The sequence below is a fragment of the Tachyglossus aculeatus genome, chromosome 2 (genome assembly GCF_015852505.1).
Source record: "Tachyglossus aculeatus isolate mTacAcu1 chromosome 2, mTacAcu1.pri, whole genome shotgun sequence".
Classification (NCBI taxonomy): domain Eukaryota; kingdom Metazoa; phylum Chordata; class Mammalia; order Monotremata; family Tachyglossidae; genus Tachyglossus; species Tachyglossus aculeatus.
This window is the reverse complement of record NC_052067.1, coordinates 2,333,213-2,405,301: the sequence shown is the minus strand read 5'-3', so window position 1 is coordinate 2,405,301 and position 72,089 is coordinate 2,333,213. Positions and strand designations below refer to the sequence as shown.

Genomic DNA, 72,089 nt, shown 5'->3' with positions numbered 1-72,089 from the left:
TTGCTCTCCCTTTCTCACTCTGTCTCTCACGGTAACTCTCATTCTCTGCCTCATTCTCTCTCAGCCTCTCTCGCTCTCTGGTGGGCTCTCTCATTCTCTTTCTCTCACTTTCTTCATGTCTCTCTATCTTTCTATTTCTCCTGTCACTCTGTCTCTGCTTCTCCCTCTCTCTCTGTATCCCTCATTCTCTTTCTCTCACTTTCTTTATGTCTCTCTATTTCTCCTGTCACTCTGACTCTCCCTGTTTCTGTCTCTCATTATCTCTGACTCTCTCCATCACTCTCTTTGTCTCTCACTGGCTCTCTCCATCTCTCTGTTTACCTCTGTCTCTCATTCCCTGTCACTCTCTTTATATCTCTGTCTGTCTCATTTTCTTCATCTCTTGTTCTCCCTTTCTCACTCTGTCTCTCACGGTAACTCTCATTCTCTGCCTCATTCTCTCTCAGCCTCTCTCGCTCTCTGATGGGCTCTCTCATTCTCTTTCTCTCACTTTCTTCATGTCTCTCTCTATCTTTCTATTTCTCCTGTCACTCTGTCTCGGCCTCTCCCCCTCTCTCTGTATCCCTCATTCTCTTTCTCTCTCTTTCTTTATGTCTCTCTATTTCTCCTGTGACTCTGTCTCTCCCTGTCTCTGTCTCTCATTATCTCTGACTCTCTCCATCACTCTCTTTGTCTCTCACTGGCTCTCTCCATCTCTCTGTAGACCTCTTTCTCTCATTCCCTGTCACTCTCTTTATATCTCTGTCTGTCTCATTTTCTTCATCTCTTGCTCTCCCTTTCTCACTCTGTCTCTCACGGTAACTCTCATTCTCTGCCTCATTCTCTCTCAGCCTCTTTCGCTCTCTGGTGGGCTCTCTCATTCTCTTTCTCTCACTTTCTTCATGTCTCTCTCTATCTTTCTATTTCTCCTGTCACTCTGTCTCTGCTTCTCCCTCTCTCTCTGTATCCCTCATTCTCTTTCTCTCACTTTCTTTATGTCTCTCTATTTCTCCTGTGACTCTGTCTCTCCCTGTCTCTGTCTCTCATTATCTCTGACTCTCTCCATCACTCTCTTCGTCTCTCACTGGCTCTCTCCATCTCTCTGTAGACCTCTGTCTCTCATTCCCTGTCACTCTCTTTATATCTCTGTCTCATTTTCTTCATCTCTTGTTCTCCCTTTCTCACTCTGTCTCTCACGGTAACTCTCATTCTCTGCCTCATTCTCTCTCAGCCTCTCTCGCTCTTTGGTGGGCTCTCTCATTCTCTTTCTCTCACTTAATGTCTCTCTATCTTTCTATTTCTCCTGTCACTCTGCCTCTCCCTCTCTCTCTGTATCCTTCATTCTTTTTCTCTCACTTTATGTCTCTCTATTTCTCCTGTCACTCTGTCTCTCCCTGTCTCTGTCTCTCATTATCTCTGACTCTGTCCATCACTCTCTTTGTCTCTCACTGGCTCTCTCCTTCTCTCTGTAGACCTCTGTCTCTCATTCCCTGTCATTCTCTTTATATCTCTGTCTGTTTCATTTTCTTCATGTCTTGTTCTCCCTTTCTCACTCTGTCTCTCACGGTAACTCTCATTCTCTGCCTCATTCTCTCTCAGCCTCTCTCGCTCTCTGGTGGGCTCTCTCACTCTCTTTCTCTCACTTTCTTCATGTCTCTCTCTATCTTTCTATTTCTCCTGTCACTCTGTCTCTGCCTCTCCCTCTCTCTCTGTATCCCTCACTTTCTTTATGTCTCTCCATTTCTCCTGTCACTCTGTCTCTCCCTGTCTCTGTCTCTCCTTATCTCTGACTCTCTCCATCACTCTCTTTGTCTCTCACTGGCTCTCTCCTTCTCTCTGTAGACCTCTGTCTCTCATTCCCTGTCACTCTCTTTATATCTCTGTCTGTCTCATTTTCTTCATCTCTTGTTCTCCCTTTCTCACTCTGTCTCTCACGGTAACTCTCATTCTCTGCCTCATTCTCTCTCAGCCCCTCTCGCTCTCTGGTGGGCTCTCTCATTCTCTTTCTCTCACTTTCTTCATGTCTCTATCTTTCTATTTCTCTTGTCACTCTGTCTCTGCCTCTCCCTCTCTCTCTGTATCCCTCATTCTCTTTCTCTCACTTTCTTTATGTCTCTCTATTTCTCCTGTGACTCTGTCTCTCCCTGTCTCTGTCTCTCATTATCTCTGACTCTCTCCATCACTCTCTTTGTCTCTCACTGGCCCGCTCCATCTCTCTGTATACCTCTGTCTCTCATTCCCTGTCACTCTCTTTATATCTCCGTCTGTCTCATTTTCTTCATCTCTTGTTCTCCCTTTCTCACTCTGTCTCTCACTGTGACTCTCATTCTCTGCCTCATTCTCTCGCTCTCGGCCTCTCTTGCTCTCTGGTGGGCTCTCTCATTCTCTTTCTCTCACTTTCTTCATGTCTCTCTCTATCTTTCTATTTCTCCTGTCACTCTGTCTCTGCTTCTCCCTCTCTCTCTGTATCCCTCATTCTCTTTCTCTCACTTTCTTTATGTCTCTCTATTTCTCCTGTGACTCTGTCTCTCCCTGTCTCTGTCTCTCATTATCTCTGACTCTCTCCATCACTCTCTTTGTCTCTCACTGGCTCTCTCCATCTCTCTGTAGACCTCTGTCTCTCATTCCCTGTCATTCTCTTTATATCTCTATCTGTCTCATTTTCTTCATCTCTTGTTCTCCCTTTCTCACTCGGTCTCTCACTGTAACTCTCATTCTCTGCCTCATTCTCTCTCAGCCTCTCTCGCTCTCTGGTGGGCTCTCTCATTCTCTTTCTCTCACTTTCTTCATGTCTCTCTCTTTCTATTTCTCCTGTCACTCTGCCTCTCCCTCTCTCTCTGTATCCCTCATTCTCTTTCTCGCACTTTCTTTATGTCTCTATTTCTCCTGTCACTCTGTCTCTCTTTCTATCTCTCATTCTCTCCCTGTCTCTCACCACCTCATGCTCTGCCCCTTTCCATCTCTCCCATTCCCTCCATTACCCAGCCCTCGCTCTGCCGCTGCCGTGGGGACTCTCTAGAGGGGGTTGGGTGGGAAAGGGGATCAAACAAGTGAGCCAACAGAAGTATTTAACGGCAGAAACTAGAGCTGAGGGGCGGGCAGTGCCCTGACAGGTAATCCAGGCCGGGCCAGGCCGGGCTAGCTGGCCAGCCCACCACAAGGCCGCACCTCCACCTTTGTTTGCCGCAGAGTTAAATGCCCGGGGAGAGAGACAGAAAGAGAAAGAGAGAGACTGGCCCTTATTCTGGGGTGGGGGTCCCTTTGGCATCTATTCCACGACCTCTCGGACATTTTGGCCACTTCACGCGTGTCGGCCCACCCGCGTCTGGTGGTGTTTCCCGGCCGACTCCGGGCCCGGCTGCCTTGCTCTCGGCGGCTCTTCCACCTTTGGGAGATTTGCTGGGCTGATATTGTGTTTCCACCCCATCGGTTCCGAGCTCAACCGCGCATAGTTTCCTCCTTTCATCTGCCTCTTGTGTTCCCCTCCGCGTTTTCCCTTTCTTTCCCCCCGGCCTGTTTTGAACTCCTTCCAAGTCGCCTCACTGTCTCGCCTCGCTCAAAGGCTCACGGGCTGAACTGAGGGGGGCCGGGGGGCTGTCTGGAAGCCCGAAAGGAGTCTGTCCCTCTTGCAGATTTTATCACCTGGCAAACAAACGCTCAAACGCTTGCCTCACCGCCACCCCCTCCACCACCCCAGCCTCCAAGAGGTCTGAAAAGCGGCACGGCCTAATGGATAGAGCTCGGACTGAGAGTCAGAAGGTCATGGATGCTAATCCTGGCTCTACCCCTTAATAATAATTATAATTATGGCATTTGGTAAGCGCTTCCTAGGTGCTGGACACTGTCCTAAACTCCGGGGTGGATACGAGCAAATCGGGTTAGACGCACTGGGGAAGCAGCGTGGTTCAGTGGAAAGAGCCCGGGCTTCGGAGGCAGAGGCCATGGGTTCATCATCATCAATCGTATTTATTGAGCGCTTACTGTGTGCAGAGCACTGTACTAAGCGCTTGGGAAGTACAAATTGGCAACATCTAGAGACAGTCCCTACCCAACAGTGGGCTCGCAGTCTAAAAGGGGGAGACAAAACCAAACATACTAACAAAATAAAATAAATAGAATAGATATGTACAAGTAAAATAAATAAATACATAAATAGAGTAATAAATATGTACAAACATATATACATATATACAGGATGGGTTCAAATCCCGGCTCCGCCACTTGTCAGCTGTGTGACTTTGGGCAAGTCACTTCACTTCTCTGGGCCTCAGTTACCTCATCTGTAAAATCGGGATTAAGACTGGGAGTCCCCTGTGGGACAACCTGGTAACAATAATAATAATAATAATAATAATAATAATAATAATGGCATTTATTAAGCACTTACTATGTGCAAAGCACTGTTCTAAGTGCTGGGGAATAATAATAATAATGATGGCATTTATTAAGCATTTACTATGTGCAAAGCACTGTTCTAAGCACTGGGGGGTTATAAGGTGATCAGGTTGTCCCATGGGGGCTCACAGTTTTAATCCCCATTTTACAGATGAGGGAACTGAGGCAGAGGGGAGTGAAGTGACTTGCCCAAAGTCACACAGCTGACAATTGGCAGAGCTGGGATTTGAACCCACGACCTCTCACTCCAAAGCCAGTGCTCTTTCCACTGAGCTATGCTGCTTCACCTCCCCAGCGCTTAGAACAGTGCTTTGCACATAGTAAGCGCTTAATAAATGCCATCATTATTATTAGGGCTCACACAGCCGACAAATGCAGAGCTGGGATTCAAACCCATGACCTTCCGTCTCCCAGATCTAGGCTCTATCCACTACTCCATGCTGATTGATTGAATAATTCTCCACACCGTAATAAAAATAATAATTATGGTATTGGTTAAGCGCTTACTACGTGCCAGGCACTGTACTAAGCTCTGGAGCGAATAGAAGCTAATCAGGTTGGATCCAATCCCGGTCCCACGTGGGGCTCCCAGTCTCAATCCCCATTTTCCAGATGAGGTAACTGAGGCCCAGAGAAGTGAAGAGGCTCTCCCAAGGTCACACAGCAGACAGGCGGTGGATCCGGGATTAGAACTCATGGCCATTCAACTCCCAGGCCCGGACTCCAGACGAAACGCCATGCTGCTTCTCTATAAACATAATTGATTAATTCGGCACATAGTAGGCGCCTCGATAAATCCCGTTGGTGGTGAGAGGTGAGCTGTGGTTTTTCTTCTCCAAACTCAGGGATTTGTTAGGCACCGAGGCCGCCAGGGAATTCACCGCTTCCAGAGTACAGGCCGAATCCCGGGAACAAGCCCGACTTCCTCCTATTTGCTGTTCCCGGCCCTCTCCGTTCCCATAGAAACCCCCGCCGGATCGTCGGAAACAAGGGAAGTTCTAAAACGATCGCCATTATAAATACCCATTATAGAAATGTAAATACGGGCAATTGGAATGATTTGGGATGATTTCGAAATTGCATATCATTTCGCACGCTGCCGCGATTCCTCCGGCGTCGTTATCGTCTGCCGTGTAAATACGGCGTTTGGAAAAATTTGCGGGCGCCCTGTCGTTTGCCGGCGAGGCCGTGATCGCCGTCTCAGATGGGATTCGGGCCTGGATGTTTCCATTTTTTTGAGGATGGAACTGGGGCGGCGGAAGAGATTTAGGGTGTGACTGCTTTTTAGGTAGCGGATTTCCTTCTCTTGGTCGCGTGCCCTGCCCACTGTAAGCGCTCAATAAATACCACTGATGATGGATGGGTTTTGGTCACTTTGGATTTTACCGTGGCTCCTCTGACTTAATCTTGGCTTTCTACGGAGGCCTTCGGATACTTATGGATTTGGCAAATTAGGCTTCTCCTTTGGCATTCCTACTTCCCGACCAGATCCAAGTGATCGGCGCTTTAATGACCGATCAAAGACGTTCAGGAGGAATTTAAGCCGTTTCCTCGCTTGGGATTGCGGATCCGGAATGCTTTTCGGTGGGCAGGGTGGGAGCTGTCTGAGCACTGAGCATGGGGGCCCTGGTGCCTGGTTGGTAGTAAAAATAAAATAAATAAATGATGGCATTTATTAAGCGCTTACTATGTGCCAAGCACTGTTCTTAGCACTGGGGAGGATACAAGGTCATCAGGTTATCCCACGTGGGCTCGCAGTCTTCATCCCCATTTTGCAGATGAGGGAACTGAGGCCCAGAGAAGTGAAGTGACTTGCCCCAAATCACTCAGCGGACAAGTGGCGGGGCCGGGATTTGAACCCACGACCTCTGACTAAAGAGCCCGGGCTCTTTCCATTGAGCCACGCTGCTTCTTGAATAACAAGTCTTCTCCAATAGATAATAAGAAGTCTATTTGAAAGCGGGCCGTCGGGTACGGGATGCGAGCGAGATGAATGGTTTTCATTCATTCAGTCGTATTTATTGAGCGCTTACAGTGTGCAGAGCACTGTACTAAGCGCTTGGGAAGTACAAATCGGCAACATATAGAGACGGTCCCTACCCAACAACGGGCTTACAGTCTAGAAGGAGGAGACAGACAATAAAACAAAACACGTAGACATGTGTCCTTCCATGACTGGACTTTGGACTCAGTTGCGCTGGATTCTGAGCTGCTAAATCCGGGACTTCGGCTCCCCAAGCCGTGGGCTTTAAGGCCTTCGATCAATCAATCGATCGCATTAATAATAATAGCAATGATAATGGTATTTGGTGAGCGCTTACTATGCGCCAGGCACCGTACTAAGCGCTGGGAACAATACAAGCAAAGTGGGTTGGACACGGTCCCTGTCTCATACAGGGCTCACAGTCTCCAACCGACTCAGTGGAAAGAGCACGGACTTGGGAGTCAGAGGTGATGGGTTCAAATTCTGGCTCCGCCAATTGTCAGCTGTGTGACTCTGGGCAAGTCACTTCACTTCTCTGGGCCTCAGTTCCCTCATCTGTAAAATGGGGGTTAAGACTGCGAGCCCCCTGTGGGACAACCTGATCACCTTGTAACCTCCCCAGCGCTTAGAACAGTGCTCTGCACATAGTAAGCACTTAATAAATGCCATCATTATCATTATTATTATTCTCTGTGCCTCAGTTACCTCATCTGTAAAATGGGGATTAAGACTGTGAGCCCCACGTGGGACGACCTGATCACCTTGTAACCTCCCCAGTGCTTAGAACAGTGCTTTGCACATAGTAAGCACTTAATAAATGCCATCATCATTATTATTATTATTCTCTGTGACTCAGTTACCTCATCTGTAAAATGGGGATTAAGACTGCAAGCCCCCTGTGGGGCAACCTGATCACCTTGTAACCTCCCCAGCGTTTAGAACTGTGCTTTACACATAGTAAGCACTTAATAAATGCGATCATTATTATTATTATTCTCTGTGACTCAGTTACCTCATCTGTAAAATGGGGATTAAGACTGCAAGCCCCCTGTGGGGCAACCTGATCACCTTGTAACCTCCCCAGCGCTTAGAACAGTGCTTTGCACATAGTAAGCACTTAATAAATGCCATTATTATTATTATTATTATTCTCTGTGCCTCAGTTACCTCATCTGTAAAATGGGGGTTAAGACTGGGAGCCCCCTGTGGGACAACCTGATCACCTTGTAACCTCCCCAGCGCTTAGAACTGTGCTTTGCACATAGTAAGCACTTAATAAATGCCATAATAATAATAATAATAATTATTATTATTATTATTATTATTCTCTGTGCCTCAGTTACCTCATCTGTAAAATGGGGATTAAGACTGCGAGCCCCCTGTGGGACAACCTGATCACCTTGTAACCTCCCCAGCGCTTAGAACAGTGCTTTGCACACAGTAAGCACTTAATAAATGCCATCATTATTATTATTCTCTGTGCCTCAGTTCCCTCATCTGTAAAATGGGGGTTAAGACTGCGAGCCCCCATGGGATAACCTGATCACCTTGTAACCTCCCCAGTGCTTAGAACAGTGCTTTGCACATAGTAAGCGCTTAATAAATGCCATCATCATCGTTATTATTATTATTCTCTGTGCCTCAGTTACCTCATCTGTCAAATGGGGGTTAAGACTGCGAGCCCCCATGGGATAACCTGATCACCTTGTAACCTCCCCAGTGCTTAGAACAGTGCTTTGCACACAGTAAGTGCTTAATAAATGCCATCATTATTATTATTATTATTCTCTGTGCCTCAGTTACCTCATCTGTAAAATGGGGATTAAGACTGAGAGCCTCCTGTGGGACAACCTGATCACCTTGTAACCTCCCCAGCGCTTAGAACAGTGCTTTGCACATAGTAAGCGCTTAATAAATGCCAACATTATGGGGATTAAGACTGCGAGCCCCCTGTGGGACAACCTGATCACCTTGTAACCTCCCCAGCACTTAGAACAGTGCTTTGCGCATAGTAAGCGCTTAATAAATGCCATCATTATCATTATTATTATTCTCTGTGCCTCAGTTACCTCATCTGTAAAATGGGGGTTAAGACTGCGAGCCCCCTGTGGGACAACCTGATCACCTTGTAACCTCCCCAGCGCTTAGAACAGTGCTTTGCACATAGTAAGCGCTTAATAAATGCCAACATTATGGGGATTAAGACTGCGAGCCCCCTGTGGGACAACCTGATCACCTTGTAACCTCCCCAGCGCTTAGAACAGTGCTTTGCGCATAGTAACCGCTTAATAAATGCCATTATTATTATTATTATTGTTATTATTATTATTATTATTATTATTAATAGAACAATAGAACAGACCCCGGCTAGAGGAAGTCCTCTTCCCTACCTCACCTTGCTCCTCTCTCCCTCTTCAGCCCAGCCCACACGCCCACTCTTCTAACACCAATCTACCCCCTGTGCCTCTTCTAGACTGTAAGCCCACTGTTGGGTAGGGACCGTCTCTACTTGTTGCCAACTTGGACTTCCCAAGCGCTTAGCACAGTGCTCTGCACGCAGTAAGCGCTCAATAAATACGAGTGAATGAATGAATCCCTCTGGCCATCGGACCCTAGCCCATGTCTTCCCTCTTGCCTCCCTCCCTCTTCACAACACGGAGACTGTGAGCCTGTTGTTGGATAGGGACTGTCTCTATATGTTGCCAACTTGTACTTCCCAAGCGCTTAGTACAGTGCTCTGCACACAGTAAGCGCTCAATAAATACGATTGATTGATTGATTGATTGCTCTGCACACAGTCAGCGCTCTATAAATACGGTTGAATGAATGAATAGTTCATTTTAATTAATTAATTCAGTCATTCATTCGTTCATTCAATCGTATTTATCGAGCGCTGACTGTGTGCAGAGCACTGTACTAAGCGCTTGGAAAGTACAATTCAGCAGTAAAGAGAGATAATCCCTGCCCACAATGGGTTTACAGTCTAGAGTGGGGGAGACATCAAAATAAGTAACCAGGCATCAATATAAATAAATAGAATTATAGATGTAGACATATATACATAAGTGATAATAATGATGATGGTATCTGTTAAGCGCTTACTATATGCAAAGCACTGTTCTAAGCGCTGGGGAGGTTCCATGGTGATCAGGTTGTCCCCTGGGGGGCTCGCAGTTTTAATCCCCATTTTGCAGATGAGGCAACTGAGGCACAGAGAAGTTAAGTGACAAAGTCAGCTGACAGTTGGCGGAGCCGGGATTTGAACCCACTACCTCTGACTCCAAAGCCCGGGCTCTTTCCACTGGGCCACGCTGCTTCAATGAATGACTGAGTGAGTCTCCCCATCTGGATTATCAACTCTTGAGGGCAGGGAGTAACTCTATTAGACTCCCCAAGCACACAGAGCCGTCCTTCAGAATATGAGCTCATTGTGAGCAGGGAATGTGTCTTGTTGTTATAGTGTCCTCTCCCAAGTGCTTAGCACAGTGCTTTGCACACAGTTAGCACCCAATAAATGATTGAATGAATGAACGCTCTGCACACAGAAGAATGAAAACTTGAATTGATTAATTTCCAGGGCTAGGAATAGCCAATCCCAGAGGGGCCAGGGTTATGGACAGCCAATCCCAGAGGGGCCAGGGTTATGGACAGCCAATCCCAGAGGAGCCATGGACAGCCAATCCCTGAAGGTCCACAGTTGCAGCCAGCCAATCCCTGAGGGGCCAAGGTTATGGACAGCCAATCCCAGACGGGCCAGGGCTACAGACAGCCAATCCCAGATGGGCCAGGACTACGGACAGCCAATCCCAGAGGGGTCAGAGTTATGGACAGCCAATCCCAGAGGAGCCATGGACAGCCAATCCCTGAAGGTCCAGGGTTGCAGCCAGCCAATCCCAGAGGGGCCAGGGTTATGGACAGCCAATCCCAGAGGGGCCAGGGTTATGGACAGGCAATCCCAGAGGAGCCATGGACAGCCAATCCCTGAAGGTCCAGGGTTGCAGCCAGCCAATCCCTGAGGGGCAAAGATTATGGACAGCCAATCCCAGAAGGGGCAGGGCTATGGACAGCCAATCCCAGAGTGGGCAGGATTTTGGACAGCCAATCCCAGAAGGGCCAGGACTACGGACAGCCAATCCCAGAGGGGTCAGAGTTATGGATAGCCAATCCCAGAGGAGCCATGGACAGCCAATCCCTGAAGGTCCAGAGTTGCAGCCAGCCAATCCCAGAGGGGCCAGGGTTATGGACAGCCAATCCCAGAGGGGCCAGGGTTATGGACAGCCAATCCTAGAGGGGGCAGGATTATGGACAGCCAATCCCAGAGGAGCCATGGACAGCCAATCCCTAAAGGTCCAGGGTTGCAGCCAGCCAATCCCTGAGGGGCCAGGGTTATGGACAGCCAATCCCAGAAGGGCCACGACTACAGACAGCCAATCCCAGAGGGGTCAGAGTTATGGACAGCCAATCCCAGAGGAGCCATTGTCAGCCAATCCCAGAGGGGCCAGGGCTATGGCCAGTCAATACCATTCATTCATTCATTCATTCAACTAATCATATTGAGCACTCACTGTGTGCATAGCATTTCATTCATTCATTCAATCGTATTTATTAAGCGCTTACTGTGTGCAGAGCACTGTACTAAGCGCTTGAAGCACTGTAGTAAGCGCTTGGAAGAGTAGCATACAACGACAAATAGACATATTCTCTGCCCACAACGAGCAGAGAGAGAAGCAGCGTGGCGGAGTGGAAAGAGCCCAGGTTTGGGAGTCCGAGGTTGTGGGTTCTAATCCCGCCTCAGCCACAACGAGCAGAGAGACAAGCAGCGTGGCTGAGTGGAAAGAGCCCGGGCTTGGAAGTCCGAGGATGTGGGTTCTAATCCCGCCTCAGCCACTTGCCTGCTGTGTGACCTTGGGTCTGCTGTGTGACCTTGGGCAAGCCACTTAGCTTCTCTGTGCCTCAGTTCCCTCATCTGTCAAATAATAATAATAATAATAATAATAATAATAATAATAATGGTATTTGTTAAGCTCTTACTATGTGCAAGGCACTGTTCTAAGTCAAATGGGGATGAAGTCTGTGAGCCCCATGTAGGACAATCTGATTCATTCATTCCATCGTATTTATTGAGCGCTTACTGTGTGCAGAGCACTGGACTAAGCGCTTGGGCCTGGGGCAACTCACTTCACTTCTCTGAGCCTCAGTTGCCTCATCTGGAAAATGGAGATTAAGAATGTGAGCCCCACGTGGGACAACCTGACTCATTCATTCCATCGTATTTATTGAGCGCTTACTGTGTGCAGAGCACTGGACTAAGCGCTTGGGCCTGGGGCAACCCACTTCACTTCTCTGAGCCTCAGTTGCCTTATCTGGAAAATGGGGATTAAGACTGTGAGCCCCACGTGGGACAACCTGATTCATTCATTCCATCGTATTTATTGAGCGCTTACTGTGTGCAGAGCACTAGACTAAGTGCTTGGGCCTGGGGCAACTCGCTTCACTTCTCTGAGCCTCAGTTGCCTCATCTGGAAAATGGGGATTAAGACTGTGAGCCCCACGTGGGACAACTTGATCACCCTGTATTCCCCCCCCCAGCGCTTAGTACAGTGCTCTGCACATAGTAAGCGTTTAACAAATGCCATTGTCATCATCATCATCATTACAGTTTAGCAGGCCAGCTGTCCCTGGGTGACTCTTCGCGGACTCCCAGGACAGTTTGAGGGAGACCGGAGGTGGGGGGTCTTCTGGCTCAGTGGAAATCAATCAATCAATCGTATTTATTGAGCGCTTACTGTGTGCAGAGCACTGTACTAAGCGCTTGGGAAGTACAAGTTGGCAACATATAGAGACAATCCCTACCCAACAGTGGGCTCACAGTCTAAAAGAGTGGGCTCGCAGTCTAAAAGGAAAGACTTTTAGACCGGAAAGAGCCCGGGCTTTGGAGTCAGAGGTCATGGGTTCAAATCCTGACTGCACCAATTGTCAGCTGTGTGACTTTGGGCAAGTCACTTCACTTCTCTGGGCCTCAGTTACCTCCTCGGTAAAATGGGGATTAAGACTGAGAGCCCCCCCCCCGTGGGAACAACCTGATCACCTCGGAACCTTCCCAGCGCTTAGAACAGTGCTTTGCACATAGCAAGCTCTTAATAAATGCTATCATTATCAATCAATCAATCAATCAATCAATCGTATTTATTGAGCGCTTACGGTGTGCAGAGCACTGTACTAAGCGCTTGGGAAGTACAAGTTGGCAACAGATAGAGACAGTCCCTACCCAGTGGCGGGCTCACAGTCTAGAAGACTCCTTTCTCAATCAATCAATCAATCAATTGTATTTATTGAGCGCTTACGGTGTGCAGAGCACTGTACTAAGCGCTTGGGAAGTACAAGTTGGCAACATATAGAGACAGTCCCTACCCAACAGTGAGCTCACAGTCTAGAAGAGGGAGACAGACTCATCTTGTATCCCCCACAGAGCTTAGAACAGTGCTTGGCACATAGTAAGCGCTTAACAAATACCATCATTATTGTTATCAGACACATTGTCTGCCCACAGTGAGATTCCAGCCTAAAAGAAGCAGCGTGGCTCAGTGGAAAGAGCCCGGGCTTTGGAGTCAGAGGTCATGGGTTCGAATCCCGGCTCCGCCGCATGTCTGCTGTGTGACCTTGGGCGAGTCACTTAACTTCTCGGAGCCTCAGTTCCCTCGTCTGTAAAATGGGGATGATGACTGTGAGCCCCACGCGGGACAACCTGATCACCTTGTATCCCCCCCAGTGCTTAGAACAGTGCTTTGCACATAGTAAGCGCTTAACAAATGCCATTATTATTATTATTATCATTATTATTATTATTATTATTATTATTATTAAAAGGGGGCTCAGGGCTTTGGATCAACCAATCTCAGAGGGGGCCAGGCCCAAATCTTTGCCAGCCGGGCCCAAATTAAGCTCCCGTGCCTATTACTCTATTTATTTATTTATTCATTTATTTTACTTGTACATATCTATCCTATTTATTTTATTTTGTTAGTACGTTTGGTTTTGTCTCCCCCTTTTAGACTGTGAGCCCACTGTTGGGTAGGGACTGTCTCTATATGTTGCCAACTTGTACTTCCCGAGCGCTTAGTACAGTGCTCTGCGCACAGTAAGCGCTCAATAAATACGATTGATTGATTGATTAGGGATTTCTACAAGGCTCCATCGGGGAGATTGTCGGGTTCCCCTCGAAATCCGTAATCGATCGCTAACGACGTTTAATGAAGAATTACACGCGTGGCAGCCCGCCCCAGCGCCTTGTCACTTTTATGGAACATTAAACTTTTAGAGGGAAAAGGGGGGAAAAAAAAAACCCTGGAAAAGCCAATAAGCCGCACAATCCTGGGATTCATTCCGTTTTAAAAAGAGCCAGCGGGTTTTATGAGGAAAAGGATATCGTGGGTTGGAAGCGTTTCATTAACCCCTGAAGTCGGCTCAGCCCTTGGCCTTTTTTCGGCGTCCTTCATTTCAGGAGAGGAGATGAAGACGCCAATCATCATCATCAATCGCATTTATTGAGCGCTTACTATGTGCAGAGCACTGGACTGAGCGCTTGGGAAGTACAAGTTGGCAACATATAGAGACAGTCCCTACCCAACAGTGGGCTCACAGTCTAAAAGGGGGAGACAGAGAACAAAACCAAACATGCTAACAAAATAATATAAATAGAATAGATATGTACAAGTAAAATAAATAAATAAGTAGAGTAATAAATATGTACAAACATATATACATATATACAGGTGCTGTGGGGAAGGGAAGGAGGTAAGATGGGGGGGATGGAGAGGGGGGCGAGGGGAAGAGGAAGGAAGGGGAAATCCCTGCAAGCGCTTAGTACAGTGCTCTGCACACAGTAAGCGCTCAATAAATACGATTGAATGTACGAATGAAAAGAGGCAGGCCCCCTCCGGGGTTTCTAAAAACGCCGTCCCCTCGCCCTTCCCCAAGCCATCCGAAAGGAATTAGAGAAGCAGTGTGGCTCAGTGGAAAGAGCCCGGGCTTTGGAGTCAGAGGTCATGGGTTCAAATCCTGGCTCCGCCAATTGTCAGCTGCGTGACTGGGCAGGTCACTTGACTTCTCTATAATAATAATCATAATGGCATTTATTAAGCGCTTACTATGTGCAAAGCACTGTTCTAAGCGCTGCGGAGGTTACAAGGTGATCAGGTTGTCCCACGGGGGGCTCACAGTCTTCATCCCCATTTTCCAGATGAGGTCACTGAGGCCCAGAGAAGTGAAACGACTTGCCCAAAGTCACACAGCTGACAATTGGCAGAGGCGGGATTTGAACCCACAGCTTGTGACTCCAAAACCCTTGCTCTTTCCACTGAGCCATGCTGCTTCTCTCTATGCCTCAGTTCCCTCATCTGTAAAATGGGGATTAAGACCGTGAGCCCCCCGTGGGACAACCTGATCACCTTGTAATCTCCCCAAGTGCTTAGAACAGTGCTTGGCACATAGTAAGCACTTAATAAATGCCATCAAAAAAAAATTTTGGACGGATGAGTCCTTCCCGTGGCGGGACCCCCGGGATCCCAAGGAAATTTGGACAACAGGAGCACCAGGCTACCATTCTCGGAGGCTCTGGAAGTAAGAGATAATAATAATAATAATAATGGTATTTGTTAAGCGCTTACTATGTGCAAAGCACTGTTCTAAGCACTGGGGGGGATAAAAGGTGATCAGGTTGTCCCACGTGGGGCTCACAGTCTTAATCCCCATTTTCCAGATGAGGTCACTGAGGCTCAGAGAAGTGAAGTGACTTGCCCAAAGTCACACAGCTGACAACTGGCAGAGCGGGGATTTGAACCCATGACCTCTGACTCCAAAACCCATGCTCTTTCCACTGAGCCACGCTGCTTCTCTCTATGCCTCACTTACCTCATCTGTAAAATGGGGATTAAGACCGTGAGCCCCCCGTGGGACAACCTGATCACCTTGTAACCTCCCCAGTGCTTTGCACATAGTAAGCACTTAATAAATGCCATCAAAAAAAAAATTTTGGACGGATGAGTCCTTCCTAGGGCGGGACCCCCGGGATCCCAAGGAAATTCGGACACCAGGAGCACCAGGCTACCATTCTCGGAGGCTCTGAAAGTAAGAGATAATGATAATAATAATAATAATGGTACTTGTTAAGCGCTTACTATGTGCAAAGCACTGTTTTAAGCGCTGGGAGGATACAAGGTCATCAGGTTGCCCCACATGGGGCTCACAGTCTTAATCCCCATTTTCCAGATGAGGGAACTGAGGCCCAGAGAAGTGAAGTGACTTGCCCAAAGTCACCCAGCTAAGTGGCAGAGGCGGGATTTGAACCCATGACCCGTGACTCCAAAGCCGGGCTCTTTCCACTGAGCCACGCTGCTTCCCCCGAGTGGCCTGCCTGGGGTCACGGGGGTCACCAGGCCGTTTCCAGAGGCTCGTGGGGAGGCCGAGGCGGGCAGGGGGAAAGGGATTTTTCTCCAAGAAGGAGAAAAAGGCGGAGACGTGGCTCTCCGGGCCAGGCAGACCGCACGGCTCTGCCGACGGCGGATGTGGTCTGGGCCACCAAAGGGAAAGGTCAGCCCATTTCCCAGGGCCAGACCACAGAGGCCGGGGAGCTGGGGAGACGCTTGGGAGAGGAAAGAGGGATGGGTGGAATTCCTGCCTTTCCCCCTCCCTTTCCCGGTCCCTTAGCCATCCCTCCGCTCTCTTTCTCCTCCCGTCATCCGGAACCTACTGAGAGCTCACCTCCTCCAGGAGGCCTTCCCAGACTGAGCCCCTTCCTTCCTCCCCATCTTACCTCCTTCCCTTCCCCACAGCACCTGTATATATGTATATAAGTTTGTACATATTTATTACTCTATTTATTTATTTTACTTGTACATATCTATTCTATTTATTTCATTTTGTTAGTATGTTTGGTTTTGTTCTCTGTCTCCCCCTTTGAGACTGTGAGCCCACTGTTGGGTAGGGACTGTCTCTAGATGTTGCCAATTTGGACTTCCCAAGCGCTTAGTATAGTGCTCTGCACATAGTAAGCGCTCAATAAATATGATTGATGATGATGATGATGATGATGACTGTCACTATATGTTGCCAATTTGGACTTCCCAAGCGCTTAGTACAGTGCTCTGCACATAGTAAGCGCTCAATAAATACGATTGATGATGATGATGATGATGATGACTGTCTCTATATGTTGCCAATTTGGACTTCCCAAGCGCTTAGTACAGTGCTCTGCACATAGTAAGCGCTCAATAAATACGATTGATGATGATGATGATGATTGGGTTAGATCGAAACCTCCCTGAGGGCCGGGAACCTCTCATGTTCCCTCCCAAGCATTAAGCAGAATAATAATAATAATAATAATGGCATTTATTAAGCGCTTACTACGTGCCAAGCACTGTTCTAAGCGCTGGGGAGGTTACAAGGTGATCAGGTTGTCCCACGAGGGGCTCACGGTCTTAATCCTCATTTTACAGACGAGGGAACTGAGGCACAGAGAATAATCATAATAATAATAATGGCATTTATTAAGCACTTACTATGTGCAAAGCACTGTTCTAAGCGCTGGGGAGGTTACAAGGTGATCAGGTTGTCCCACGAGGGGCTCACGGTCTTAATCCTCATTTTACAGATGAGGGAACTGAGGCACAGAGAATAATAATGATAATAATAATAATAATGGCATTTATTAAGCACTTACTATGTGCAAAGCACTGTTGTAAGCACTGGGGAAGTTACAAGGTGATCAGGTTGTCCCACGGGGGGCTCACAGTCTTAATCCCCATTTGCCAGATGAGGTAACTGAGGCCCAGAGAAGTTAAGTGACTTGCCCAAAGTCACACAGCTAAGTGAAGGAGCCGGGATTTGAACCCATGACCTCTGACTCCAGAGCCTGTACTCTTTCCACTGAGCCACGCTGCTTCTCATAGAGAAGCACAGAGCACAGAGAAGTCAGGTGACTTGCCCAAAGTCACACAGCTAACAATTGGCGGAGCTGGGATTCTCCTCATAATAATAAGTCTTCTAATAAGACATATTAAGACATAATTAATAATATTAATAAGACATATTAATAAGACATAATAATAAGTCTTCTAGACTGTGAGCCCGCTGTTGGGTAGGGATTGTCTCTATATGTTGCCGACTTGTACTTCCCAAGCGCTTAGTACAGTGCTCTGCACACAGTAAGCGCTCAATAAATACGATTGATTGAATAATAATAATAATGACGGTATTGGTTGAGCGCTTACGAGGTGTCAAGCGCTGTTCTAAGCGCCGACTGTAAGCTCAATGTGGGCAGGGGATGGGTCTGTTTATTTCTGTACTGCACTCTCCCAAGCGCTGAGTACAGAGCTCTGCACAGGGTAAGCTCTCAATAAATACGATTAAATGAATGAACATAGTAGATGTCTGGTACAGTGCTCCGGATTCAGTAGGTCCTCAGTACAGCATGGCTCAGTGGACAGAGCCCGGGCTTTGGAGACAGAGGTCATGGGTTCAAATCCCGGCTCCGCCAAGCCCACTGTTGGGTAGGGACCGTCTCTATATGTTGCCAACTTGTGCTTCCCAAGTGCTTAGTACAGTGCTCTGCACACAGTAAGTGCTCAATAAATACGATTGATTGATAGCTGTGTGGCTTTGGGCAAGTCACTTAACTTCTCTGTGCCTCAGTTACCTCATCTGTAAAATGGGGATTAAGACTGTGAGCCCCACGTGGGACAACCTGATCACCTTGTAAACTCCCCAGAGCTTAGAACAGTGCTTTGCACACAGTAAGCGCTTAATAAATACCATCATTATTATAATTACAGTACTCTGCATTCATTCATTCATTCAATCGTATTTATTGAAGGCTTACTGTGTGTGGAGCACTGTACTAAGCGCTTGGGAAGTCCAAGTTGGCAACATTCGTTCATTCACTTGTATTTATTGATCGCTTACTGTGTACAGAGCACTGTACTAAGCGCTCAGGAAGTACAAGTTGGCAACATATAAAGACGGTCCCTACCCAACAGTGGGCTAGGGATGTATTGTCCTCTCCCAAGTGCTTAGTATAGTGCTCTGCACATAGTAAGCGCTCAATAAAAACCATTGATTGATTGATGGTGGGACATTCATTCGTTCATTCAATTGTATTTATTGAGCACTTACTGTGTGCAAAGCACTGTACTAAGCACTTGGGAAGTCCAAGTCGGCAACATATAGAGACGGTCCCTACCCAACAAGGGGCTCACAGCCTAGAAGGGGGAGACAGACAACAAAGCAAAACATGCAGTCAAGTCATCAGAATAAATAGAAATAAAGCTAGATGCACATCCTTAACAAAATCACTAAAATGGGAAATATGTACAAGGAAAATCAATAGAGTAATAAATCTGTACAAACATATATACAGGGGCTGTGGGGAGGGGAAGGAGATGGGAAGGGCTGCTTAGTACAGAGAAGCAGCGTGACTCAGTGGAAAGAGCCCGGGCTTTGGAGTCAGAGGTCATGGGTTCAAATCCCGGCTCCGCCAATTGTCAGCTGTGTGACTTTGGCAAGTCACTTCTCTGTGCCTCAGTTCCCTCATCTGTAAAATGGGGGTGAAGACTGTGAGCCCCCCGTGGGACAACCTGATCACCTTGCAACCTCCCCAGTGCTTAGAACAGCGCTTTGCACATAGTAAGCGCTTAATAAATACCATCATTATTATTATTATTAAGGGGGGAGGAAAAAGGGGGCTCAGTCTGGGAAGGCCTCCTGGAGGAGGTGAGCTCTCAGTAGGGCCTCCCCAGCCTTACAGCCTGTGCAGAAAGACTTTCTGAGCTTCCAACACCCATGCTCTCTGTTTTGTAAGCACTCAGAAATAATAATGATGGCATTTGTTAAGCGCTTACTATGTGCCAAGCACTGTTCTAGACTGTGAGCCTGTTGTTGGGTAGGGACCGTCTCTATATGTTGCCGATTTGTACTTCCCAAGCGCTCAGTACAGTGCTTTGCATGCAGTAAGCGCTTAATAAATACGATTGAATCTTCTAAGCGCTGGGGTGGATACGTTCATTCATTCATTCATTCTATCGTATTTATTGGGTGCTTACTGTGTACAGAGCATTACTCTATTTTACTTGTACATATCTATTCTGTTTATTTTATTTTGTTAATACGTTTGGTTTTGTTCTCTGTCTCCCCCTTCTAGACCGTGAGCCCACTGTTGGGAAGGGACCGTCTCTATATGTCGCCGACTTGGACTTCCCAAGTGCTTAGTCCAGTGCTCAGCACACAGTAAGCGCTCAATAAATACAATTGAATGAATGAATAAAACTAATAATAATAATAATGGCATTTATTAAGTGCTTACTATGGGTCAATCGCTGTTCTAAGCGCTGACTGTGAGCCCCCCGGGGACAACCTGATCACCTCGTAACCTCCCCAGCGCTTAGAGCGGTGTTTGGCCCATAGTAAGCGCTTAACAAGTCTGATTACTATTATTATTATTCATTCATTTATTCAATCGTATTTATTGAGCGCTCACTGTGTGCAGAGCACTGTACTAAGCGCTTGGGAAGTACAAGTTGGCAACATATAGAGACGGTCCCTACCCAGCAATGGGCTCACAGTCTAGAAGGGGGATTATGATTATGATTATGATGATTATTATTAATAAACATGGCAGAAGGTGAGGGGCCAAAGCTGGGGCCTCGTGAGGGGGCTGGTTACTATTATTATTATGATCATTATTATTAACAAATTAGAGAAGCAGCGTGGCTCAGTGGAAAGAGCACGGGCTTTGGAGTCAGAGGTCATGGGTTCAAATCCCTGCTCCGCCACTTGTCAGCTGGGTGACTTTGGGCGAGTCACTTCACTTCTGTGGGCCTCAGTTCCCTCACCTGTAAAATGGGGATTAAGACTGTGAGCCCCCCGTGGGACAACCTGATCACCTTGTAACCTTCTCAACGCTTAGGACAGTGCTTTGCACATAGTAAGTGCTTAATAAATGCCATTATAAAAAGAAATAAAACATGGCGGAAGGTGAGGGGCCAAATCTGGGGCCTCATGAGGGGGCAGGTTATTATTATTATTAATTATAATATATAATTATTATTAATAATAAACATGGCGGAAGGTGAGGGGCCAGAGCTGGGGCCACGTGAGGAGGATGATTACTATTATGATTATGATTTTTAATAAACATGGTGGAAGGTGAGGGGCCAAAGCTGGGGCCTCATGAGGGGGCTGATTACTATTATTATTATTATTAATAATAATAATAATAAACAAGGCAGAAGGTGAGGGGCCAAGGCTGGGGCCTCATGAGAGGGCTGATTACTATTATTATTATGATTATTAATGATGATGATGATGATGGCATTTGATAAGCGCTTACTAGGTGCAGAGCACTGTTCTATTAATAAACATGGCGGAAGGTGAGGGGCCAAGGCTGGGGCCTCGTGAGGGGGCTGATTACTATTATTATTATGATTATTAATGATGATGATGATGATGGCATTTGATAAGCGCTTACTAGGTGCAGAGCACTGTTCTATTAATAAACATGGCGGAAAGTGAGGGGCCAAAGCTGGGGCCTCGTGAGGGGGATGATTACTATTATGACTATGATGATGATTATTAATAAATATGGCGGAAGGTGAGAGGCCAAAGCTGGGGCCTCGGGAGGGGGCTTATTATTATTATTATTAATAAACATGGCGGAAGGTGAGGGGCCAAGGCTGGGGCCTGGTGAGGGGGATGATTACTATTATTATTAATGATGATGATGATGATGGCATTTGATAAGCGCTTACTATGTGCAGAGCACTGTTCTATTAATAAACATGGCGGAAGGTGAGGGGCCAAAGCTGGGGCCTCGTGAGGGGGCTGATTACTATTATTATTAATGATGATGATGGCATTTGATAAGCGCTTACTATGTGCAGAGCACTGTTCTATTAATAAACATGGCGGAAGGTGAGGGGCCAAGGCTGGGGCCTCGTGAGGGGGCTGATTACTTTTATTATTATGATTATTAATGATGATGATGATGATGGCATTTGATAAGCGCTTACTATGTGCAGAGCACTGTTCTATTAATAAACATGGCGGAAAGTGAGGGACCAAAGCTGGGGCCTCGTGAAGGGGCTGATTACTATTATTATTATGATTGTTAATGATGATGATGGCATTTGATAAGCGCTTACTATGTGCAGAGCACTGTTCTATTAATAAACATGGCGGAAGGTGAGGGGCCAAAGCTGGGGCCTCGTGAGGGGGATGATTACTATTATGATTATGATGATGATTATTAACAAATATGGCGGAGGGTGAGAGGCCAAAGCTGGGGCCTCGTGAGGTGGTTAGTTATTATTATTATTATTATTATTATTAACAATAATAATAATAATATAATAATAATGATAATAATAAACATGGCGGAAAGTGAGGGGCCAAAGCTGGGGCCTCGTGAGGGGGATGATTACTATTATGATTATTAATAAACATGGCGGAAGGTGAGGGGCCAAAGCTGGGGCCTCGTGAGGGGGATGATTACTATTATGATTATGATGATGCTTATTAATAAATATGGCGGAAGGTGAGAGGCCAAAGCTGGGGCCTCGTGAGGGGGCTGACAGCATAGAAGGGGCGGGGCGCGAGTCCTCGCGCTCCCGGAAGTCGGCCATTTTCCCGCCCCCGCTCGCCCCTCGTGGGCCCCTCCAGCGCGCGTGCGCAGTGCGGCGGTGGTGGCGTTGGCTTGGGCCTCCTCCTCCTCCTCCTCCTCCTCCATCATCTCCCGGCATCCTCCGCGCGGCGCTGAGAGCAGGACCGGGCCCGGGGCACGACTGGGCCCAGGGCAAGGCAAGGCAGGGCGGCCTTCCCTTCCTCCCTCCCTCCCTCCCTCCCTCCGTCCGTCCGTCCGTCCCCCCTCACCCGCCCCCCCCCATGGCGGACAAGAAGCAGCCCGTCGACCTGGGGCTCCTAGAGGAAGACGACGAGTTCGAGGAGTTCCCCGCCGAAGGTGAGCGCCGCAGGCCTGTCTGTCTGTCTATGTGTGTGTAGATATGGTGGGGGAGGGAGGGTCTCCCCGGGCCTCCTCCTTCCCCCGGCCCCCTCCCCAACTCCTCTTCCTCCCCCCTTTCGTCCTCCCCCCTTGACTTCTCCACTGTCCCCATTTTCCTCCTCCCCAACCCTTATCTTTTTCATCCCTTACCCTCTTTTCCCCCTTCCCCTTTTCCTCCTTCCCCTGCCCCCTTTCCTCCTTCCCCTGCCCCCTTTCCTCCTTCCCCTGCCTCCCCTTTCCTCTTTCCCCTGCCTCCCCTTTCCTCTTTCACCTGCCTCCCCTTTCCTCTTTCACCTGCCTCCCCTTTCCTCTTTCACCTGCCTCCCCTTTCCTCTTTCCCCTGCCTCCCCTTTCCTCTTTCCCCTGCCTCCCCTTTCCTCTTTCCCCTGCCTCCCCTTTCCTCTTTCACCTGCCTCCCCTTTCCTCTTTCACCTGCCTCCCCTTTCCTCTTTCACCTGCCTCCCCTTTCCTCTTTCACCTGCCTCCCCTTTCCTCTTTCACCTGCCTCCCCTTTCCTCTTTCCCCTGCCTCCCCTTTCCTCTTTCACCTGCCTCCCCCTTTCCTCTTTCACCTGCCTCCCCTTTCCTCTTTCACCTGCCTCCCCTTTCCTCTTTCACCTGCCTCCCCTTTCCTCTTTCACCTGCCTCCCCTTTCCTCTTTCACCTGCCTCCCCTTTCCTCTTTCCCCTGCCTCCCCTTTCCTCTTTCACCTGCCTCCCCTTTCCTCTTTCACCTGCCTCCCCTTTCCTCTTTCACCTGCCTCCCCTTTCCTCTTTCACCTGCCTCCCCTTTCCTCTTTCACCTGCCTCCCCTTTCCTCTTTCACCTGCCTCCCCTTTCCTCTTTCACCTGCCTCCCCTTTCCTCTTTCACCTGCCTCCCCTTTCCTCTTTCACCTGCCTCCCCTTTCCTCTTTCACCTGCCTCCCCTTTCCTCTTTCACCTGCCTCCCCTTTCCTCTTTCACCTGCCTCCCCTTTCCTCTTTCACCTGCCTCCCCTTTCCTCTTTCACCTGCCTCCCCTTTCCTCTTTCACCTGCCTCCCCTTTCCTCTTTCACCTGCCTCCCCTTTCCTCTTTCACCTGCCTCCCCTTTCCTCTTTCACCTGCCTCCCCTTTCCTCTTTCACCTGCCTCCCCTTTCCTCTTTCACCTGCCTCCCCTTTCCTCTTTCACCTGCCTCCCCTTTCCTCTTTCACCTGCCTCCCCTTTCCTCTTTCACCTGCCTCCCCTTTCCTCTTTCACCTGCCTCCCCTTTCCTCTTTCACCTGCCTCCCCTTTCCTCTTTCACCTGCCCCCCTTTTCCTCTTTCACCTGCCCCCCTTTTCCTCTTTCACCTGCCCCCCTTTTCCTCTTTCACCTGCCCCCCTTTCCTCTTTCACCTGCCCCCCCTTTCCTCTTTCACCTGCCCCCCCTTTCCTCCTTCACCTGCCCCCCTTTTCCTCCTTCACCTGCCCCCCTTTTTCCTCCTCCCCCTGTCCCCCTTTTTCCTCCTCCCCCCCCGCCCCCCTTTTTCCTCCTCCCCCTGCCCCCCTTTTTCCTCCTCCCCCTGCCCCCTTTTCCTCCTCCCCCTGCCCCCTCTTCTTTCTTCCCCTACACCTCTATTCCTTCTTCCCTTACCCCTCTATTCCTTCTTCCCCTGCCCCCTTTTCCTTCTTCCCCTGCCCCCTTTTCCTTCTTCCCCTGCCCCCTTTTCCTTCTTCCCCTGCCCCCTTTTTCTCCTTCCCCTGCCCCCTTTTTCTCCTTCTCCTGCCCCCCTTTTTCTCCTCCCCCTGCCCCCTTTTCCTCCTTCCCCTGCCCCCCTTTTCCTCCTTCCCCTGCCCCCTTTTCCTCCTTCCCCTGCCCCCCCTTTTCCTCCTTCCCCTGCCCCCTTTTCCTCCTTCCCCTGCCCCCCTTTTCCTCCTTCTCCTGCCCCCCCTTTTCCTCCTCCATCCCTCTTTCCTTCCCCTACCCCCTCTTCTCCTCCTCCCCTTACTCCTTTCTCCTCCTTCCCTTACCCGCTTCTTAATAATAATAGTAACATTTGTTAAGCACTTACTATGTGCCAAGCCCTGTTCTAAGCGCTGGGGAGGATACAAGGTGATCAGGTTGTCCCACAGGGGGCTCACAGTGTTAATCCCCATTTTATAGATGAGGTAACCGAGGCAAAGAGAAGTGAGCTGACTTGCCCAAAGTCACACAGCTGACAAGTGGTGGAGCTGGGATTAGAACCCGTGACCTCTGACTCCCAAGCCTGTGCTCTTTCCACTGAGCTACATAATAAAAATAATAATAATAATTATGGTATTTGTTAAGCACTCAACTAGGTGCTAGGCATTGTAATAAGCACTGGGGCACTGTACTAAGCTCTTCTCTTTCCCTTGTTCCCTCTTCTCTCTCTGCACCCCTCTTAATAATAATAATAATAATAATAATGGCATTTATTAAGCTACTATGTGCAAAGCACCCCTGCCCCCCTCATTCCCCCCCTTCCCCTCCTCCTCTCCCCAACCCCCTCTTCACTTTGTGACCTCCCCTCACATTTATGCTATTTAGCAGGGGTGTCAAGTGTGACATGGTTTCCCACGATTGACCTGGTTGAAGCAGCGTGTCTTAGTGGAAAAGAGCCCCGGCCTGGGAGTCAGAGGTCGTGGGTTCTAATCCCGGCTCCGCTACTCATCAGCTGTGTGACTTTGGGCAAGTCACTTCACTTCTCTGGGCCTCAATTCCCTCATCTGTCAAAGGAGGATTAAGACTGTGAGGCCCACGCGGGACAACCTGATCACCTTGTAACCTCCCTAGTGCTTAAAACAGTGCTTTGCACATAGGAAGCGCTTAATAAATGCCATTATTACTATTGGCAAGCAGCGTGGCTCAATGGAAAGAACCTGGGTTTGGGAGTCAAGGTCATGGGTTCTAACGCCGGCTCCACCGCTTGTCAACTGTATGACTTAGGGCAAGTCACTTCACTTCTCTGTGCCTCAGTTCCCTCATCTGTAAAGTGGGGATTAAGACTGTGAGCCCCATGTGGGACAACCTGATCATCTTGCATCCCCCCCAGCGCTTAGAGCAGTGCTTTGCACATAGGAAGGGCTTAAATACCACTGTTATTATTATTATTGCTCCTGCTTAGACTGTAAGCTTGTTGTGGGCAGGGAATATATCTGCTTATTGTATTGTTCTCTCTCCAGAGCTTAGTACAGTGCTCTGAACATAGTAAAAGCCCTCAATAAATACCATTGGTTGATTGATAGGGGCACCGGGAAGGGAATCAGGGAGGAGCAGCTCAAAAGCCCTTTTTTAGGTTGTTCGAACTGGTTTATTTTATTTTGTTGGTATGTTTGGTTCTGTTCTCTGTCTCCCCCTTTTAGACTGTGAGCCCACTGTTGGGTAGGGACTGTCTCTATGTGATGCCAATTTGTACTTCCCAAGCGCTTAGTACAGTGCTCTGCACATAGTAAGCGCTCAATAAATACGATTGATTGATTGATTGATTGGTTTGATTTCCGACTGTGAGTTGGTTTGCTGGCTCAGTGAACTCTCCATGCTGCAGTCCCAGGCATTTAGACCCAAAATGATCCTGAATAGTGGATAGTATTTCTGTGGGAGGCAGTGAGGTGCAGTGGAGAGAGCCTGGGCCTGGGAGTATAGAGGCTTGTTTCCCCCAAATAACCTCTCTGAGGCTCAACTTCCTTGATGGTAAAATAGAGAGTCAGTCAGTCAATTTAAAAAAAAAGATGGTTTTCGTTAATCACTTTCTATGTGCCAAGCACCGTGATCTAAGTGCTGGAATAGTTACCAAGTAATCAGGTTGGACACAGCCCCTGTCCCACACGGGACTCATATTCGTAATCCCTTCTAGACTGTGAGCCCGCTGTTGGGTAGGGACCGTCTCTATATATTGCCGATTTGTACTTCCCAAGCGCTTAGTACAGTGCTCTGTACACAGTAAGCGCTCAATAAATACGATTGATGATGATGATGATGATGATGGGACTTATATTCGTAATCCTGTCTAGACTGTGAGCCCGCTGTTGGGTAGGGACCGTCTCTATATATTGCCGATTTGTACTTCCCAAGCGCTTAGTACAGTGCTCTGCACACAGTAAGCACTCAATAAATACGATTAAAGGAATGAATGAATCTCCATTTTCATCCCCGCTGTCGTAATCCCCATTGATACAAATCAGTGGTATTAATCGAGTGCTTGCTGCATGCAGAGGACTGTACTGAGTGATTGGGAGAGTATATTACAATGCATTTGGGGGGTTTTACGGTATTTATTGAACGCTTATTAGGTGTCAGGCCCTCTACTAAGTGCTGAGGTAGGTGTAAGTGCTTAGAACAGTGCTTTGCACATAGTAAGTGCTTAATAAATGCCTTCATCATTATTATTATTACAAGCTGATGAAGGTGGACCTAGTCTTTGTCCCACATGAGGCTCACAGTCTCAGCCCCCATTTTACAGATGAGGGAACCGAGGCCCAGAGAGGTGGGGTGACTTGCCCAAGGCCGCCCAGCAGGTAAGTGGCGGAGCAGCGATAGCTCTCGGGTCCGTGCTCTATTCACTAGGCCACGCTGCGTCTCTGGGGTGGTAGACACAATCCCTGCCCAAATGGAGCTTAGAACAGTGCTTTGCACATAGTAAGCGCTTAATAAATGCCATCACTATTATTATTACAAGCTGATGAGGGAGGATCTAGTCTCTGTCCCACATGAGGCTCACAGTCTCAACCCCCATTTTACAGATGAGGGAACCGAGGCCCAGAGAAGTGGGGTGACTTGCCCAAGGCCGCCCTGTATATATGTTTGTACATATTTATTACTCTGTTTATTTACTTTACTTGTACATATCTATTCTATTTATTTTATTTTGTTAGTATGTTTGGTTTTGTTCTCCGTCTCCCCCTTTTAGACTGTGAGCCCACTGTTGCGTAGGGACTGTCTCTATATGTTGCCAACTTGTACTTCCCAAGCGCTTAGTCCAGTGCTCTGCCCTCAGTAAGCGCTCAATAAATACGATTGATGATGATGATGATGATGATGAGGTAAGTGGCGGAGCAGCGATAGCTCTCGGGTCCGTGCTCTATCCACTAGGCCACGCTGCTTCTCTGGGGTGGTAGACATAATCCCTGCCCAAATGGAGCTTATAGTCTAGAAGGGGAGCGGATATTAAAATAATTTACAATTAGGGGAAGAGCAGGGTGTAAGGATCTGGACCCAAGTCCTGAGGGGGTTGGGGGACAGGTCCAAGAAGCAGCGTGGCTCGGTGGAAAGAGCCCGGACTTGGGAGTCAGAGGTCGTGGGTTCTCCTCCCAGCTCCGCCAGTTGTCAGCTGTGTGACTTTGGACAAGTCACTTCACTTCTCTGGGTCTCAGTGACCTCATCTGGAAAATGGGGATAATAATAATAATGTTGGTATTTGTTAAGCGCTTACTATGTGCCAAGCACTGTTCTAAGCGCCGGGGTAGATACAAGGTAATCAGGTTGTCCCAAGTGGGACTCACAATCTTCATCCCCATTTTCCAGGTGAGGTAACTGAGGCCCAGAGAAATTAAGCGGCTTGCCCAAGGTCACACAACAGGCAAGTGGCAGAGCTGGGGTTAGAACCCATGACCTCCGACTCCTAAGCGCCGGCTCTTTCCACTAAGCCACACTGTGATGAAGACTGTGAGCCCCACGTGGGACAACCTGATCACCCTGTATCCGCCCCAGCGCTTAGAACAGTGCTTTGCACATAGTAAGCGCTTAACAAATCCCACCATCGTCATCCAAGAGCCTGGGTCACTTGGAGAGGAGACTGGGCAGGATGCAGGAAAGGAAGGGTTAGTCTGGGAAGCCGTCTTGGAGAAAATGCGACTGACAGTTCATTGTGGGCACTATGGTATTCTCCCAACGGTCAAAATGGTCAGAACAAATAGAATTAAAGCTATATGCACAAATAAATAAATAGAATAATAAATACATATATACACACAGTAAGCGCTCAATAAATGCCTCTGATATGGCTAAGTGCTGGAGCTCTGTGCTGTTAAAGACGACCCTGGGCAGGAGATGGAGGTAGATTGAACCCATATATCGTTTTCCCGACAATAAAATTTTGCACATATTCAGATCTTGTCGCCCCCAGGGAACGGATCCAGATGATCCAGAGATGTACTAAGAAGAAGTCTTTCTTCCTTTGGTATTTGTTAAGCGCTTACTAGGCACTGTACTAAGCGCCGAGGCAAGCTAATCCGGTTGGACGCGGTCCGTGTCCCCCCTGGAGCCGATGATCTGAATCCCCCATTTTTCCAGATGAGGGAACAGGGAAGCGAAGTGACCGGCCCAGGGTCAGGCGCAGCAGACAGGGGGCGGAGGCGGGATTAGAACCCAGACCTTCCGATTCCCCAGCCGGGCCTTGTCCAACCAGCCTCGCTGCCTCCCGTTCCACAGCAGCAACTCCTTTCCGACCTCAGTGGCCGCTACTCTTGGATGGCACGCGGGCGGTCTTCCTCTTATAGACGTGACCGATTTCCCCTCCGGATCAATCAATCAATCAATCGTATTTATTGAGCGCTTACTATGTGCAGAGCACTGTACTAAGCGCTTGGATCAGAGAAGCCAACGCCGCGGCCTGCAGCACCTCCGCCGGTTTCTGGACCCAGACCCCCCCCCCCCCCCGCCCCGGATCAGTACAGTGCTCTGCACACAGTAAGCGCTCAATAAATACGATTGATTAAGTACCACCCCTGAGCCCGGCCCACGTTCCCCAGCGGACGGGCCCCCTTCAGCTGTCCCCCGGTGCCGGGGCTAATAATAACAGTGAAGGATCCAGCGCTTAGAACAGTGCTTTGCACAGAGTAAGTGCTTAATAAATGCCGTTATTATTATTATTATTAAGCGCTTAGTAAGTGTACTGTTCTAAGCGCCGGGGAGGTTACAAGGTGATCAGGTTGTCCCACGGGGGGCTCACAGTCTTCATCCCCATTTGACGGGTGAGGTCACTGAGAGAGGTGAAGTGACTTGCCCACGGTCACCCAGCTGACAAGTGGCAGAGGCGGGATTCGAACCCACGACCTCGGACTCCAAAGCCCGGGATCTTTTCCACTGAGCCACGCTGCTTCTCTAAATGGGCGTAGTTGGGTAGGCCCCAGCCTTGGCCTTCCCTTCCTCCTGGGGAATGGGGACTCCGGGCCTTCCTCTGCCACTGCTGCCTCCAATCAGGTTGACTTACTGAGCGCTTAGGGCGTCTAAGTGCTTAGTACAGTGCTCTGCACACAGTAAGCGCTCAATAATAATAATTGTAATGATGGCTTACTGTGTGTGAAGCACTGTTCTAAGCGCTGGGGGGGATACATGTGGGGCTCACAGTCTTCATCCCCATGTTACAGATGAGGTCACTGAGGCTCAGAGAAGTAAGCGACTTGGCCAAGGTCACACAGCAGACAAGCAGTGGAGCCGGGATTGGAACCCATGACCTTCGGACACTCAGGCCCGGGCTCCAGCTGCTACACCGTGCCGCTTCTCCAGAAGTGGTGGCGGGTCGTCTATACCCACACAGGCATTCATTCGTTCAGTCGTATTTATTGAGCGCTTACTGTGGGCGGAGCACTGTACTAAACGCTCGGGAAGTACAAATCGGCAGCACATAGAGACGGTCCCTACCCAACAGCGGGCTCACAGTCAAGAAGCAGAGAGAAGCAGCGTGGCTCAGTGGAAAGAGCCCGGGCTTTGGAGTCAGAGGTCATGGGTTCAAATCCCGGCTCCGCCAGTTGTCAGCTGGGTGACTTTGGGCAAGTTACTTAACTTCTGTGGGCCTCAGTTCCCTCGTCTGTAAAATGGGGGTTAAGGCTGTGAGCCCCCCGTGGGACAACCTGATCACCTTGTAACCTTCCCAGCGCTTAGAACGGTGCTTTGCACATAGTAAGCGCTTAATAAATGCCATTATTATTATTATTATTATTAAAGAGCACGGGCTTTGGAGTCATGGGTTCAAATCCCAGCTCCACCAATTGTCAGCTGTGTGACTTTGGGCAAGTCACTGCTCTGTGCCTCAGTGACCTCATCTGTCAAATGGGGATTAAGGCTGTGAGCCCCCCGTGGGACAACCTGATCCCCTTTAACCTCCCCGGTGCTTAGAACGGTGCTTTGCACGTAGTAAGCGCTTAATAAATGCGATCATCGTTATTAGAAGGGGGACACAGACAACAAAACAAGGCGCTGCCGCCGCCCGAGGGAGGGGGCCCAGGCAGGCCCGTCGGGACCCCCGGACTTTTAGACTGTGAGCCCACTGTTGGGTAGGGACCGTCTCTATATGTTGCCAACTTGGACTTCCCAAGCGCTTAGTACAGTGCTCTGCACACAGTAAGCGCTCAATAAATACGATTGATTGATTGATTGATCGACTGGCGCCCGCCTGAAGCCGTTTCCCCCGCCTCCGAAACTCCGCGGCCGCGGGTTCCCGGGAGCGGCGTCCGACTTGAGAGAAACCCGGCGGGGGGATCGCAGCGTGGCTCGATGGAAAGGGACCGGGCTTCGGAGTCCGAGGTCGTGGGTTCAAATCCCGGCTCCGCCAGCTGTCAGCTGGGTGACTTCGGGCAAGTCACTTCTCTGGGCCTCAGTTCCCTCACCTGGAAAATGGGGATTAAGACCGTGAGCCCCGCCGTGGGACAACCCGATCACCTTGTAACCTCCCCGGCGCTTAGAACAGTGCTTTGCACGTAGTAAGCGCTTTAACCAATGCCATTATTATTATTATTATTATTATTACTTTCAGAGCCGTTGGGGCGGACGGGCTGCTCAGAGCGATTCAGGTGGGCTGAGAACGGGTGGACCCCCGTGACTCCAAGCGGGCTGGGCCAGAGCGGCTAGTACATCGGAGCGGCTAGTACTTTTAGACTGTGAACCCACTTTTAGACTGTGAGCCCACTCTTTTAGACTGTGAGCCCACTGTTGGGTCGGGACCGTCTCTATCTGTTGCCAGTTTGTCCTTCCCAAGCGCTTAGTACAGTGCTGTGCACATAGTAAGCGCTCAATAAATACGATTGATGATGACGATCGGAGGTGGATTGGGGAAGAAGTCATTTGAAAAATTCTCCCCGTCCGGAAATGAGGCTTTTTCACACTTCGGTGTCAAGGTGGTGCTTTGGAGAGGGAGGGGAAGCACGCGAGCCTTTGCTATTTCAGAGTTTGGAAGCGCTTAGTACAGTGCTCTGCACATAGTAAGCGCTCAATAAATACGATTGATTATGATGATGTCATTCCCCTGGACAAGTGTGAACGGTGCCAAATTTCTTTTGGGGGGTCGGGGCGGGTGGAACCTTGAAGAATTCTGAATTGCCCGAACGTTATGTATTAGACGTCTGTTCCTGCTTTATTTCCTAAACTGACTCCTTAAGACGTGCGTCTTGGGGCGGGGAGGCGGACACATCTGAAGATGGACACGCCAAAGTCGGGGCAGCTGTGGCCGCTTAAAGGATTAAACCCGAGTCTCTCCGAACATCATCATCATCATCAATCGTATTTATTGAGCGCTTACTATGTGCCGAGCACTGGACTAAGCGCTTGGGAAGTACAAATTGGCAACATATAGAGACGGTCCCTATCCAACGGTGGGCTCACAGTCTAACGTCGGAGGGCAGAGAGTACATCGCAGGAGGGGCTGTGAGGTCGTCCGGGGGGCAGCGTGTGTCGTGGTAGGGGGGGTTGAGGCTGTCGGGGTCCGGTGTCCCTCGCGTTGGGGGTGTCAACCTGTCAGAGTGCAGCATAATAATAATAATGTTGGCATTTGTTAAGCGCTTACTATGTGCAAAGCACTGTTCTAAGCGCTGGGGGGGGGATATAAAGAGATCAGGTTGTCCCGTGTGGGGTTCACAGTCTTCATCCCCATTTTCCAGATAAGGTAACTGAGGCTCAGAGAAGCGAAGTGACTTGCCCAAGGTCACACAGCAGATAGGTGGTGGAGCCGGGATTCGAACCCATGACCTCTGACTCCAAAGCCCGTGCTCTTTCCACTGAGCCACGGAGCCGGGATTCGAACCCATGACCTCTGACTCCAAAGCCCGGGCTCTTTCCACTGAGCCACGGAGCCGGGGTTCAAACCCATGACCCCTGACTCCAAAGCCCGTGCTCTTTCCACGGAGCCGGGATTCGAACCCATGACCTCTGACTCCAAAGCCCAGGCTCTTTCCACTGAGCCACGGAGCCGGGGTTCGAACCCATGACCTCTGACTCCAAAGCCCGTGCGCTTTCCACTGAGCCACAGAGCCGGGATTCGAACCCATGACCTCCGACTCCAAAGCCCGTGCTCTTTCCACGGAGCCGGGATTCGAACCCATGACCTCTGACTCCAAAGCCCGGGCTCTTTCCACTGAGCCACGGAGCTGGGATTCGAACCCATGACCTCTGACTCCAAAACCCATGCTCTTTCCACGGAGCCGGGGTTCGAACCCATGACCTCTGACTCCAAAGCCCGTGCTCTTTCCACTGAGCCACGCAGCATCATCATCAATCGTATTGAGCGCTCACTGTGTGCAGAGCACCGTACTAAGCGCTTGGGAAGTTGTGGCGGGAGGCATTTAGGCCTCTGGCCCAAGGAGACTCTTAAGTGACTAATGCTAATTATAATAACATTTATTAAGCGCTTTCTATTTGCTAAGCACTGTTCTGAGCGCTGGGGAGGTTACAAGGTGATCAGGTTGTCCCACGGGGGCGTTCACAGTCTTCATCCCCCATTTTCCAGATGAGGTAACTGAGGCTCAGAGAGGTGACTTGCCCAAAGTCACACAGCTGGCAATTGGCAGAGTCGGGATTTGAACCCATGACCTCTGACTCCAAAGCCCGTGCTCTCTCCACTGAGCCACGCTGCTTGCTAATTCCAACTTGTACTCCCCAAGCGCTTAGTACAGTGCTCCGTACATAGTAAGCGCTCAATAAATACGATTGAATGAATGAATGAATGGTGTATCATTCATCCATTCAGTCGTATTTATTGAGCGCTTACTGTGTGCGGAGCACTGTACTAAGCACTTGGCACTGTACTAATACTGTCCCAACTGCTAAGAACAGTGCTCTGCACTTGATATGCACTCAGGATTTGAGTCCATAATAATAATAATTGGGGTAATAATAATAATGATGATGGTATTTGTTAAGCGCTTACTATGTGCGAAGCACTGTTCTAAGCGCTGGGGGATACAGGGCGATCAGGTTGTCCCACGTGGGGCTCACAGTCTTAATCCCCAATTTTATTCATTCAATCGTATTTATTGAGCGCTTACTGTGTGCAGAGGGAACTTGAGGGAACTGAGGCCCAGAGAAGTGAAGTGACTTGCCCAAAGTCACACAGCTGACAAGTGGCAGAGCCGGGATTAGAACCCATGACCTCTGACTCCCAAGCTCGGGCTCTTTCCACAGGGCCTCGCTGCTTCTCTATTTGCCAAAGTATTTGACAAATGCTGGCTTAGTCCTGGCCTGGGAATCAGAAAGACCTGGGTTCTAATTCCAGCTCTGCCTCTTGTAGCCGTGTGACTTTGGGCAAGTCGCTTCGCTTCCCTGTGCCTCAGTTCCCTCATCTGGAAAATGGGGATTAAGACTGCGAGCCCCTGACTTGGGACAACCTAATAACCTTGTATCTCTACCTGTGTCCCAGCTCCGCCAGTTGTCAGCTGTGTGACTTTGGGCGAGTCGCTTAACTTCTCTGGGCCTCAGTTCCCTCATCTGTAAAATGGGGATTAAGACTGTGAGCCTCACATGGGACAACCTGATCACCCTGTAACCTCCCCAGCGCTTAAAACAGTGCTTTGCACGTAGTAAGTGCTTAATAAATGCCATTATTATTATTATTATTATTATAGATACTCGTGTATATGTTTGTAGGTATTAATTACTCTATTTTATTTGTACATATTTATTCTATTTTATTCTGTTAATATGTTCTGTTCTGTCTCCCCCTTCTAGACTGTGAGCCCACTGTTGAATAGGGACCGCCTCTCTATGTTGCCAACTTATAATAATAATAATGGCATTTATTAAGCGCTTACTATGTGCAGAGCACTGTTCTAAGCGCTGGGGAATTTACAAGGTGATCAGGTTGCCCCACGTGGGGCTCACAGTCGTAATCCCCATTTTACAGATGAGGTCACTGAGGCCCAGAGAAGTTAAGCGACTTGCCCCAAGTCACACAGCTGACGAGTGGGGGAGCCGGGATTTGAGCCCATGACCTCTGACTGTACTGAACTGACTGAACCTGTACTTCCCAAGTGCTTAGTGCTCTGCACACAGTAAGCGCTCAGTAAATACGATTGAATGAATGAATGAATCCTCCATGAATGAAGGCCTCCAGGAGGCCTTCCCAGACTGAGCCCCTTCCTTCCTCTCCCCCTCGTCCCTCTCTCCATCCCCCCATCTTACCTCATTCCCTTCCCCACAGCACCTGTATATATGTATATATGTTTGTACATATTTATTACTCTGTTTATTTTATTTGTACATATCTATTCTATTAATTTTATTTTGTTAGTATGTTTGGTTTGTTCTCTGTCTCCCCCTTTTACACTGTGAGCCCACCGTTGGATAGGGACTGTCTCTCTATGTTGCCAATTTGTACTTCCCAAGCGCTTAGTACAGTGCTCTGCACATAGTAAGCGCTCAATAAATACGATTGATGATGATGATGATGATGAATGTACCCCAGCACTTAGAACAGTGCTTGGCACATAGTAAGCACTTAAGCCTCTGACTGTACTGAACTGAACTGACTGAACTTGTGCTTCCCAAGTGCTTAGTACAGTGCTCTGCACACAGTAAGCGATCAATAAATGCGATTGAATGAATCCACCCCAGCACTTAGAACAGTGCTTGGCACATAGTAAGCACTTAACAAATTCCATCCAAAAAAAAAAAATAGAACAGAGTCCCGATCCCCACAAGAAGCTTGCAGTCTAGAGGGGCAGGCAGGCATTTAATGTAAATAAATAAGGTTTGAATCTGGGCATAAGCGACATCCCAAGCGGGAAAAGCACCAGCCTCGGAGTCAGGGGACTCTGCCGCGCCGTGCGATTGCTCTGTGACCTTGGGCAAGCCACTTGACTTCTCTGGGCCTCAGTTTCCTCAACTGTAAAATGGGGATTCCATCCCCGTTCTTCCTCTTCGACGCAAGCCTCCTGCGAAACGGGGACTGGGTCCAACCTGGCTACGCTGGGAAGCGGTGTGGCTCAGTGGAAAGAGCCCGGGCTTTGGAGTCAGAGGTCACGGGTTTGAATCCCGACCCCGCCACATGTCTGCTGTGTGATCTTGGGCACTTAACTTCTCTGAGCCTCAGTTACCTCATCGGTAAAATGGGGATTAAGACTGTGAGCCCCACGTGGGGCAGCCTGATTACCCTGTATCCTCCCCAGCGCTTAGAACAGGGCTTTGCACATAGTAAGCGCTTAACAAATGCCAGTTATTATTGTTATTATTATTACCCCAGCGCTCAGACAGTGCCGGACGTATAGTAAGCGCTCAACAAATGCCACAGAAGAAGAATAATAATCATGAATTCATCAGGTTGCTGTCTTGGAGGAAACAATTGTACATGTGTGTGAAGGGCTGGGGAGGGAAGAGTCTAGAGAAGGGAAACAGCATGACCCAGTGGATAAAAACCCGGGCCTGGATTTTCATCTCAGCTCCACCACTAGCTTGCTGGGTGACGTCGGACAAGTCACTTGACTTCTCTGGGCCTCAGTTTCCTCAGCTGCAAGGTGGGGATTCACTCCCTGTTCTCCCCGCCAAATGGGAGAACCCCAAATGGGATGGGGACTGTATCCAAACTCTCTGAATCAATCAATCAAATCGTATTTATTGAGCACTTACTGTGTCCGGGCCTCAGTTTCCTCAACTGCAAGATGGGGATTCAGTCCCTGTTCTCCCGCCAAATGGGAGAACCCCAAATGGGATGGGGACTGTATCCAAACTCTCTGAATCAATCAATCAAATCGTATTTATTGAGCACTTACTGTGTCCGGACCTCAGTTTCCTCAACTGCAAGATGGGGAGTCAGTCCCTGTTCTCCCCACCAAATGGGAGAACCCCAAATGGGATGGGGACTGTATCCAAAAACTCTCTGAATAAATCAATCAATCATATTATTGAGCACTTACTGTGTCCGGGCCTCAGTTTCCTCAACTGCAAGATGCAGATTCAGTCCCTGTTCTCCCGCCAAATGGGATGGGGACTGTATCCAAACTCTCTGAATCAATCAATCAATCGTATTTATTGAGCACTTACAGTGTCCAGACCTCAGTTTCCTCAACTGCAAGTTGGGGAGTCAGTCCCTGTTCTCCCCGCCAAATGGGAGAACCCCAAATGGGATGGGGACTGTATCCAAACCCTCTGAATCAATCAATCAATCGTATTTATTGAGCGCTTACTGTGTCCGGGCCTCAGTTTCCTCAACTGCAAGATGGGGATTCAGTCCCTGTTCTCCCGCCAAATGGGAGAACCCCAAATGGGATGGGGACTGTATCCAAACTCTCTGAATCAATCAATCAATCGTATTTATTGAGCGCTTACTGTGTCCGGGCCTCAGTTTCCTCAACTGCAAGATGCGGATTCAGTCCCTGTTCTCCCACCAAATGGGATGGGGACTGTATCCAAACTCTCTGAATCAATCAATCAGTCGTATTTATTGAGCGCTTACTGTGTCCGGGCCTCAGTTTCCTCAACTGCATGATGGGGATTCAGTCCCTGTTCTCCCCGCCAAATGGGAGAACCCCAAATTGGATGGGGACTGTATCCAAACTCTCTGAATCAATCAATCAGATCGTATTTATTGAGCGCTTACTGTGTCCGGGCCTCAGTTTCCTCAACTGCAAGATGGGGATTCAGTCCCTGTTCTCCCGCCAAATGGGAGAGCCCCAGATGGGATGGGGACTGTATCCAAACTCTCTGAATCAATCAATCATATTTATTGAGCGCTTACTGTGTCCGGGCCTCAGTTTCCTCAACTGCAAGATGGGGATTCAGTCCCTGTTCTCCCGCCAAATGGGATGGGGACTGTATCCAAACTCTCTGAATCAATCAATCAATCATATTTATTGAGCACTTACTGTGTCCGGGCCTCAGTTTCCTCAACTGCAAGATGGGGATTCAGTCCTTGTTCTCCCTGCCAAATGGGAGAACCCCAAATGGGATGGGGACTGTATCCAAACTCTCTGAATCAATCAATCAATCAATCGTATTTATTGAGCGCTTACTGTGTCCGGGCCTCAGTTTCCTCAACTGCAAGATGGGGATTCAGTCCCTGTTCTCCCGCCAAATGGGAGAACCCCAAATGGGATGGGGACTGTATCCATACTCTCTGAATCAATCAATCAATCGTATTTATTGAGCGCTTACTGTGTCCGGGCCTCAGTTTCCTCAGCTGCAAGATGGGGATTCAGTCCCTGTTCTCCCGCCAAATGGGAGAACCCCAAGTGGGATGGGGACTGTATCCAAACCCTCTGAATCAATCAATCATATTTATTGAGCGCTTGCTGTGTGCAGAGCACTGTACTAAGCGCTTGGGAAGTCCAAGTTGGCAACATATGGAGACGGTCCCTACCCAACAGTGGGCTCACAGTCTAGAAGGGGGAGACAGAGAACAAAACCAAACATATTAACAAAATAAAATGAATAGATATGTACAAGTAAAATAGAGTAATAAATATGGGCAAACATATATACATATATATGAATCTACTACCATCATCAATCGTATTTATTGAGCGCTTACTGTGTGCAGAGCACTGTACTAAGCGCTTAGTACCAGAACGATTGCAGATGGAAGTGGGGCGTTGTGGGAGAGATGGTGTCCAGGAAGTCGCTGCGGGTCGGACGCGACACCATAAGACGACAACTCCAGCTCTTGACGCGTAATAGGCACTTAACAAATAGCAAATAAAAAAAAGGGTTACAGGTGAGCATTGGCTGGGGGTGACAGACACTCAGAATTATTTATATATAATATTTATATAATTATTTATATATACTTTTAGACTGAGCCCACTGTTGGGTAGGGACTGTCTCTATGTGATGCCAATTTGTACTTCCCAAGCGCTTAGTACAGTGCTCTGCACATAGTAAGCGCTCAATAAATACGATTGATTGCTTGATTGATTTATATTAGAGTCCGTCTCCCCCTCTAGACGGTAAGCTCCTTGAGGGCAGGGAATGTGTCTGTTCTATTGTTAGATGAATTACAGGTACGGACAGAAGCCAAAATTCCCTCCTGGTCTCTGTGTTTCAGTTACTTGTACAATTGCGTGGCTTATTGGGTGTATTCACCCAGCACCCTAGACTGCAATCTCTCTGTGGGCAGGGAACATGCCTAGAAACTCGGTTGTCTTCCAAGCGCTTAGTAGAGCGCTCTGCACCCTGTAAGCGCTCAGTAAATTGATGATGATGGTGATGATTGGTTTATACATATATAAACCAGTATATGTATATATGTATACATATGTATATGCATATACATATATAAACCAATATATGTATATATGTATACATATGTATATGTATATACATGTATATATACATGTATACATGTATATACATGTATATACATATATGTATATATGTTTGTACATATTTATTACTCTATTTATTCTACTTGTCCATATCTATTCTATTTATTTTATTTTGTTAGTATGTTTGGTTTTGTTCTCTGTCTCCCCCTTTTAGACTGTGAGCCCACTGTTGGGTAGGGACTGCCTCTATATGTTGCCAATTTGTACTTCCCAAGCGCTTAGTACAGTGCTCTGCACATAGTAAGCGCTCAATAAATACGATTGATGATGATGATGGTCCTCTCCCAAATGCTTGGTAATTACAGTGCCCTGCACACAGTAAGCGCTCAGTAAATACGATCGATACAGGAGAGAGTGGGGGAGACACCCCACGGAAAGAGAGGGGAAGGGAGCCTGGTTAAGAAGGGTAAGTAAAGATGCCCTGGGAAACACTAGGGAAGCGGTAGAGCCTGGGCCTCAGAAGGACCTGGGTTCTAATCCTGGCTCTGCCACCGGTCTGCTGGGTGACCTGGGGCAAGTCACTTCTCTGGGCCTCGGTTACCTCATCTGTAAAAGCAGGGTGAAGACCGTGAACCCCGCTTGGATCAAGGGCCGTGTCCAACCAGATTAGCTGGGATCTGCCTCAGTGCTTAGTGCAGTGCCTGGCACCTAGTAACAAATCCCATTTTTTAAACAAAGAATGCAGTCATACTTATTGAGTGCTTACCGTATCCAGAGCCCCCTCTCCCATTTCCGGATTTTTCAGTCTCACGGCCTTAATCCCTGTTTTACGGGTGAGGTCGCACAGAGGAGGAAGTGACTTCCTCAAGGTCATCCAGCAGACAAACGGCAGAGCCGGGATTAGAACCCATGTCAATCAATCAATCAATCAATCGTATTTATTGAGCGCTTACTATGTGCAGAGCACTGTGCTAAGCGCTTGGGAAGTACAAATTGGCAACACATAGAGACGGTCCCTACCCAACAGTGGGCTCACAGTCTAACTCCCGGGCCTGGGCTCTATCCACTCGGCCACCCTGCTTTCTCTTGTTGTGGGCAGGGACCTTGCCTGCCAACAACAGAGTTACCTAGTACAGTGCTTAGTTACTTGTTGGTACTCAGTACAGTGCTCTGTATGTAGTAAACGCTCAATAAATACCATTGATTCAGCCCTTACTGGGTGGGGTAATTTGGAGAGTTCAGTAGAGTAGGTAGACTGCATATATGTATATATGTTTGTACATATTTATTACTCTATTTTACTTGTCCATATCTATTCTATTTATTTTATTTTGTTAGCATGTTTGGTTTTGTTCTCTGCCTCCCCCTTTTAGACTGTGAGCCCACTGTTGGGTAGGGACTGTCTCAATATGTTGCCAATTTGTACTTCCCAAGCGCTTAGTACAGTGCTCTGCACATAGTAAGCACTCAATAAATACGATTGATTGATTGATTGCCAACTTGGACTTCCCAAGCGCTTAGTACAGTGCTCTGCACTCAGTAAGCGCTCAATAAATACGATTGATGATGATGAAGATGATGACCGTGCCAATAATGAGCTTCCAGTTTAGGAGTGGGATGCCCTGCGGGGATCTCAGAGAGCCGGGCCCGTGCGGTATTCGTGTGGCTTGGGAAGCGGGAAACGTCGACCTTGGATAATAATAATAATAATTATGGCATTTATTAAGCGCTTACTACGTGCAAAGCACTGTTCTAAGCGCCAGGGGGGTGACAAGGTGATCAGGTTGTCCCACGGGGGGCTCACAGTCTTCATCCCCATTTTCCAGATGAGGGAACTGAGGCCCGGAGAAGTGAAGCGACTTGCCCAAAGTCACCCAGCTGACAGGTGGCGGAGCCGGGATTTGAACCCATGACCTCTGACTCCCAACCCCGGGCTCTTTCCACTGAGCCACGCTGCTTCTCTGGATCCATCCACACAAGATCCCCCGAGCTGTAGGCCTTGACTTGGATTAATCGAAGCGCTGAAATTGTGCTTTTATCCTCAGCGGTAGTCGTCCGCCTCTTCCTCCTCCTCCTCCTCCTCCTCCACGTTTCCAAGCTCTTGGGCTTGTTTCCGACTGGTGTGGCCCTGAGATTTGATTTAAGTACTAATAATAATAATGATGGCATTTATTAAGCGCTTACTATGTGCAGAGCACTGTACTAAGCGCTGATGGGAGTCTGCGCACACTTTCTCCCTCTTTCCCCTCCACCCCCTTTCCCTTGTGTATATTGGTACATATTTATTTCTCTAGCGTATTAATGATGTGTGTACGTATCTATAATTCTCTTTATTCTGATGGTATTGACACCCGTCTACTTGTTTTGCTTTGTTGTCTGTCTCCCCCTTCTAGACCCTGAAGCAGCGTGGCTCAGTGGGAAGTGCCCGGGCTTTGGAGTCACAGGTCATGGGTTCGAATTCTGGCTCTGCCCATTGTCAGCCGGGTGACTTTGGGCAAGTCACTTCTCTGAGCCTCAGTTCCCTCATCTGTAAAATGGGGGTGAAGACTGTGAGCCCCACGTGGGACAACCTAATCACCTTGTAACCTCCCCAGCGCTTAGAACGGTGCTTTGCACATAGTAAGCGCTTAATAAATGTCATCATTATTATTATTATTATTGAATTGTATCTATTGAGCGCTTACTGTGTGCAAAGCGCTGTGCTAAGTGCTTAGTAAAGGGATAGGCATTAGAAGGCTCTCCCTCCTCAAATCGGCCAATCCCTCTTCCCCTGCTTCAAAGCCCTCCTGAAGGCTCACCTCCTCCAAGAGGCCTTCCCAGACTAAGCCCCCCTCTCTTTTAGACTGTGAGCCCACCGTTGGGTAGGGACCGTCTCTCTATGTTGCCAACTTGGACTTCCCAAGCGCTCAGTACAGTGCTCTGCACACAGTAAGCGCTCAATAAATACGATTGATGATGTGAGCCTGCTGTTGGGTAGGGACCATCTCTATCTGTTGCCTAACTGTACTTTCCAAACGCTTAGTACAGTGCTCTGCACACAGTAAGCGTTCAGTAAATACGATTGAATGAGTTCCCTCTACTTAGGAGCCCGGAAGCCCCTTGAAGGGGTCACCGTCTGACTTCATCCCACAAAAAGGGATGTGTAGGGAGGACGGCAGCTCATTTCAGGGTTCGTAGCGTGGGGCACAGCACCGTTCTGGTGATCCTCTTCCTCCCTTCAAGGCCCTGCTGAGAGCTCACCTCCTCCAGGAGGCCTTCCCAGACTGAGCCCCTTCCTTCCTCTCCCCCTCGTCCCCCTCTCCATCCCCCCCATCTTACCTCCTTCCCTTCCCCACAGCACCTGTATATATGTATATATGTTTGTACATATTTTTTACTCTATTTTATTTGTACACGTCTATTCTATTTATTTTGTTAGTATATTTGGTTTTGTTCTCTGTCTCCCCCCTTTAGACTGTGAGCCCGCTGTTGGGTAGGGACTGTCTCTCTATGTTGCCAATTTGTACTTCCCAAGCGCTTACTACAGTGCTCTGCACATAGTAAGCGCTCAATAAATACGATTGATGATGATGATCCCAAAGCCCATTTCTGGTCCAGGATGTCGGGCGTGGGGCCCCCAAACAGCCGTCGGGGACCGTCTCTATATGTTGCCAGTTTGTACCTCCCAAGCGCTTAGTACAGTGCTCTGCACATAGTAAGCGCTCAATAAATGCGATTGATGATGGTGAAGCCCTTGGGTCTCCCCTCTCCCCACCCCTCCGGACCCCGGCCAACGGAAGCCCAGGGTGACCCCGCGGTCCCTTCTTTCAGACTGGGCCGGCTTGGACGAGGATGAGGACGCCCACGTCTGGGAGGACAACTGGGACGACGACAACGTGGAGGACGACTTCTCCAACCAGCTCCGGTACCGGGCGGGCCGGGCGGGGGGACGACACGGGGGGGCAGGGAGAGGTGGGACTGTGAGCCCGCTGCTGGGGAGGGACCGTCTCTCGATGTTGCCAACTTATACTTCCCAAGCGCTTACTACAGTGCTCTGCACCCGGTAAGCGCTCAGTAAATACGGTTGATTGATTGGTGGGAGCGGACGGTCGAGATTTCCTCTGCTCTGAGTTAACTGGGTGCCGGGGGTACCCGCTAACTGAAGGGAGGGCACATAATTCCCCCCTCTCCATCCCCCCGTCTTACCTCCTTCCCTTCCCCACAGCACCTGTATATATGTATATATGGTTGTACATATTTATTACTCTATTTATTTATATTTTACTTGTACATTTCTATCCTACTTATTTTATTTTGTTGGTATGTTTGGTTCTGTTCTCTGTCTCCCCCTTTTAGACTGTGAGCCCACTGTTGGGTAGGGACTGTCTCTGTGTGATGCCAATTTGTACTTCCCAAGCTCTTAGTACAGTGCTCTGCACATAGTAAGCGCTCAATAAATACGATTGATTGATTGATAATTTCTCCAGAACGGAGGGCACCTTTGCCCTGCCAGTGCCCGTCGGCCTTTTCTAATTTGATCCTTCGTAAATTTAAAAATCAATCCCCGTAAGCCTCATCTTTAAGCACAGCAGCTGATCATTCCCCTTGTTTAAAATAAAATGGGGAAAAAAACCCCACGTGCAGTTGAATAGGCAGCTTGTGGGGACTTAGTACGGCGCTGGGCACATAGTAAGCACTTAATAAATGCCCTAACCCTTCTTATTAACTATCAGGACTCCAAGCAAGTGGTATAGTAAGCACTTAATAAATGCCCTAACCCTTCTTATTAACTATCAGGACTCCAAGCAAATGGTATAGTAAGCACTTAATAAATGCCCTAACCCTTCTTAACAACTATCAGGACTCCAAGCAAGTGGTATAGCTCTCTTCCTCCCTTCAAGGCCCTACTGAGAGCTCACCTCCTCCAGGAGGCCTTCCCACACTGAGCCCCTTCCTTCCTATCCCCCTCGTCCCCCTCTCCATCCCCCGCATCTTACCTCCTTCCCTTCCTCACAGCACCTGTATATATGTTTGTACATATTTATTGTTCTATTTATTTATTTATTTATTTTACTTGTACCTATCTATTCTATTTATTTTACTTTGTTAGTATGTTTGGTTTTGTTCTCTGTCTTCCCCTTCTAGACTGTGAGCCCACTGTTGGGTAGGGACTGTCTCTATATGTTGCCAGCTTGTACTTCCCAAGCGCTTAGTCCAGTGCTCTGCACACAGTAAGCGCTCAATAAATACGACTGATTGATTGATTGATTATAGTAAGCACTTAATAAATGCCCTAACCCTTCTTAACAACTATCAGGACTCCAAGCAAGTGGTATAGTAAGCACTTAATAAATGCCCTAACCCTTCTTATTAACTATCAGGACTCCAAGCAAATGGTATAGTAAGCACTTAATAAATGCCCTAACCTTTCTTATTAACTATCAGGACTCCAAGCAAATGGTATAGTAAGCACTTAATAAATGCCCTAACCCTTCTTATTAACTATCAGGACTCCAAGCAAATGGTATAGTAAGCACTTAATAAATGCCCTAACCCTTCTTAACAACTATCAGGACTCCAAACAAGTGGTATAGTAAGCACTTAATAAATGCCCTAACCCTTCTTATTAACTATCAGGACTCCAAGCAAATGGTATAGTAAGCACTTAATAAATGCCCTAACCCTTCTTATTAACTATCAGGACTCCAAGCAAATGGTATAGCTGTCATGTGAGGGCTGTGGTTTAGGCGATTCTACCCTTAATGACGTAAAACTCTTTCTCGCCCTGTCGTCATTCGGGGCTCAGTCAGTCCTATTTATTGAACGCTCACTGTGGGCAGGGCACCGTACCAAGCGCTTGGGAGAGGATAATAGAACAGAATTGGTAGCTCGTAATCTGGCTTGTCGGCCTGTGGTTTAATCAATCAATCAATCAATCGTATTTATTGAGCGCTTACTATGTGCAGAGTACTGTACTAAGTGCTTGGGAAGTACAAATTGGCAACACATAGAGACAGTCCCTACCCAACAGTGGGCTCACAGTCTAAAAGGGGGATTAGGCGATTCTACTCTTAATGATGTAAAACTCTTTCTCGCCCTGTCGTCATTCGGGGCTCGGTCAGTCGGTCCTATTTATTGAACGCTCACTGTGGGCAGAACACTGTACCAATCGCTTGGGAGAGGACAAAAGAACAGAGTTGGTAGCTCGTAAATCTGGCTTGTCCTCGATTAAAATCAGGACAATTTTGGGAAAGGGCTCCTTGCTCACGGAAGTGGGTCTGTTATCCCTAGCGGCTTTCAGCTAGTCAAGCGGAGGTGGCCAAGGAAGCGCCGACCGATGTTTAAGGCTTCGTAAAAATCCTGCAGTCTGATGCCTGTTATTATTTTAGACTGTGAGCCCACTGTTGGGTAGGGACTGTCTCTAGATGTTGCCAACTTGGACTTCCCAAGCGCTTAGTACAGTGCTCTGCACACAGTAAGCGCTCAATAAATACGACTGATGATGACGATGCCTAGGGAAATCCCGGTTTTATTATCCGACCACCCGATTGGCAAGAGCCGCCAATCAGTGGTATTTATTGGGCGCTTACTGCGTGCACCGAACGGTACTTACTAAGTACTTGGGAGAGAGGTATAAAACAGAGTTGGTAGACACGTTCGCTGCCCTCAAGGAGCTTCCAGTCTAGAGGGGGAGACGGACGTGAACATTTAGAGAAGCAGTGTGGCTCCATGGAAAGCCTGTGAGCCCACTGTTGGGTAGGGACCGTCGCTATATGTTGCCACCTTGTACTTCCCAAGCGCTCAGTACAGTGCTCTGCACACAGTAAGCGCTCAATAAATACGATTGAATGAATGAATGAAAGAGCACGGACTTTGGAGTCAGGCCATGGGTTCAAATCCAGGCTCCGCCCATTGTCAGCTGTGTGACTTTGGGCGAGTCACTTAACTTCTCTGTGCTTGTTACCTCATCTGTAAGATGGGGATTAAGACTGTGAGCCCCACGTGGGACAACCTGTTAACCTCCCCAGCGCTTAGAACAGTGCTTTGCACATCATCATCATCAATCGTATTTATTGAGCGCTTCCTATGTGCAGAGCACTGTACTAAGCGCTTGGGAAGTACAAATTGGCAACATATAGAGACAGTCCCTACCCAACAGTGGGCTCACAGTCTAAAAGGGGGAACATAGTAAGCGCTTAATAAATGCCATCATTATAAATGAATTACAGGTACGGACAGAAGCCAAAATTCCCTCCTGGTCTCTGTGTTTCAGTTACTTGTACAATTGCGTGGCTTATTGGGTGTATTCACCCAGCGCCCTAGACTGCAATCTCTCTGTGGGCAGGGAACATGCCTAGAAACTCGGTTGTCTTCCAAGCGCTTAGTAGAGCGCTCTGCACCCTGTAAGCGCTCAGTAAATTGATGATGATGGTGATGATTGGTTTATACATATATAAACCAATATATGTATATACGTATACATATGTATACGTATATACATATATACATATATAAACCAATATATGTATATATGTATACATATGTATATGCATATACGTATATACATATATAAACCAATATATGTATATATGTATACATATGTATATGTATATACATATATAAACCAATATATGTATATATGTATACATATGTATATGTATATACACATATACATATATAAACCAATATATGTATATATGTATACATATGTATATGTATATACATGTATGTATACATGTATATACATGTATATACATATGGATATGCATATATGTATATATGTTTGTACATATTTATTACTCTATTTATTCTACTTGTACATATCTATTCTATTTATTTTATTTTGTTAGTATGTTTGGTTTTGTTCTCTGTCTCCCCCTTTTAGACTGTGAGCCCACCATTGGGTCGGGACTGTCTCTGTATGTTGCCAGTTTGTACTTCCCAAGCGCTTAGTACAGTGCTCTGCACATAGTAAGCGCTCAATAAATGCGATTGATGATGATGATGATGATGATTGGTTATGCGTGACCCAGAGTAGGCGCTCAGTAAGCCCCTTAGTTCCTCAGAGCTAAAGAGGAACTCTCCCTCTCCATCCCCCCATCTTACCTCCTTCCCTTCCTCACAGCACCTGTATATATGTATATATGTTTGTACATGTTTATTACTCTATTTATTTTACTTGTACATATCTATTCTATTTATTTTATTTTGTTAGTATGTTTGGTCTTGTTCTCCGTCTCCCCCTTTTAGACTGCGAGCCCACTGTTGGGTAGGGACTGTCTCTATATGTTGCCAACTTCCCAAGCGCTTAGTCCAGTGCTCTGCACACAGTGAGCGCTCAATAAATGCGATTGATTGATCGATAAAGAGCGTCGGTTCAATTTGCAGTAGCCTCCGTTGGCGTTGACGTGATGTCCGTGTGTTTTAACGCAGGGCCGAATTAGAGAAGCACGGCTACAAGATGGAGACGTCTTAGCCGGGAGAGGATGGAGGAACGGACCCTCTCGAACCGCCGGCCGGAAGCCGGAGGACGAGGCTACGCGATGGAGAGAAAACTTTAAATCTATTTTTGTTTTTACCGAGTAAATAATAAATACTGGAATCGGAACCCTGAGGTTTCGCGTTGAAAAATTCTTCCACTTCCATTTTCAGCCCTCAAGTCCGTCCTGTCCCTTCTGGAGCCTGGGCAGACTTCAGCCTGATAAACTTGGAATAATAGTAACTAAAATAATAATGATGTTGGCATTTGTTAGACTGTGAGCCCACTGTTGGGTAGGGACTGTCTCTATATGTTGCCAATTTGTACTTCCCAAGCACTTAGTACAGAGCTCTGCTCATAGTAAGCGCTCAATAAATACGATTGATGATGATGATGATGATTTGTTAAGCGTTTACTATGTGCCAAGCACTGTTGCAAGTACTGGGGTAATAATAATAATAATGATGGTATTTGTTAAGCGCTTACTATGTGCAAGCACTGGGCAGATACAAGGTGATCAGGTTGTCCCACGGGGGGCTCGCGGTCTTAATCCCCATTTTACAGATGAGGGAACTGAGGCCCAGAGAAGTGAAGTGACTTGCCCAAAGTCACACAGCTTAACAAATACCATCATTAGTAATGAGAAGCAGCGTGGCTCATTGGAAAGAGCCCAGGCTTTGGAGTCAGAGGTCATGGGTTCAAATCCCGGCCCCGCCACTTACCTGTGTGACTTTGGGCAAGTCACTTAACTTCTCTGTGCCTCAGTTCCCTCATCTGTAAAATAGGGATTAAGACTGTGAACCCCACGTGGGACAACCTATTCACCTTGTAACCTCCCCAGCGCTTAGAACAGTGCTTTGCACATAGTAAGCGCTTAACAAATACCATCATTATTATTATTATCATTAAGTGGCGGAGCCAGGATTTGAACCCATGACCTCTGACTCCAAAGCCCGGGCCCTTCCCACTGAGCCACGGGTCGCCCCACGTGGGGTTCACAGACTTCATCTCCATTTTACAGATGAGGTCACTGAGGCCCAGAGAAGTGAAGTGACTTGCCCAAAGTCACCCTGCTGTTAAGTGGCAGGGTGGGGATTAGAACCCACGACCTGTGACTCCCAAGCCTGGGCTCTTTCCACTAAGCCACCATTTGTTAAGCGCTTAATTGTACTCATTTATTCATAAAGTTGTATTTGTTGAGCTCGTACTGTGTGCAGAGCACTGTACTAAGCGCTTATGAAAGCACAACACAATAAGCAGTGACATTCCCTGCCCACAACGAGCTTACAATCTAGAGGGGGTATAATAATAATAACAATGATGGTATATAGTGCAATAATAATAATAATAATAATAATAACAATGATGGTATTTAGTGCTTACTAGTGTGCCAAGCACTGTTCGTATATCATCAATCGCATTTATTGAGCGCTCACTGTGTGCAGAGCACTGGACTAAGCGCTTGGGAAGTCCAAGTTGGCAACATATAGAGACAGTCCCTACCCACCAGTGGGCTCACAGTCTAAAAGGGGGAGACACAGAACAAACCCAAACATACTAACAAAATAAAATAAATAGAATAGATATGTACAAGTAAAATAAATAAATAAATGGAGTAACAAATGTGTACAAACATATATACTATCCCAGCACGTAGTACAGAGCCTAGCACATAGTAAGCACTTAACTAATATCATTTTTTTTAAAAAAAAATCAAGATAGTAAGCGCTTAATAAATGCCATCATTAAGGGATGGAGGCAGGATTACTCTATTCTATTTATTTATTACTCTATTTTACTTGTACATATCTATTCTATTTATTTTTTGTTAGTATGTTTGGTTTTGTTCTCTGTCTCCCCCTTTTAGACTGTGAGCCCACTGTTGGGGAGGGACTGTCTCTATATGTTGCCAATTTGTACTTCCCAAGCGCTTAGTCCAGTGCTCTGCACATAGTAAGCGCTCAATAAATACGATTGATGATGATGATGAAGATGGTTTGTTGAAATTTCCATCTTCTCTGCCCTGCCTCCTTACGTTGATTTCCGGAAGCCCCCCCGAGTCGTCCTTTAGCACGCCGCATCCGTTTAGTGGATTTGGAGCCAGAATCCCCCCGGGGCGACATCCAAATAGCCAGTAAGCGCTCAGTAATAATAATAAGAATAACAATAATGTTGGTATTTAAGCGCTTACTAGGTGCAAAGCGCTGTTCTAAGCGCTGGGGCGAACACAAGGAGATGAGGTTGTCCCACGTGGGGCTCACAGTCTTCATCCCCAGTTTGCAGATGAGGGAACTGAGGCGCAGAGAAGTGAAGTGACTTGCCCAAGGTCACCCAGCAGACGTGGGGGAGGCGGCATTCGAACCCATGACCTCTGACTCCCGAGCCCAGGCTCTTTCCACTGAGCCACGCTGCTTCTCAGTAAGTACAGATGAGGGAACTGAGGCCCGGAAAAGTGAAGGGACTTGCCCACGGTCACCCAGCGGACAAGTGGCAGCGGCAGGATTAGAACCCATGACCTAACTCCCAAGCCTGGGCCCTAGCCGTTACCTCATGCTGCTTCTCCATCGTAATTAAGTTGATTGGCCCGGGTCGATGAAACATTTGAGGACAATTCTGTTCATTCATCGTCGTATTTATTGAGCGCTTAGTGTGTGCCCAACTTGTACTTCCCAAGCGCTTAGTACAGTGCTCTGCACACGGTAAGCGCTCAATAAATACGATTGATGATGATGCAGAGCACTGTACTAAGCGCTGTTATTTTGTAGGGTGCGTGTTTAGCACGCTTGGAAACATCTTCCCCGTGAGAGACATTCTTTTAGACTGCGAGCCCACTGGTGGGTAGGGACTGTCTCTCTATGTTGCCAAGCGCTTAGTACAGTGCTCTGCACACAGTAAGCGCTCAATAAATACGATTGATGATGATGCAGAGCACTGTACTAAGCGCTGTTATTTGTAGGGTGCGCGTTTAGCACGCTTGGAAATGTCTTCCCCGTGAGAGACGTTCTTTTAGACTGCGAGCCCACTGTTGGGTAGGGACTGTCTCTCTATGTTGCCAAGCGCTTAGTACAGTGCTCTGCACGCAGTAAGCGCTCAATAAATACGATTGATGATGATGCAGAGCACTGTACTAAGCGCTATTTTGTAGGGTGCGCGTTTAGCACGCTTGGAAACGTCTTCCCCGTGAGAGACGTTCTTTTAGACTGCGAGCCCACTGTTGGGTAGGGACTGTCTATGTTGCCAAGCGCTTAGTACAGTGCTCTGCACACAGTAAGCGCTCAATAAATACGATTTATTTACTAATAAATCATACTAAATCATATGATTTATTTATTATAAATCATATTATTTATTTATGATTTACAAGCAGCGTGGCCCAGTGGTTAGAGCCTGGGAATCCCGGCTCCGCCGCTTCTCTGGGCCTCAGTCGTGCCTCAGTGACCTCATCCGCTCAATGGGGATTAAGACCGTGAGCCCCAACTGCCACGTGGACCGATTAGCTTGTATCTACCGCGGCGTTTAGTACAGTGCCAGGCGCATAGCGCTGAACACATACCATGAGAAAAAGCATTTCTCCCTTTTATAGTGTTAGTAATGTGCTGAGAACAGTGCTCTGCACATAGTAAGCGCTCAATAAATATGATTGATGATGATGATGATGTTGCCAACTTGTACTTCCCAAGCGCTTAGTACAATCAAAAAATCAATCGTATTTATTTATACGATTTTATTTACACAGTAAATAAAATAACTGTAAATATACGTATACTGTAAATATTTACAGTACTGTAAATAACAGTAAATATACGTATTTATTTATTTACACAGTAAGGGCTCAATAAATGCAATTGATTGATTGATTGATCATTATAATGGGAAGCGGCATGGCCTAATGGAAAGAGCCCGGGGCTGGGAGTCAAAGGACCTGAGTTCTAATTCCGCTCCAGCCACTTACCTGATGTGTGACCTTGGGGGTGTCGCTTACCTCTCCCTGCCTCAGTTCCCTCATTTGGAAAATGGGGATTCAATCCCCGTCTTCCCCTACGGGACCTATTCCCCTTCCCCTACGGGAATAATTAATAATAAATTAATTATTTATCCTGTCTCTACTCCAGCACTTAGTAATAATAATAATAATGGCATTTGTTAGGCACTTACTATGTGCCAAGCACTGTTCTAAGCACTGGGGTAGATACAAGGTAATCAGCTTGTCCCACGCGGGGCTCACAGTTTTCACCCCCATTTTACAGATGAGGTAACTGAGGCCCAGAGAAGTGAAGTGAAGCAGCGTGGCTCAGTGGAAAGAGCACTGGTTTGGGAGCCAGATGTCGTGGGTTCTAATCCCGGCTCCGCCACATGTCTGCTGTGTGACCTTGGGCAAGTCACTTCACTTCTCTGGGCCTCAGTTCCCTCATCTGTAAAATGGGGATGAAGACGATGAGCCCCCCGTGGGACAACCTGATCACCTTGTATCCCCCCCAGCGCTTATAACAGTGCTTTGCACATAGTAAGCGCTTAACAAATGCCATCATTATTATTATTATTATTATTATGGGTTCTAATTCCGCCCCTGCTTGCTTGTGTGACTTTGTGCAAGTCACTTCACTTCCCTGGGCCTCAGTTCCCTCATCTGTAAAATGGGGATTAAGACTGAGTCCCACGTGGGACAACCTGATCACCTCGTAAACTCCCCAGCGCTTAGAACAGTGCTCTGCACGCAGTAAGCGCTTAATAAATGCCATTAGAAAAAAAAAAAGTGACTCGCCCAAAGTCACACACCTGACAGATGACGGAGCCGGGATTAGAACTCACCACCTCTGGCTCCCAAGCCTGTGGTCTTTCCACTGAGCCGTGCTGCTTCTCGGTGCTCGGCACACAGTGAGCATCTATCAAATACCACGATCATCATTCTTCATTCATTCATTCAATCGTATTTATTGAGCGCTTACTGGGCGCAGAGCACTGGGCTAAGCGCTTGGGAAGTCCAAGTTGGCAACATCTAGGGACGGTCCCTCCCCAACAGCGGGCTCACGGTCTAAAAGGGGGAGACGGAGAACGAAACCAAACCCACTAACAAGATAAAATAAATAGAATAGATAGGTTTGAACGAATGAATGAATAATAATGATCGCGGTGTTTGATAACTCCATCCCCCCGTCTTACCTCCTTCCCTTCCCCACAGCACCTGTATATATGTATATATGGTTGTGCATATTTATTACTCTATTTATTTATTTATTTATTTATTTTACTTGTACATTTCTATCCTACTTATTTTATTTTGTTGGTATGTTTGGTTCAGTTCTCTGTCTCCCCCTTTTAGACTGTGAGCCCACTGTTGGGTAGGGACTGTCTCTATGTGCTGCCAATTTGTACTTCCCAAGTGCTTAGTACAGTGCTCTGCACATAGTAAGCGCTCAATAAATACGATTGATTGATTGATTGATTGATTGATTAAAAGGGGGAGACGGAGAACGAAACCAAACCCACTAACAAAATAAAATAAATAGAATAGATAGGTTTGAACGAATGAATGAATAATAAGGATCGTGGTGTTTGATAAATGCTCACTGTGTGCTGAGCGCTGAGAAGCAGCATGGCTCAGTGGAAAGACCACAGGCTCCCTGGGTCCCCCCTTGTGTGGGGATAATGAGAAGGCCCGGCCCCCGAACAGCACAGGGTGTTTTCCAAGGTGCTTCTCCTCCTCCTCCTAAATAGAATACATTCTTAGCAGTAGTGAAGTTATTTGGGGAGCACTAATCACCTGTATTTATTGAGTACTTGCTGTGTGCAGGGCACTGTAATAATAATAATGATGGCATTTATTAAGGGCTTACTATGTGCGAGGGAGACTACAACAATGGCACAAAACAGCAAATTTTTTAAGCCCTTAGTCGAGGGCCGTTCACACAGTAAGCGCTCCAGAAACACGATCGAATGAATTCCCCGTCCACGACGAGTTTATAGTCTAGAGTGATGCCAATTTGTACTTCCCAAGCGCTTAGCACAGTGCTCTGCACATAGTAAGCGCTCAATAAATACGATTGATTGATTGATTGATTGATTAGAGTGACCTGGGTTCTTATCCCCGATCCGCCACTTCGTAATAATAATGATGGTATTTGTTAGGCGCTTACTATGTGCCAAGCACTGTTCTAAGCGCTGGGGTAGATACAGGGTCACCAGGTTGTCCCACGTCACAGTTTCCATCCCCGTTTTACAGGTGAGGAAACTGAGGCCCAGAGAAGGCGTGACGGGCCCCAAGTCACACGGCTGACAAGCGGCGGAGCCGGGATTAGAACCCACAACCTCTGACTCCGAAGCCCGGGCTCTTTTCCACGGAGCCGCTCCCCTTCACTTGTCAGCTGTGTGACTTTGGGCAAGTTACTTCACTTCTCTGGGCCTCAGTTCCCTCATCAGCAAAATGGGGATGCAATACCTGTTAGTCAATCGTATTTATTGAGTGCTTACTAGGTGCGGGGTGCTGTACTAAGTGCTTGGGAGAGTACAACGCAACAATATAACAGACACATTCCCTGCCCACAACGAGCTTACAGTCTAGAGGGGGAGAAGCGCTCAGAAAAATGGTAGAGAAACACGAGACCTATTCCCTGCCCGCAAGGAGTTTCCATTCCATTCTCCAATCAATCAATCCTATTTATTGAGCGCTTACTATGTGCAGAGCACTGTACTAAGCGCTTGGGAAGTACAAATTGGCAACATATAGAGACAGTCCCTACCCAACAGTGGGCTCACAGTCTAAAAGGGGGAGACAGAGAACAAAACCAAACTTACTAACAAAAAGCAACGTGGCTTAATGAGAATAATAATATTGTCATTTGTTAAGCGCTTACTATGTGCAAAGCACTATTCTAAGCGCTGGGGAGGATACAGGGTGATCAGGTTGTCCCACGGGGGGCTCACGGTCTTAATCCCCATTTTACAGATGAGGGAACTGAGGCACAGAGGGTGACTTGCCCAAGGTCACACAGCTGACAAGTGGCGGAGCTGGGATTTGAACCCATGACCTCCGACTCCCAAGTCCAGGCTCTTTCCACTGAGCCACGCTGCTTCTCTGAGTAATAATAATAATAATAATAATAATAATAATGGCATTTGTTAAGCGCTTACTATGTGCAGAGCACTGTTGTAAGCGCTGAGGGGGGGGATACAAGGTGATCAAGTTGTCCCATGGGGGGCTCACAGTCTTAATCCTCATTTTACAGACGAGATAACTGAGGCTCAGAGAAGTTAAGTGACTTGCCCAAGGTCACACAGCAGACATGTGGCAGAGCTGGGATTCGAACCCATGACCTCTGACTCCCAAGCCTGGGCTCTTTCCACTGAGCCACGCTGCTTCTAGTATGTAGTAGTATGGCTTAGTGGGAAGAGCCTGGGTTTGGGAGTCAGAAAGAACTGGGTTCCAATCCCGGCTCAGCCACATGTCTGCTGTGTGACCTTGGGCAAGTCACTTCACTTCTGTGGGCCTTAGTTACCTCATCTGCAAAATGGGGAATAAGAGTACGTTCCCCATGAGGGACAGGGTCAGTGTCCAAACTGACTAACTGATTAACTGATTAGAGAAGCAGCGTAGCTTGGTGGAAAAGAGCCCGGGCTTTGGAGTCAGAGGTCATGGGTTCAAATCCCGGCTCTGCCAATTGTCAGCTGGGTGACTTTGGGCAGGTCACTTCACTTCTCTGGGCCTCAGTTCCCTCAGCTGTAAAATGGGGATGAAGACTGTGAGCCCCTCGTGGGACAACCTGATCACCTTGTAACCTCCCCAGCACTTAGAACAGTGCTTTGCACATAGTAAGCGCTAAATAAATGCCATTATTATTATTATTATTATTAACTTGTATCTACCCCAATGCTTTGGACAGTGTTTGGCACTTAGTAAGCCCTTATCAAGTACTATTATTATCATTATTATTATTATCATTATTTTAACAGGAGAGACAGGCAGACACATTCATCCACAGTGGAATCATCATCAATCGCATTTATTGAGCGCTTACTGTGTGCACAGCACTGTACTAAGCGCTTGGGAAGTACAAGTTGGCAACATATAGAGACAGTCCCTACCCAACAGTGGGCTCGGAAATCAGAATTAATAACTGCCTAATGAAGGAGATTGATGGTTTGATCCCAGTAAAATTCCTTGGAATGATTTCCAAGTCTTTGTTCATTCATTCATTCATTCATTCATTCATTCATTCATTCGTACTTAATAGTAATAATAATAATAATGGCATTTATTAAGCACTTACTATGTGTAAAGCACTGTTCTAAGCGCTGGGGAGGTTACAAGGTGATCAGGTTGTCCCACGGGGGGCTCACAGTCTTAATCCCCATTTTACAGATGAGGTAACCGAGGCACAGCGAAGTGAAGGGACTTGCCCAAAGTCACACAGCTGACAATTGGTGGAGCCAGGATCTGAACCCATGACCTCTGACTCCAAAGCCCGGGCTCTTTCCACTGAGCCACGCTGCTTCTCTAATGAGCACTTGCTGTGTGCAGAGCACTGTACTGAGCGCTTGGAAAATACAAGTGCTCAGGTTAAGTGGGAATTTAGTGTTTTCACCTTAAAATCGAGCTTTAGCAGTAAAATCTTGCCTTCAAAGCGAGCAAACCAAAGACTCAAGGGAAAGCTGATGGATAGAGCACGGGCCTGGGAATCAAAGGATCTGAGTTCTAATCCTACCTTATATCATAGTAAGCAATACAAGTCTGTTTACTTGTTTTGGTGTCCGTTTTCCCCGCTTCTAGCCTGAGGGCTCGTTGTGAACAGGGATTGTCTCTATTTATTGCTGTATTCTACTTTCCCAATCGTTTAGTACAGTACTCTGCACATAGTAGAGAAGCAGCGTGGCTCAGTGGAAAGAGCCCGGGCTTTGGAGTCAGAGGTCATGGGTTCAAATCCCCACTCCGCCAATTGCCAGCTGTGTAATGTAATAATGGCATTTGTTAAGCGCTTACTATGTGCAAAGCACTGTTCTAAGCGCTGGGGGGGATACAAGGTGATCAGATTGTCCCACGTGGGGCTCACAGTCTTAATCCCCATTTTCCAGATGAGGGAACTGAGGCTCAGAGAAGTTAAGTGACTTGCCCAAGGTCACACAGCAGACATGTGGCAGAGCTGGGATTCGAACCCATGACCTCTGACTCCCAAGCCCGGGCTCTTTCCACTGAGCCACGCTGCTTCTCTAAGCTTCTCTGTGTGACTTTGGGCAAGTCACTTCACTTCTCTGGGCCTCAGTGACCTCATCTGGAAAATGGGGATGAAGACTGTGAGCCCCCCGTGGGACAACCTGATCACCTTGTAACCTCCCCAGTGCTTAGAACGGTGCTTTATGTATGTATATACGTTTTTACATATTTATTACTCTATTTATTTATTTAATTTATTTTACTTGTACGTATTCTATTTATTTTATTTTGTTAATTTGTTTGGTTTTGTTCTCTGTCTCCCCCTTCTAGACTGTGAGCCCGCTGTTGGGTAGGGACCGTCTCTAGATGTTGCCAACTTGGACTTCCCAAGTGCTTAGTCCAGTGCTCTGCACACAGTAAGCGCTCAATAAATACGATTGAATGAATGAATGAATGCTTTGCACATAGTAAGCGCTTAATAAATGCCATTATTATTATTATAGTACCCTCACCGTGCCTCGTTCTCGCCCGTCCCGCCATCGACCCCCCGCCCCCGTCCTTCCCCTGGCCCGGAATGCCCCCAATCCCTCCGCCCATCCGCCAAGCTCGCTCTCTTCCTCCCTTCCAAGCCCTACTGAGAGCTCACCTCCTCCAGGAGGCCTTCCCACACTGAACCCCCTTTTTTCCTCTCCTCCTCCCCATCTCCCCTGCCCTACCTCCTTCCCCTCCTCACAGCACCTGTATATATGTTTGGACAGATTTATTACTCTATTGATTTTACTTGTACATATTTACTATTCTATTTATTTTGTCAATGATGTGCATCTAGCTTTACTTCTATTTATTCTGACGACTTGACACCTGTCCACATGTTTTGTTTTGTTCTCTGTCTCCCCCTTCTAGACTGTGAGCCCATTGTTGGGTAGGGACCATCCCTCTATGTTGCCAACTTGTACTTCCCAAGCGCTTAGTACAGTGCTCTGCACACAGTAAGCACTCAATAAATATGATCGAATGAATGAATATGTTTGTACAGATTTATTACTCTATTGATTTTACTTGTACATATTTACTGTTCTATTTATTTTGTCAATGATTTTGTCAATTCTCCCCCTTTTAGACTGTGGGCCCACTGCTGGGTAGGGACTGTCTCTATATGTTGCCAACTTGTACTTCCCAAGCGCTTAGTACAGTGCTCTGCACACAGTAAGCGCTCAATAAATACGATTGATGATGATGATGATGATGTCCATCTAGCTTTACTTCTATTTATTCTGACGACTTGACACCTGTCCACATGTTTTGTTTTGTTCTCTGTCTCCCCCTTCTAGACTGTGAGCCCGTTGTTGGGTAGGGACCGTCTCTCTATGTTGCCAACTTGTACTTCCCAAGCGCTTAGTACAGTGCTCTGCACACAGTAAGTGCTCAATAAATGCAATTGAATGAATGAATGAATATGTTTGTACAGATTTATTACTCTATTGATTTTACTTGTACATGTTTACTATTCTATTTATTTTGTCAATGATGTGCATCTAGCTTTGCTTCTATTTATTCTGACGACTTGACACCTGTCCACATGTTTTGTTTTGTTGTCGTCTCCCCCTTCTAGACTGTGAGCCGTCTCTATATGTTGCCAATTTGTACTTCCCAAGCGCTTAGTACAGTGCTCTGCACACAGTAAGCGCTCAAGAAATACGATTGAATGAATGAATATGTTTGTGCAGATTTATTACTCTATTGATTTTACTTGTACATATTTACTATTCTATTTATTTTGTCAATGATGTGCATCTAGCTTTGCTTCTATTTATTCTGACGACTTGACACCTGTCCACGTGTTTTGTTTTGTTGTCCGTCTCCCCCTTCTAGACTGTGAGCCGTCTCTATATGTTGCCAGCTTGTACTTCCCAAGCGCTTAGTACAGTGCTCTGCACACAGTAAGCGCTCAATAAATACGATCGAAGGAATGAATGAATGAACAGTAAGCACTCAATTAATACAGTATGACAATATACCAGACACATTCCCTGCCCATAACAAGCTTACAGTCTAGGGCTTGGGAGTCAGAGGACGTGGGTTCTAATCCCGTCTCTGCCACTTGTCTGCCGTTTGACTTTGGGCAGGCCATTTAACTTCTCCGTGCCTCCGTTCCCTCATCTGTAAAATGGGGATTAAGACTGTAAGCCCCACGTGGGACAACCGATTACCTTGTATCTACCCCAGCGCTTAGAACAGTGCTTGGCACATAGTAAGCGCTTAACAAATGTCATCATTATTATTATTATTATTATTACAGTCTTGTACTTCCTCAGGAGTACATATCTATTCTATTTATTTACATATCTATTCTATTTATTTTATTTTGTTAGTATGCTTGGTCTTGTTCTCTGTCTCCCCCTTTTAGACTGTGAGCCCACTGCTGGGTAGGGACTGTCTCTATATGTTACCAACTTGTACTTCCCAAGCGCTCAGTACAGTGCTCTGCACACAGTAAGCGCTCAATAAATACGATTGATGATGATGACGATGATGATGATGACATATTTCTTACTCTATTTATTTATTTATTTATTTATTTATTTTACTTGTACATTTCTATCCTACTTATTTTATTTTGTTGGTATGTTTGGTTCTGTTCTCTGTCTCCCCCTTTTAGACTGTGAGCCCACTGTTGGGTAGGGACTGTCTCTATGTGATGCCAATTTGTACTTCCCAAGCGCTTAGTACAGTGCTCTGCACATAGTAAGCACTCAATAAATACGATTGATTGATTGATTGATTGATTGATTGATTGATGAGTGGGGTAGGGCGGGGAATGTGTCTGTTCAGAGTTGTACTGTCCTCTCCCAACCACTTAGTAGTGGTCTACACACAGTGTATACACAGTGGTCTACACACTGTGTATACACAGTGGTCTACACACAGTAAGCACTCAATAAATACGATTGAATGAATGAATAATGATGGTACTTATTAAGCTCTTACTACGTGCTTTGCACTGCTCTGAGCGCTGGAGCAAGTCATTCAGATTGGACACAGCCCCTGTCCCCCGCGGGGCTCACAGTCTTAATCCCCATTTTCCAGATGAGGTCACCGAGGCCCAGAGGAGTGAAGTGACTTGCCCGAGGTCACACAGCGGACCCGGGGAGGCGTCGGGATTTGAACCCAGGTCCTTCCGACTCCCAGGCTCGAGCTCTCGCCACCAAGACACACCGCTCCTCAAGGGAGCCAACGCGCACGATTAGCTTGTCGTTGCAGTTGTCAGCCAAACATCCCCCCGAAAGGAAATCGAGACGTGTGTATTCATAAACCACGCCGTGTGGTGACACTTTAATACTCCGCTAACTGCCGCGGTGTGTTGACTTATTCTTCTGCGCTGACACCGGGACAAAACAGTACTAAGGAGGAGAAATCAGTAACGTAAATAATCATCCGTACGAGCCCTTTTATAACAAAAAGGATTAAGTAGATGATTCCTTCCGGGTCCGGGAGCTAACGCTTTCTGTCATGAACTTGGAGGGTTATCGGCCTTTCTTGTTTCCAGAGCCAGGTGGTATTTCCCGGCTCCGCCAGTTGTCAGCTGTGTGACTTTGGACAAGTCACTTGACTTCTCTGGGTCTCAGTTCCCTCATCTGTCAAATGGGGCTGAAAACTGTGAGCCTCCTGTGGGACAACCTGATCACCTTGTAACCTCCCCAGTGCTTAGAACGGTGCTTTGCACATAGTAAGCGCTTAACAAATGCCATGATTATTATTATTATTATTATTATTATTAGGAGTTTGTTTTTGTTCGGAAAGCTCCTGGTCTTTGGGAAGTTTAAAGTGAGGTTTATTATTATGTTCCCAACTTGTACTTCCCAAGAGCGGTGCTCTGCATACAGGAAGCGCTCAATAAATCCGATTGGATGAATGAATATTATTATTATCACGATCATTATTGACGTTGTCTTCTTTTGTTTTATTTGGTCAGCAGCGTGGCCTAGGGGCTGGAACTATTATTTATTTATTTATTCTATTTATTTTATTCTGTTAATATGTTTTGTTTTGTTGTCTGTCTCCCCCTTCTAGACTGTGAGCCCGCTGTTGGGTAGGGACCGTCTCTATATGTTGCCAACTTGGACTTCCCAAGCACTTAGTACAGTGCTCTGCACACAGTAAAGCGCTCAATAAATATGATTGATTGATTGATTGATTGATTGAATAAATCCGATTGAATGAATGAATGAATATTATTATTATTATCATGATCATTATTGACGTTGTCTTCTTTTGTTTTATTTGGTCAGCAGCGTGGCCAGGCAACGTGGCCTAGGGGCTGGAACTATTATTTGTTTATTTATTCTATTTATTCTATTTATTTTATTCTGTTAATATGCTTTGTTTTGTTGTCTGTCTCCCCCTTCTAGACTGTGAGCCCACTGTTGGGTAGGGACCGTCTCTAGATGTTGCCAACTTGGACTTACACAGTAAGCGCTCAGTAAATATGATTGATTGATTGATTGAATAAATCAGATTGAATGAATGAATGAATATTATTATTATCATGATCATTATTGACGTTGTCTTCTTTTGTTTTATTTGGTAAGCAGCGTGGCCAGGCAACGAGGCCTAGGGGCTGGAACTATTATTTATTTATTTATTCTATTTATTTTATTGTGTTAATATGTTTTGTTTTGTTGTCTGGCTCCCCCTTCTAGACTGTGAGCCCGCTGTTGGGTAGGGACCGTCTCTAGATGTTGCCAACTTGGACTTCCCAAGCGCTTAGTACAGTGCTCTGCACACAGGAAGCGCTCAATAAATCCGATTGAATGAATTAATAAATATTATTATTATCATGATCATTATTGATGTTGTCTTGTTTTATTTGGTAAGCAGTGTGGCTAGGCAACGTGGCCTAGAGGCTGGAACTATTATTTGTTTATTTATTCGATTTATTTTTTTCTGTTAATATGTTTTGTTTTGTTGTCTGTCTCCCCCTTCTAGACTGTGAGCCCACTGTTGGGTAGGGACCGTCTCTATATGTTGCCAACTTGGACTTCCCAAGCACTTAGTACAGTGCTCTGCACACAGTAAGCGCTCAATAAATACGATTGATTGATTGATTGATTGAATAAATCCGATTGAATGAATGAATGAATATCATTATTATTATCATGATCATTATTGACGTTGTCTTCTTTTGTTTTATTTGGTCAGCAGCGTGGCCAGGCAACGTGGCCTAGGGGCTGGAACTATTATTTATTTATTTATTCTATTTATTTTATTCTGTTAATATCTTTTGTTTTGTTGTCTGTCTCCCCCTTCTAGACTGTGAGCCCACTGTTGGGTAGGGACCGTCTCTATATGTTGCCAACTTGGACTTCCCAAGCGCTTAGTACAGTGCTCTGCACACAGGAAGCGCTCAATAAATCCGATTGAATGAATGAATGAATATTACTATTATCATGATCATTATTGATGTTGTCTTCTTTTGTTTTATTTGGTCAGCAGCGTGGCCAGGCAACGTGGCCTAGGGGCTGGAACTATTATTTATTTATTTATTTATTCTATTTATTTTATTGTGTTAATATGTTTCGTTTTGTTGTCTGTCTCCCCCTTCTAGACCGTGAGCCCGCTGTCGGGTAGGGACCGTCTCTAGATGTTGCCAACTTGGACTTCCCAAGCGCTTTAAGTACTGTGCTCTGTACACAGTAAGCACTCAATAAATACAATTGATTGATTGATTGATTGAATAAATCCGAATGAATGAATGAATGAATATTATTATTATCACAATCATTATTGACGTTGTCTTCTTTTGTTTTATTTGGTCAGCAGCGTGGCCAGGCAATGTGGCGTAGGGGCTGGAACTATTATTTATTTATTTATTCTATTTATTCCAACTTGGACTTCCCAAGCGCTTAGTACAGTGCTCTGCACACAGGAAGCGCTCAATAAATCCGATTGAATGAATGAATGAATATTATTATTATCATGATCATTATTGACGTTGTCTTCTTTTGTTTTCTTTGGTCAGCAGTGTGGCCAGGCAACGTGGCCTAGGGGCTGGAACTATTATTTATTTATTTATTCTATTTATTCTATTTATTTTATTCTGTTAATATGTTTTGTTTTGTTGTCTGTCTCCCCCTTCTAGACTGTGAGCCCGCTGTTGGGTAGGGACCGTCTCTAGATGTTGCCAACTTGGACTTCCCAAGCGCTTAGTACAGTGCTCTGCACACAGGAAGCGCTCAATAAATACGATTGATTGATTGATTGATTGATTGAATAAATCCGATTGAATGAATGAATGAATATTATTATCATGATCATTATTGACGTTGTCTTCTTTTGTTTTATTTGGTAAGCAGTGTGGCCAGGCAACGTGGCCTAGGGGCTGGAACTATTATTTATTTATTTATTCTATTTATTTTATTCTGTTAATATGTTTTGTTTTGTTATCTGTCTCCCCCTTCTAGACTGTGAGCCCGCTGTTGGGTAGGGACCGTCTCTATATGTTGCCAACTTGGACTTCCCAAGCGCTTAGTACAGTGCTCTGCACACAGGAAGCACTCAATAAATCTGATTGAATGAATGAATGAATATTATTATTATCATGATCATTATTGACGTTGTCTTCTTTTGTTTTATTTGGTAAGCAGCATGGCTAGGCAATGTGGCCTAGGGGCTGGAGCAATTATTTATTTATTTATTCTATTTATTTTATTGTGTTAATATGTTTCGTTTTGTTGTCTGTTTCCCCCTTCTAGACTGTGAGCCCCCTGTTGGGTAGGGACCGTCTCTATATGTTGCCAACTTGTACTTCCCAAGCGCTTAGTACAGTGCTCTGCACACAGGAAGCACTCAATAAATCTGATTGAATGAATGAATGAATATTATTATTATCACGATCATTATTGACGTTGTCTTCTTTTGTTCTATTTGGTAAGCAGCGTGGCCAGGCAACGTGGCCTAAGGGCTGGAACTATTATTTATTAATTTATTCTATTTATTCTATTTATTTTATTCAGTTAATATGTTTTGTTTTGTTGTCTGTCCTCCCCCTTCTAGACTGTGAGCCCACTGTTGGGTAGGGACCATCTCTATATGTTGCCAACTTGTACTTCCCAAGCGCTTAGTACAGTGCTCTGCACACAGTAAGCGCTCAATAAATATGATTGAATGAATGAATGAATGAATGAATGAATGAATGAATGAATGGAATCCAGGCTTGAGAGTCAAAAGGGCCTGGGTTCTAATCCAGGCTCTTCCATTTGTCTGCTGGGTGACCGTCTTTGGGTCTCAGTTCCTTCATCCGTAAAATTCATTCATTCATTCATTCAGTTGTATTTATTGAGCACTTACTCTGTGCAGAGCACTGTACTAAGCGCCTGGAAAGTACAAGAAGCAGCGTGGCTCAGTAGAAAGAGCTCGGGCTTAGGAGTCAGAGGTCATGGGTTCTATTCCCGGCTCTGCCACTTGTCAGCCGTGTGACTTTGGGCAAGTCACTTAATAATAATAATACATAATGATGGCATTTGTTAAGCACTCACTATGTGTAAAGCACTGTTCTAAGCGCTGGGCACTGTTCTAAGTGCTGGATGGCATTTGTTAAGGGCTTACTATGTACAAAGCTCTGTTCTAAGTGCTGGGGAGGATGCGAGGTGATCAGATTGTCCCTCGTGGGGCTCACAGTCTCCATCCCCATTTTACAGATGAGGGAACTGAGGCACAGCGAAGTTAAGTGACTTGCCCAAAGTCACGCAGTTATCGCCCCATCTCCCTCCTACCATTCCTTTCCGAACTCCTTGAATGAGTTGTCTACACGCGCTGCCTAGAATTCCTCAACACCAACTCCCTCCTGGCCCCCCTCCAGTCTGGCTTCCATCGCATACATTCCATGGAAACTGCCCTCTCAGAGGTCACCAATGACCTCCTGCTTGCCAAATCCAACGGGTCCTACTCTGTCCTAATCCTCCTCGACCTCTCAGCTGCCTTCAACACCGTGGACCACCCCCTTCTCCTCAACCCGCTATCCGACCTTGGCTTCACAGACTCCGTCCTCTCCTGGTTCTCCTCTTACCTCTCCGGTCGTTCTTTCTCAGTCTCTTTTGCAGGCTCCTCCTCCCCCTCCCATCCTCTCACTGTGGGGGTTCCCCAAGGTTCAGTGCTTGGTCCCCTTCTGTTCTCGATCTACACCCACTCCCTTGGTGACCTCATTCGCTCGCACGGCTTCAACTATCACCTCTACGCTGATGACACCCAGATCTCCATCTCCGCCCCTGCTCTCTCTGCCTCTCTCCAGGCTCACATCTCCTCCTGCCTTCAGGACATCTCCATCTGGATGTCTGCCCGCCACCTCAAACTCAACATGTCCAAGACTGAACTCCTTGTCTTCCCTCCCAAACCCTGCCCTCTCCCTGACTTTCCCACCTCTGTTGACGGCACTACCATCCTTCCCGTCTCACAGGCCCGCAACCTTGGTGTCATCCTCGACTCCGCTCTCTCCTTCACCCCTCACATCCAAGCCGTCACCAAAACCTGCCGGATTCAGTTCCGCACCATTGCCAAGATCCGCCCTTTCCTCTCCATCCAAACTGCTACCCTGCTCGTTCAAGCTCTCATCCTATCCCGTCTGGACTACTGCACCAGCCTTCTCTCTGATCTCCCATCCTCGTGTCTCTCCCCACTTCAATCCATACTTCATGCTGCTGCCCGGATTGTCTTTGGCCAGAAACGCTCTGGGCATATTACTCCCCTCCTCAAAAATCTCCAGTGGCTACCAATCAATCTGCGCATCAGGCAGAAACTCCTCACCCTGGGCTTCCAGGCTGTCCATCCATCCCCTGGCCCCCTCCTCCCTCACCTCCCTTCTCTCCTTCTCCAGCCCAGCCCGCACCCTCCGCTCCTCCACCGCTAATCTCCTCACCGTACCTCATTCTCGCCTGTCCCGCCATCGACCCCCGGCCCACATCCTCCCCCGGGCCCGGAATGCCCCCAATCCCTCTGCCCATCCGCCAAGCTGGCTCTCTTCCTCCCTTCAAGGCCCTACTGAGAGCTCACCTCCTCCAGGAGGCCTTCCCACAATGAGCCCCTTCCTTCCTCTCCCCCTCGTCCCCCTCTCCATCCCCCCCATCTTACCTCCTTCCCTTCCCCACAGCACCTGTATATAAGTATATATGTTTGTACATATTTATTACTCTATTTATTTATTTATTTATTTTACTTGTACATATCTATTCTATTTATTTTATTTTGTTAGTATGTTTGGTTTTGTCTCCCCCTTTTAGACTGTGAGCCCACTGTTGGGTAGGGACTGTCTCTATATGTTGCCAATTTGTGCTTCCCAAGCGCTTAGTACAGTGCTCTGCACACAGTAAGCGCTCAATAAATACGATTGATGATGATGATGATGGACTAAGCGCTTGGGAAGTACAAATTGGGCCGGAGATTAGTGTGGTGCAGTGGCTAGAGCGTGGTCCTGAGAGTCAGAAGGATTCAGCTCCTCCGCTTGACTGCTGGGTGACCGTGGGCTGGTCAAACTTATAGCGTGGCTCAGTGGAAAGAGCCCGGGCTTGGGAGTCAGAGGTTATGGGTTCTAATCCCGGCTCCGCCACTTGTCTGCAGTGTGACCTTGGGCAAGTCACTTCCCTTCTCTGGGCCTCAGCTCCCTCATCTGGAAAATGGGGATTGAGACTGTGAGCCCCCCGTGGGACAACCTGATCACCTTGTATCCTCCCCAGCGCTTAGAACAGCGCTTGGCACATAGAGCTTAACAAATACCACTATTATTATTATTGAGAAGCAGCGTGGCTCAGTGGAAAGAGCACGGGCTTATGAGTCAGAGGTCATGGGTTCGAATCCCGGCTCCGCCACTTTTTTTATGGCATTTATAAAGCACTTACTTTGTGCAAAGCACTGTTCTGAGCACTGGGGAAGTTACAAGGTGATCAGGTTGTCCCACTGGGGGCTCACAGTCTTCATCCCCATTTTACAGATGAGATAACTGAGGCTCAGAGAAGTGAAGTGACTTGCCCAAGGTCACACAGCAGACATATGGCAGAGCCGGGATTCGAACCCATGACCTCTGACTCCAAAGCCCATGCTCTTTCCATTGAGCCACGCTGCCATAGCACTCGTATATATATTTGTACAGTTTTATTACTCTATTTTACTTGTACATATTTACTATTCTATTTATTTGGTTAATGATGTGCATAGAGCTTTAATTCTATTTGTTCTGACGATTTTGACACCTGTCTACATGCTTTGCTTTGTTGTCTCTCTCCCCCTTCTAGGCTGTGAGCCCGTTGTTGGGTAGGGACCGTCTCTATATGTTGCCGACTTATACTTCCCAAGCGCTTAGTACAGTGCTCTGCACACAGTAAGCGCTCAATAAATATGATTGAATTAATTAATTAATTAATTAACTTACCAGCTAATAATGATTTTTTTAATGGTATTTGTTAAGCGCTTACTGTGTGCCAGGTCTTAAGTACTGGGGTAGATACAAGGGAATCAGGTTGGGGGAATAATAATAATAATAATGATGATGAGAAGCAGCATGGCTCAGTGGAAAGAGCCCGGGCTTTGGAGTCAGAGGTCATGGGTTCAAATCCCCGCTCCGCCAATTGTCAGCTGTGTGACTTCGGACAAGTCACTTCTCTGGGCCTCAGTTCCTTCATCTGTAAAATGGGGATTAAGACTGTGAGCCCCACATGGGACAACCTGATCACCTTGTAACCTCCCCAGTGCTTAGAACAGTGCTTTGCACATAGTAAGCGCTTAATAAATACCATTATTATTATTATTATTATTAAGCAGCGTGGCTCAGGGGAAAGAGCCTGGGCTTCAGAGTCAGAGGTCATGGGTTCAAATCCCTGCTCCGCCAACTGTCAGCTGGGTGACTTTGGGCAAGTCACTTCACTTCTCTGGGCCTCAGTTACCTCATCTGTAAAATGGGGATTAAGACTGTGAGCCCCAAGTGGGACAAACTGATCACCTTGTCCCCGGTGCTTAGAACAGTGCTTCGCACAGAGTAAGCGCTTAACAAATACCATCATTATTATTATTATTAAGGCATTTGTTAAGTGCTTACTCTGTGCAAAGCACTGTTCTAAGAGCTGGGGAGGATACAAGGTGATTAGATTGTCCCACAGAGGGCTCACAGTCTTCACCCCCATTTTCCAGCTGCGGTAACTGAGGCCCAGAGAAGTGAAGTGACTTGCCCAAAGTCACCCAGCTGACAATTGGCGGAGCTGGGATTTGAACCCATGACCTCTGACTGCCAAGCCCGGGCTCTTTCCATTGAGCCACGCTGTATCCACTTGGCCTTCCACTGTGCTGGGTACAGGCGAGATAATCAGATCAGCTACAATCCCTTAATTGTATTTACTGAGTACTCACTGTGGAGAAGCAGCTGTATAATAATAATAATAATAATAATGACATTTGTTAAGCGCTTACTATGTGCAAAGCACTGTTCTAAGCGCTGGGGGGATACAAGGTGATCAGGTTGTCCCGTGTGGGGCTCACAGTCATCATCCCCATCTTACAGATGAGGGAACTGAGGCTCCGAGAAGTGAAGTGACTTGCCCAAGGTCACACAGCAGACATATGGTGGAGCCGGGATTCGAACCCATGACCTCTGACTCCAAAGCCCGGGCTCTTTCCATTGAGCCTTCCTAGTGGACCAGAGCACGGGCTGGGGAGCCAGAAGGACCTGGGTTCCAATTCCGCCTCTGCCACTCGTCTGCCGTGTGTGTGACCTTGGGCTAGTCACTTAGCTTCTCTGTGCCTCAGTTACCTCATCTGTAAAATGGGGATTGAGACTGTGAGCCCTATGTGGGACAGGGACCGGGTCCAACCAAATTAACTGGCACATAGGCCGGCACTTAAAACAATGTTTGACACATAGCAAGCGCTTCACAAACACCGGAAAACCTCCCAAAACAACAACTAAGCACCTGGGAAAGTATAACAGAGTTGGTAGACATATTCCCTGCCCACCAGGAGCTTACATAAATTTACAGAAACTTACAGAAACCCTCTCCATCCCCCCCATCTTACCTCCTTCCCTTCCCCACAGCACCTGTATATATGTATATATGTTTGTACATATTTATTACTCTATTTTTATTTATTTTACTTGTACATATCTATTCTATTTATTTTATTTTGTTAGTATGTTTGGTTTTGTTCTCTGTCTCCCCCTTTTAGACTGTGAGCCCACTGTTGGGTAGGGACCGTCTCTATATGTTGCCAACTTGTACTTCCCAAGCGCTTAGTCCAGTGCTCTGCACACAGTAAGCGCTCAATAAATACGATTGATTGATTGATTACAGAAGAACTTAGAGAAGCAGCGTGGCTCAGTGGAAAGAGCCCGGGCTTTGGAGTCCGAGGTCATGGGTTCAAGTCCCTGTCAGCTACGTGACTTTGGGCAAGTCACTTCACTTCTCTGTGCCTCAGTTACCTCATCTGGAAAACGGGGATGAAAACTGTGAGCCCCCCGTGGGACAAGCTGATCACCTTGTAGCCTCTCCAGCGCTTAGAACAGTGCTTTGTACCATAGTAAGTGCTTAATAAATGCCATCATTATCATTATTATTAATAAATAAGATTGAATGAATGAATGAAACTAAGAACTGAGGCCTCCAGTTGGCAAATTAGCCAACTGGGATGAAAAACGCTCCTTCGAGCAATTCCAGAGTCTTAAGGCGCTTGAGCCCACTGTTGGCTAGTACTTCCCAAGCGCTTAGTACAGTGCTCTGCACACAGTAAGCGCTCAATAAATACGATTGATGATGATGATGCTGATGACTGTCTCTATATGTTGCCAACTTGTACTTCCCAAGCGCTTAGTACAGTGCTCCGCACACAGTAAGTGCTCAATAAATACAATTGATTGAATATCAATATATACACCTGTATATATGTATATATGTTTGTACATATTTATTACTCTGTTTATTTATTTCTTTATTTTACTTGTACATATCTATTCTATTTATTTTATTTTGTTAGTACGTTTGGTTTTGTTCTCTGTCTCCCCCTTTTAGACTGTGAGCCCACTGGTGGGTAGGGACTGTCTCTATATGTTGCCAACTTGGACTTCCCAAGCGCTTAGTCCAAGGCTCCGCACACAGTAAGCGCTCAATAAATACGATTGATTGTATATCAATATATACCCCTGTATATATGTGTATATGTTTGTACATATTTATTACTCTATTTATTTATTTATTTATTTTACTTGTACATATCTATTCTATTTATTTTATTTTGTTAGTACGTTTGGTTTTGTTCTCTGTCTCCCCCTTTTAGACTGTGAGCCCACTGTTGGGTAGAGACCGTCTCTATATGCTGCCAACTCGTACTTCCCAAGCGCTTGGTCCAGTGCTCTGCACATAGTAAGCGCTCAATAAATACGGTTGATGATGACGATTGATTGATTAACCAATTCCCAGGGAGCTGAAGATATTTTATTTTTCCGTTTCCCACCTCAATCCGCCTGGGAATACAAGCTCACCCTTGTTCCACGCGCGCTTTGTTATGAAAGGAGGGAAAGGAAAGAGTGCCTCCCCGCCTCCCAATCCCCTCATCTTTTTAAACCCAAGGGGAGGACAAAGATGATCCCCAGCCCCCGGCCCCTTCCCCTCCCGATACAAAAGAGATGTCATCGGCTTGATGCCTGGTGACCGGTCCCCATTTAGCAAAAAATGATCCGCCCCGGGCCAATGTGCGGCGGCGGTTGCTCCCGGACTTCAAAGGGAGAAAATGGGGTCCCAGGTCTGTGGGGTTGACCAGTTTTCCCTCTATTTTATGTTGGCTGGACAGCTGTCCAAACAAGAGCTGCCCCGGGGAGATCGACATTCAAATGGTCCTTGGCGGATACCTCCCCACCCCTTCCCACCTCAAGGCCCAGCCCGGATAGGTGCCTTGGAGTGGAGCATCATCAATCAATCAATCAATCAATCAATCGTATGTATTGAGCGCTTACTGAGTGCGGAGCACTGGACTAAGCGCTTGGGAAGTCCAAGTTGGCAACATCTAGAGACGGGCCCTACCCAACGGTGGGCTCACAGTCTAGAAGGGGGAGACAGAGAACAAAACATATTAACAAAATAAAATAGAATAGATATGTACAATCAATCAATCAATCAGTTGTATTTATTGAGCACTTACTGAGTGCGGAGCACTGGACTAAGCGCTTGGGAAGTCCAAGTTGGCAACATATAGAGACGGGCCCTACCCAACGGTGGGCTCACAGTCTAGAAGGGGGAGACAGAGAACAAAACATATTAACAGAATAAAATAAATAGAATAGATATGTACAATCAATCAATCAATCAATCAATCAATCGTATGTATTGAGCGCTTACTGTGTGCGGAGCACTGGACTAAGCGCTTGGGAAGTCCAAGTTGGCAACATATAGAGGCAACAGTGGGCTCACAATCTAGAAGGGGGAGGCAGAGAACAAAACCAAACATATTAACAAAATAAAATAAATAGAATAGATATGTACAAGTAAAATAAATAGATAAATAGAGTAATAAATCCATACAAACATCTATACATATATACAGGTGCTGTGGGGAAGGGAAGGAGGTAAGGCGGGGGGGATGGAGAGGGGAAGTAGGGGGAAATCATGGAAATTATGTTGCCGATTTGTAATAATAATAATAATAATAATAATAATAATAATAATAATAATAATAATGGCATTTGTTAAACGCTTACTATGTGCAAAGCACTGTTCTAAGCATTGGAATGGATACAAGGTAATCAGGTTGTCCCATGTGGGACTCCCAGTCTTCATCCCCATTTTATGGATGAGGTAAGAGGCTCAGAGAAGTTAAGTGACTCGCCCAAGGTCACACAGCAGACAGGTGAGAAGCAGGGTGGCTCAATGGAAAGAGCCCGGGCTTTGGAGTCAGTGCTCATGGGTTCAAATCCTGGCTCCATCAATTGTCAGCTGTGTGACTTTGGGCAAGTCACTTAACTTCTCTGTGCCTCAGTTACCACATCTGTAAAATGGGGATTGACTGTAAGCCCCCCGTGGGACAACCTGATCACTTTGTAACCTCCCCAGCGCTTAGAACAGTGCTTTGCACATAGTAAGTGCTTAATGAATGCCATTATTATGTGGCAAAACCGGGATTGGAACCCACGACCTCTGACTCCCAAGCCTGTGCTCTTTCCACTGAGCCACGCTGCTTCTCAAGCACTTAGTACAGTGCTCTGCACACAGTAAGCGCTCAATAAATACGATTGAATGAATGAATGAATGAATTGGGCATCAGAAGCAGTGTGGCCTAGTGAGAAGCGGTGTGGAAGAAGCCCGGGACTGGGAGTCAGAGGGCCTGGGTTCTCATCCCAGGTCTGCCACATAATAATAATAATAATGATGATAATAATAATAATAATAATAATAATTATGGCATTTATTAAGCGCTGACTATGTGCAAAGCACTGTCTAAGCGCTGGGGAGGTTACAAGGTGATCAGGTTGTCCCACGGGGGGCTCACAGTCTTCATCCCCATTTTACAGATGAGGTAACTGAGGCCCAAGAAGTGAAGTGACTTGCCCAAAGCCACACAGCTAATTGGCAGAGCCGGGATTTGAACCCATGACCTCTGACTCCAAAGCCTGGG

General features: G+C 47.0%; 1 protein-coding gene across 1 annotated transcript; it reads left to right on the top strand.

Annotated features, from left to right (window-relative positions):
- Positions 1 to 22,121: 22,121 nt before the first annotated feature.
- On the top strand, positions 22,122 to 47,443 carry SEM1 (SEM1 26S proteasome complex subunit). The gene is made up of 3 exons (XM_038772735.1): positions 22,122 to 22,367; positions 42,661 to 42,754; positions 47,263 to 47,443. Exons 1-3 carry the CDS (start codon positions 22,292 to 22,294, stop codon positions 47,303 to 47,305), a joined length of 213 nt encoding a protein of 70 aa, XP_038628663.1. The 5' UTR covers positions 22,122 to 22,291; the 3' UTR covers positions 47,306 to 47,443.
- Positions 47,444 to 72,089: the final 24,646 nt, after the last annotated feature.

Coding starts and splice junctions, on each gene's coding strand:
- SEM1 (XM_038772735.1), top strand. CDS start 22,292: ATGGCGGACAAGAAGCAGCCCGTCGACCTGGGGCTCCTAGAGGAAGAC. Junction 22,368..42,660: donor CGAGGAGTTCCCCGCCGAAG/GTGAGCGCCGCA, acceptor CCCTTCTTTCAG/ACTGGGCCGGCTTGGACGAG. Junction 42,755..47,262: donor GACTTCTCCAACCAGCTCCG/GTACCGGGCGGG, acceptor GTTTTAACGCAG/GGCCGAATTAGAGAAGCACG.